The 72,089-nt window shown below is 37.7% G+C and overlaps 1 protein-coding gene across 1 annotated transcript; it reads left to right on the top strand.

Moving 5' to 3' along the window:
* Positions 1 to 17,568: 17,568 nt before the first annotated feature.
* LOC121139721 (acidic proline-rich protein HP43A-like) lies at positions 17,569 to 54,024 on the top strand. Its single transcript, XM_040743696.1, has 5 exons — positions 17,569 to 17,632; positions 19,384 to 19,419; positions 20,152 to 20,448; positions 52,677 to 52,712; positions 53,459 to 54,024. Exons 1-5 carry the CDS (start codon positions 17,569 to 17,571, stop codon positions 54,022 to 54,024), a joined length of 999 nt encoding a protein of 332 aa, XP_040599630.1.
* The last annotated feature ends 18,065 nt before the right edge of the window (positions 54,025 to 72,089 follow it).

The following is a 72,089-nucleotide window of genomic DNA, read 5'->3' as shown; positions in this document are numbered from 1 at the left end:
GATTTTGTAGGGTTTTTGCAATTTGTGTTGTTGTTGACATCTAACTTTAAACCATGACACAAAACCTATGGTAGCCAAAAGTACCCTCTACAGTAAACTGACTTCTGGAGGAAACAACATCCCTGACTTCAAGCTATACTATAGAGCTATAGTACTGAAAACACCTTGCTATTTGCACAAAAATAGATAGGTAGACAAATGGAATTGTATAGAAAACCCTGATACTAATCCAAACACTTATGAATGCCTCAATTTTCACAAAGAAGCTAAAATTATAAAATGAAAAAATGAAAGAAACTTCAAAAATGATGCTGCCAAAACTGTATGCTGACATGTAGAAGATTGCAGATAGATCTATTATATATTGTCATGCACAAAACTTGAGTCCAAATGGATCAAAGATGTCAACATAAATACAACCACAGTGAACCCTTTAGAAGAGAAAGTGGGAGGTATACATGAACAAATTGGTTCAGGAAACTGCTTCCTGGACATAATACCAGTACCACAGACAATGAGATCATCAATAATAACGGGACCTACTGAAACCGAGAAGCTACTGTAAGGCAAAGGACACAGGCAACAAGACAAAACAGCATCAGACAAAGGGAAAAGATCTTCATCGACCCCACATCAGACAGAGGGCTTATTTCCAATATATACAAAGAACTCAAGAAGCTAGTCACCAAAAAAACAACTATTCTAACTAAAAAGTGGGGTACAGGACAAAATAGAGAATTCTTAATGGAGTAATCTAAAATAGATGAAAGAAACATAAAAAGTGCTCAACATCCTTAACTATCAGGAATATTCAAAAAATAACTCTGAGATACCATCTTCCTCCTTTCAGATTGGCTAAATCAATAACACCAATATTTTATGCTAGAAATATGTGGAGAAAGGGGACCACTCCTTAACTGCTGGTAGGAGTACAAACTCATACATCCACTTTAGAAATCAGTATGGTGTTTCCTCAAGAAAATGGGAATCAGATTACTTCAAGATTCAGCAATGCTGCTCTTAGGAATATACCCAGAGAATGCACATTCATACAACAAGGACATCTGTTCAACTATCTCCATAGCAGCATTATTTGTAATAGCTAGAACATGGAAGCAACCTAGATACCCCTCAAATGAAGAATGCATAAGGAAAACATGTTACATTTACACAACGTAGTACTACATAGCAGAAAAAGTAAACCTTGAAAATTGCAGGCAAATAGATGGAACTAGAAGAAACGATCCTGAGTGAGGTAACCCAGTCACAAAAAGACAAACATGATATGTACTCACTCATATATAAATATTAGACAAAGAGCATGGATTACCAGCTTATAAAACATACCATCAGAGAAGCTATGAATCAAGGATTACCAAAAGAGAGACATCCAAATTCCCCCAGAGAAGTGGAATAGGGAAATATCTCCTGAGAAAATTGGAAACCATAGGAGGTGAAAGGAAGAGGGTGTAAAGAAAAAGAGAAGGGGAGAAGAGGAGGGAAGAGGACATTAGGGAGCAGTAAGACTGAGTTGGAGGAGAATAGAAGAGAGCAAGAAAAGAAATACCTTAATAGAGGGAGCCTTTATAGGTTTAATGGGAAATCTGGCACTAGGAAAATGTCCAGAGATCTATAAGGATGACCCCAACTAAGAATCCAAGCAATAGTGGGGAGGCTACCTCAAACTCACTTACCCCATAGTGAAATTTAGCACTACCTTAAATGCCATCCTAGAGCCTTCATCCAGTAGCTGATAGAAGCAGAAGCAAACACTCACAGCTAAGCACTGAGCCAAACTCCTAGAATTCAGTTGCAGATAGGGAGGAGTGATGAGCAAATAGGTCAAGACCAGGCTGGGGATATACATACAAACAGCTGACCTGAACAATGGGATCTCAGGGTTCCCAGACTGATAGTGGTGAAACCAGTATAGGACCAAACCTGGCCCCCTGAATGTAGTTGTCAGTTAGAAGTGCTGGACAGTCTGTGGGGCCTCTGGTAGTGGATTAGTATTTGTCTCTAGTTTACAAATGGAATTTCAGAGACAATACTCCTCATAGAGGCATACTCTCTTAGGCCAGACACATGGTAGGTGGTCTTGGACCTGCTTCTAATGATGTGACAACATTGATGATTGCCTTGGAAGCAGAAAAGTGATCAGATGGGCATCAGTGGGGGGTAATGTATGAATGGGAGAGAGACAGAGCTAGGAATGATATGTACAATAAAATTGTTTCTAATGTAATTAAAAATAAAGCATCTATGATAAATATGGAAAAAGCAATCAGCTATTGTATTTCTGAAGTTTTCACAATACCTAGAAAATGCACAGGATTCCCTTAGTATTAAGATAATATTTTCAGTACTTATGGTCATAGAGGACCGTCTTGAAAGCTCACAAATGTATAGCACAGAATGCATGGTTAGGGTGTCTGTCTTTTTTTTTTTTTGGTTTTATGAGACAGGGTTTCTCTGTATTGTTTTGGAGGCTGTCGGTCCAGCCTAGCCTCGAACTCACAGAGATCCTCCTGCCTCTGCCTCCTGAGTGCTTAGCGTGTCTGTTTTAAGACATAAAATCACATGCCCTCAATTGTACTTAATTTACATTATATTCTTATTTTTCTTTGATGTCTCTCGAAATTTTATATTTTATACCTATGTCTTTAGTTTCTCCTTTGAGTCTGGTAAACAAGGAAAACTACAACTCTAACTATCTAATTTTCAACTCCCTCAGAGTCCCAAGAAGTAAATAATATTAGCTGAATAATTAGGAGTTGTGAGCAAGTAACTCCCCCCAAAGCATGAGAAATTACAAAATGAACTGTTTGCTGGACTGTCACCTAAGGTTCTTCTGCAGTGTTGGCGCATCAATCATCAGTCATTAGGCCTAGCATATCTGACAGACTTTTCTATGAAACAGGATTTTTGAAGACTATTCTTCTTTGTCTTTGTGACTTTTTTCAGTCACCCTCTTTTATGTACTACTTGTCCAATTTGGACAGCATAAGGCCAACCTTCATGGCAATGAACTTGTTTGTCTAGTGGCTTACATTTGCCACAATGAATGGAAACTCCACATGGAGTCCCTTTAATTTCCATCATCTTCTCTCACATAGACAGGTCCTGCCAGGAGCAAACATGTCTCATTTTCATAATGGAAAAGAATCTATGGAATTAAAACATCAAAACTGTTGTATTCTGCAGATCTGTGAAGTGACTGAAGATGATTTCTCTATCTAAAATATATCTCTTTTGACCTTGAAAACTTATGTAATGTAACTACAAGTTCATTTGTAATAGGTAAATAATCACTAAAATGCATTACCTTAATAGCCTATATAGTTGGTAATAATAACTTCCAAGGACTATAAATTTGCATTACCTTGTTAAATGAGATGGATAGGTAAATACTTTGAATAAGATTAGTAATGCATGTACAGTATGTTTTAACCAAATTACACTCAAATTTGTAATGATATACAAATTTTATATATAATATGCCAATTATAGTCCAATGTTAGATATTTAAAACTAGTAGTTGGTTTTTTAAAGTAGATTCAATAATACACCTTTATAACTCACCATATCTATATCCTGTTGTTTTTCTTGAAAGTAGATACAATAGTCTACCTTTTATACTATCATATGAATATCTCTGTATCTCCTTTTTTCTTTTCCAAACAAAGCCCCTAAATCTAATCTCCACTCTTTAGCTTTTTTTCCTGACTGTTATCAATAACTACTCATAGCCAATCTACCTAATAATGAGAAGTATCAATAACCCAATGAAAGATCAAAAAAACATCGACCTAGCCTCTTAGAAACATGGGTATCCTTTTCATAAATTTATTTCCTACTGTCTAGGAGTGATGACATTTTTAGGGGATCCTTAAATAGAAATTTTGGGTTAATTTTTAATTCCTGGGAGAGGTAGTTGTATCATTTTTATCCAGTATCTGCATAATGGGTAAGTGCAAGACCCGTCTCAAGTCCTAGCTAGAGTAGTATGTGAGACCTGATCATTTCAAATAGCTAACTTGGCATTATTCTGAGGAGCTTTGGTATTCCAAAGCTGATCTTCAATTAGTGTTTCAGTTTACTGTTGTTATCATAGTCATAGTATAATCATCATTGTGGGGTTCTGTCTAATTTTGGTGATTTCAGAAATTACATTAGTTCATATTATTTTTTCTGGGTAATATTTTCAGGTAGTAGTTTCCCTGTTTTATTTTTATGCTTATTTGTCCAAGTTTTTATATTTTTCAACATTGTTGATATTGTTCTTTTCCTGAAAAGACAGAAACATAACCCTGACCCAACCCTAAATATTGGTAATTACTAATCTAATCTTTATCGATTTTGATTTATGGGTTCTCTTTATTTTTTTCGTTCCTCTATAGCTCTAATTTCATCCAGACAGTATAGTTTCTTACAATAGGCATTAGGTTCTTTAATTGCTCTGGGAAGAAGTTTCCACATTGACAGGAAACAACAGAGCTGGATGTGAATACAGGCCTGAGATTGGTCCCTCAATTTGTCTAGTGATGACAAAATATTGCCTTGAATCTTTCTTGTTGATCTGCATTCATTAGTCCATGCCTCCTTTGCCATAATTTATGCATATTCCAGAAAAGACAGGCATTATGTTTGGATTATGTTTAAAAAAGGCATTGTTTCTCAAATGCACAGCTTATTGTCCCTTTTAAAGTGACTTTGTTTGCCACAATTAAAACATTTGACATTTCAATTTTTCTTCAAAATTCTGGGTATCACCACTCCTATCCATGAATCATTATGCTCTTGACCTTCAGTAATGGTTGCTTTTTAAATTCATTCCTCCAAAGGTGCTGATCTTGCCTTTAAATGCCTAATTATGCTTTTATTCATTGGGCATTAGCCTTTTCAAAAGCCACAGTTCAGTTATTATTTCTTTAGATTCTGAATGTGGTACCATTCTATTTACTGTTGATGTCACTCATTGTAAGAAGTCCATGAAGGCTTCCTTTCAGCCCTTTATAACTTCAGTATGTGACTCAATTTTCTTTCCTACAACTCTCATTCTGTCCCAAGCATTCAGAGGTTCTGAAATTCAAAAAGTCAGAGAGAGTAATCATCATAGAAAGATTTCCTTTCTATAGTATCACAATATTTTTTGAGAATTTGACCTTGGGAGATTTCCATCCCTTTAGCTTTATACCACTGCTCAACAGTGTTAGCCCCTTCTCTGAAAGTTACCCCATAATGATTGTGAGCCAGACTATAAGGCAACAATATCCAAGCCTACACAGTTTTAGGGATAATTCAATTACAATCTGATCACAAGTTAATATCTGCTTCACAAATGAAGCATATACCACATGAGACTACCACTTTCTTGAATCTCTTTAAATATAACATTAGCGTAGGAGCCGAATAACTTTTACTGGGCCTCAATCATTTTGCAATTTCTGTAAGGTTTTCTTACAAAGCCTCCATCATTTGGCCCTTCCTGTAAGGTTATTGGATATATTGTTTGGTTGTCTGAAAAACTTAGACTGTTGTTCTCTAAACTTATAATGTAATAATGTAATAATGAAGTTGTTCATTCTTGAAATCCCTCATTCTGGGTTTGAGTATCTCCATGATCTGCTTTTAGAAGTTTTTCAAGGTCTGTACCTTAGCATTAACATCAATGAACTATTTAGAGATAACCAAAAATTGTCTAATTGACAACAAAAATTATCAAAATTTAATTAACAGTTTGTCAATCCCAGTTAAGCTGATAATCCCTTCATTTAATCATTCAACTTTTAATTCATGCAGTGTGCTATCATACAGAGACCTAACTATTGTGGAAAGCTGCTCATCTATTTCTCTCCATTATAACATTACTTCCCACTTTTAAAGAGGGGAAATATCTCTTCTTTATTTAATTCCTCTTTTTAAGTATTCCCAATTGTCTGAGCAAGTCTGTTAAGGATGACTATTCAGATGATGGAGATATATGAAGCTTATTCCTGCTGCATAGAGGAGTAGAAGCCCAAGCATGTTTCAAGGCAGCTACCTAATTTGGAAGTAGACTGAGAATGAGGTACAGGAGGTCCAAGTAAATCCCATATCCATCCAGAGAAAATGAGCCAAAGAGCCAGCGCCCACATGGGTGAGCATAGGATACTGGCTAACTCCTGTGGAATTTAGAGCACAAAAACCTACAGATTTTGCTGCACAGAAGCTGCAACAGAAAAAACTCATGCCTGCTCAAAGTACTTGTGGAAATGAAAGGAAAATATAAACAGCTAGGCAAGGATTCCAGCAGGAGCCCAGTTTTCAGGTTTGCCCTGTGAAGGTAGATTAAAAGGTATAGGCAAGTGGCTTTTTCCTGAATATGTACCATTTTGTTGGGCATCAATTTGTTGCATGAATAATATAATCTAAGATACAGATATTGAGGTTCAAGCTGAAGATCAGAAAAGCAAAGCAGCCAGTCACTAGCTCATAGTCTGCCTCAGACTGAAAGGGCAATAATCTTGGCTCCAGGAATCATCACCATGGCTGGGTACTGAAATCTCAGTATGAGATCTTACTCTTGTTTTGTATACCTCTCTAGTGCTGGGAGTAAAGGTGTGTACAGTCACTCAGCTTCTGTATGGTGCTCTGTGGTGATATATTGGTTTTGATCTAATAATACTTGCCTGGAGATCAGAATGCAAAGATACTCACAGCCATAGAAGCTGAGTGGTGGTGTCACACATCTTTTGTTCTAGGACTCAGGAATTATAAATATTGATCCCTATGAGTTCAAAGCTACCCAAAGCTACATGAGAGTGAATCAGTTAAAAAAGAAAATAGAGTTCTTTGATCCCAGCACTTGGAATGCCACGCATTTAATCCTAGCTGATGGGAGATGCAATTCTGTAAATCTGTCTCTTTTTGGTTGTTGAATAAAGCACTGTTGGCCAATAGGGAAAGTAAGATACATGGTACTAGGAGTTGAGGAGGATTCTGGGAAAGAGAAACACAGGGAGTCATGATGTAACCTCCAGAGGAGTAAAAGTTCCAGACCCTTTCTCTGGTAAGAGAAATATTTAGATTAACAATTTTGGAGTAAATACTTAAGTCAAAGCTAGCCAATAAGAAATAAGCAAATGGCCAACAGCTTCATAATTAATATAGCATCCTGTGAGTTATTTGGGGGTTCAGATAACGTGACAGGGCCCAGATGGATGGCAGGGAAGGCTACTTTCTATACCTAGCAGCAGGTAAGTATAAAAGGGAGGAGCTCAAAATCTCAGGATGGCATTCTGTGTCTGAGATTTCATGTTCAACCTTGTTAAAGATAAGATTCTTTCAGCCTTGGTATAGGTAAGAGTTACTGACTTGTCTGTTCTGCTTCTCTGATCTTCAGCCAGAACTCCAATATTTATCTGTCGGTTTTTACTATCCATGATACTTATTTGTGCACAACTTTTTGTGCATGTGTGTCCTAGCTATATCATGTCTGGAGGATAAGATTCTATAACTCTCGACCATTTCCACCAGTTCTTAAATTTTTTTCTGTCTTCTCATCTAGGATGTTCTTGAGCTTTGCAGAATGTGCTATAATGGTCTTGTTTGTGTTTAGGTACCAAACAATCACATACTGTCCTCATGTTGACCACTTAGTCTGCAACTATTGTTGCCCACTACAAAAAGCTTTTTCTAGCAAAGCAAAGAACATCATTAATCTAAGGAGATAATCATAATGATTTATCAGGTACTTCTAACTATCCCAGTTAACTTTTTATAACGAGTATTTTTTAAACTTACTTGATAATATTAGTGTATAGTTCATGACCCAGGGAAGGGATTTTCTTGGAATACATTGGGGAAATATACAGTAGGTACATGAAATCACAAATAAACAAGAGCCCCACTTCTTTTTCTTCCTATTCTTCAGTCCCCAACTTAATCTGAGGAAAAAGAGGCTAATGGTAATAGCATAGAGTGAATTAGAGAATATAAAGGCTTTGCAAAATGCTTGAATATTTATAAAACCAATGGTTTCCTTTTCATGGAACTCACAGGACTAGAATATATCTAGCCCATTATGTTATCATTGCTGTAGATACAGCCTTATGCTGTATGTATGGGAAAGCATGAGGCCAAGCAGAATTATGGGCACTCAAAGATGAATTCGGATGGGTTTACAAGTCTAGAGTTTTGTAGGTATAAAAAAAAGAAAGACATATTGGGAAGATTTTTCTACATTTGAATTTGCATACAATCTCAACTTCATCTCTTGCTGACTAGATGTTATAAAAGATTTTAATCATGTATTTTATATTCTTTGTTGTAAGAAGCTTTAAAAGATGACCATGAATTGAATACACATGAAAAATAGGAAACACAATTAGGACTTAGTTAGGTATATATGATTACACAGTGCCTGATTTAAAAAATGGAACAATTTAAAAAAGGATTAGTCAACATAACAAGAATTGACATACTGTTAATAATCATTCTGATAATCTTTGTCAGTTTGATAATCCTTGGTTTATCTTTAAATTATTTGGTTGATATGGGTACCAATATATGGGCCTTCAAAAATTATTAGAGCAGATCATAGAGACACTCAAACAAAAACAGAGGGATTTAATGGAGAATTAAGATTAGTCTTGTATTATGAGGTAAGAGAGGAACACTCTAAGGACTAGAAAAAGCCAACCTTAGTATATACAATAGCATTACAGGAAGTGCCAAATGTTAAAAGTGGTTTAACAGTTAATTGGATCCCATGACAATGACAAATTTGGGGAAATTCAAGGAAGTGATAGTTTCATATGGCCTGAATTCAACATTTGTGAATTAGATGTTAAATATGTACAGACTTGATAGACTTGAATAAAGCTGTTCTACAGCCTGTTGTATAATGACAAAGGACTACCTTTATCAGAGAACAGGCTAAGACTATAGAACAAAGGGCTAAATCTAGAGGAATGAATAGTCTCAAAATCAACTTATTGAAAAAGGAGATTGTGCTAAATTAGAAAGGCAATATCTATATGATGACTACCTCTTAGATTTTTGCCATGCATTAGTTTGAATTCATGGGACAGAATTGGAGAAATAACAAGTACATCATTTCCAAATATTATACAGGGACCAAAGGAAGCCTGTATGGATTTATTACAAAAACTGATTTTAGCAGTATATAGAAGTTAGAAAAATAATAATTGAAACTGTGGCTCTTTTTTTGGTTTTTCGAGACAGGGTTTCTCTGTGTTGTTTTGGAGGCTGTCCTGGAACTAGCTCTTGTAGACCAGGCTGGCCTCAACCTCACAGAGATCCTCCTGCCTCTGCCTCCCGAGTGCTGGGATTAAAGGCGTGTGCCACCAACGCCCAGCTTGAAACTGTGGCTTTTGAAAGTGCTAATGCTCAAAGGCAAAGGATAATTAGGTTTTTGAAGGCAAAGTCAGCACCTTTTGAGGAATAGATCCAAGATGGATTCAGTATTGAAACTCATGACCATGATGATGCATAGATAGGAGAGGTTATTTTAGGAGGTATGAAGAAATATTGAAATGTCAAGTGTTTTAATTGTGGCAGACAATGTCACCTGAAAAGGGATTGTGAACAGAGAATTCCTAGGAACAATGCTTTTTGTAAACATATTCCAAACAGTACACACCTCTGGCAAAGGAAGTCATTGGACTTTAGTGGCTGATTTCATTCTTCCAAATTTAAAGCTGATTAGCTCCATATTAACATACAGAGGATTATTACAATTATAAACTGTTTGTCCTAGTGCTTAAGCTTATTACAAAGTAACTCTTAATAACCCATAATTCACATCTATGCTTAGCCACATGCCTTGGTACCTTTTCTCAGTAAGACATTATCATCGTGTTTCTGCTGAGTCTGTCTGGCTGTTGACTTCCTTTTCTCTTCCCAGAATTCTTCTAGTCTGTTAACCCCAGCTGTACTTCCTGAATGTCTATTGGCCAATCATCATTTTATTAGACCAATACATGTAATAAATCTATGCAGTGTTAAAAAATAGCATTATCACACAGCAGTGGAAAATGAATGTAGCACAAGAGACATTCAAGGCAATAGTTTCCCATTGGTAATTTTCTTGAGGGGCCTTTAGCAGGCCTCTATGCCAAATATAGCTCACTCCTATTCTGTCTGTCTGGAATACCATTCCCAGAGCAATTAAAGAACCTAATGCTATTGTAAGAAAGCATACTGCTCTGGATGATAGGAAAACTATGAAAGATAGAATAAAATCAGGAAAAAGTACAAAGTAAGTATATTGAAAATGTAAAAGTATGTAAAATTATGAATAAATATCTTTGTCATTAAAGGTCTGATAGACACTGTTGCAAATATTACAATTACTTACACCAGAATCTCAACATCCAGCTTGGCCTCTTCAGGAGGTAAATGTTCAACTTTTATGAACTACAGCTTTATCTGAAGTAAAAGAGAATGTAAGATGACAGTACACAGGGCGGTAAAGACAGACAGAAGAAGAAAAACCATTAGTTGCTAATATTGTGATAAAATTACAGGGATGTGATTTGTTTCACCATTGGTAAACTCAGGTAAACATATACAAATCTTAGACACAAACCATAAATTAACATGATTCTGGAAAAAATGTACGATGATATGATAAAGAACAATGTTCAACCATCGAGGTTGTGCAAGAAAAAGACATAATAGCTGCTTATCTTCCAAGGCATCATCAGTCCTACTTTTAAAATCATTGAAAGAAAAGTATGTATTGGTTACACAGTGGCCTTTAATAGAAGAGTTGGCACAGGAGTAACTAAATTTTCAGCATAATGAGTTATCAATCAGCCATTGGAATTATCCTGCACTCATGATTTTGAAAAGATCTGTAAAATGGAGAGAATGATAACAGATGTAAGAGCTGTTGATAAGGAAACTCAACCAATGGACTCTACAATCTAGAATTCCTTTGCCTTCTCTATTGTCTAAAGGATAACTTCTCATAGTTATTGATTTAAATGATTTTTCTTTCTTTGAAAATAATATGAAAGCAATTTCCTCAATTTATATTATACTATTAAATGGGTGACATTTTACTATCTGATTTAACTATAAACACTTTAGAAAGAATTTTTAACAAATTAAAAAAATTGCCTTGTGTGGTATTACAAATTGTTCGTGAAAATGTACAAAATGGAGACCTATTAATTATTTAGGGTATGAGATAGTTTTAAAAAATTTAGACCCAAAAAGGTGCAATTTTGGAGAGATTAATTGAAGATTCTTTCAATGACTTTCAAACATTAATAGGAGACATTTCCTATCTATGGTATATTGTTGGGGTAACACCTGATCAACTGATTAATTTAAACACATGAGATGGTGACAGGAATTGTCCAAGACAGACAATGCTCCAGTATATGTCTCTAAGAAAATGAAACTATTTTTGCTATAATATAAAGCATTTTACAGGTATACCACACAGTCCTACATGGCAGGCAGTTATCAAATAAAAATCTGCAAGATATGCCAAATAAACAGAAAGAGATGATTAAGAACTACAGAAGTAGGTTACACAGTACTTTATAAACTTTGAATTTTCTAATTGCTAATGAGAACAGATAAAAAATTATGGAAAGCAATTGCATATTAGAAAAAACTATGGAAGTAAATCATCCAGCTTATTTCAATATATATATATATATGTATTTTAACATATATATATATTAAAGTTTTTGTAATGGTATTAATGGTCATATAAAATATTAACTAATTTGTTGAGTGAAGCCTTTTCCTCACCAGCCAATTTGGTTTTTTCCCCACCAGTCGCCTGGGCTCTGCCACATTGTATTCCCCAAATAACACACAGGACACTGTATTAATTATGAAGCCGTTGGCCATTTGCTTGTTTCTTACTGGCTATGTCTGACTTAAGTATTTACTCCATAATTGTAAATCTAAGTATTTCTCTTACCGGAGAAAGGGCCCCAACTTCTTATCTCTATGGCAGCTACATCATGACTCTCTGTGTTTCTCCTTCCCAGAGTACTCCTGGACTCCTAGTCCTACCTATCTTGATTCCCTATTGGCCAACAGTGCTTTATTGACATATACACAGGACTTCCATATCACTAATTCTAGAAAAATGTTTTTTTTTTTTAGCTTTCTAGACATGATTTCCAGTTTGAGTTTCAATCTGCTTTCTGTGGTGAACAAAGACCATGTCCAACAACTATCTTTGAAGTCTGCAAAGGAGGATGAGGCATGACAATGACATCTCCACCGGAACTGTGATACCACCATTAAGCTGAACAACACTAACTAAAGATCAGCTGTGGACTAGAAACTGCTCTTAACAATCTTGAAGTGACTTGTTGAGAATATCCAGCCTCATAAACACTGCTCATCATTTTGAGGTGGCCAGTTGAGATGATACAGCTTCACAGATACTGCTCAGAAGAATTTCAGTGTGGCCAAATGAGATGATTCAGCATCCCAGACTACTCTAGCCAGGACTTGAGATGAGCCCTGCACTTTCCCATGATGCAGAGTCTATACAAAAATGATACAGCTACCTCTCCCAGGACTTGGTAATTAATCCAAATTTTCTTTTCAAGATCCCTAAAGATAGCATCACTCAGACGTCAGTAAGTAAATTTCAGAAAACAACACTCACATTCCCAATAGGGCGGTGGATGAATTATATTCTTTCAGTAGGTTACAAATATTTTTCATTATTTAGGAGGTTTGGATGCAAGGTTTTATTGAGAATTTTCAGGAAAGAAGGAAGCAAAGGAGATCAGATTCAAGGTTCTTGTTTTGAAAGGAAAAATGGGGATACAGATATGAAAGGATAAAAGTGTATATTATTGAATCTATTCTGAAAAGAAAAAAGGAAGATATAGAGATGATACCATAAGAAGGTAGATTAATGAATATACACCTGAAAAGCAAATACTAGATTTTAATATTTTACATTGGATTGGATTTTATATATTGAATATAAATTTTATTTATTGGTACAAATTTGAGATTAATTTTGTTAAAATATACTATATATACATTCATAATCTTTGTCAAGATCATACCTATACAGTTAATTTAGCATTGTAATGCAAATTTCTATTACTCAAAAGTGAATATTGTCAACTATATAGGATAAGAAGGAAATTCAGTTTAGTGAGTAGTCACTGCTACAGGCAAACTTGGAGTCACATTAGGTATGCTTTCAAGGTCAAACAGAGATATATTTCAAGTATATCAACCTCAAAACATTTAGGACAACTACAGAGTATGGAATTTAAAATGGTTTTAAACATAGGTTCTTTTTTAAGACAATGAGACATGTCTGCTCCTGGCAGCACCAGTCAACCTCAGAGAAGTTGATGGGCATTAAAGAAACTCCACATGGAGTTTACTTTGCCTGGGAGAAAAGTGGCCACTCAGCAAGAAAGTGCACTTGCCTCAGCTGCTGACAATATGCAGCACACAAAAAGGAGTGACTGTAAAACAGGATGAGACAGTCCTTCAAAATCTGCCTTCACAGAAAAGTCTGTCACATATGCTAGGTTGTAAGCAAAAGATAGATGACCCAGCATTTCATAAAAATGTTTGATGACTGTTCATGCAGCCAGTTGTTTTTGACATTTCTCATATTTTTTGGAAGTCTCTTGCTCACATTTCCTACTTAATCAGTAAATATATTTCCTTTCTTGGATATCTGAGGGAGAGGAAGACTAGATAGTTAGAGTTACATTATTCCTTCTTAACTAGACACAGAAAAGTAGATATAAGCCAGAGGCCTTTACTACCTCACACACTTTGGTTCCATAATATTCAATGCAAATAGGTTCTTTTTTAAAATTGCTTAGAAAATAAACAAAAAATGTCTAAATAGATTCAATAGATCACAGCAATATCTAACATTTTGCTTTAGTTATACTTGAATGAGCCTGCATTCAATCAAATGACACGGGGTTTGATTGTTTTTGTTTTTATGAGAAATTTCCATAAAATGGAGCAGAAAAACATGACAGGCCAACTGGAGATCAAAAGGATATGACAATACCTTATTTAAAAAGCAACATGGTAGAGCTGAAAAACCAATGCTTAAAAGAATGAAACTAATTCTATGACAGAAAAGGACACACACAAATGCAGTGACACATAATTTTGACAAAGCTGTCAAAAATATTCATTACAGAAAAGAGAGTTGTCAACAAATACTTTTGGAAAAACACAAAATATTGAAAAGGTATTTCCCTTACAATCTTACTTGAGGGCCTATCATTTAATGATGAGGCATACCTCCAGCCTTAAATGGACATCTTTGCATAGGAAAATATACAATGTTTAATAAATATTTTGTAAATGTTGGACATTTTTAGTTTTCATAGAAATATAGTTTACAAGCATGAGGCTGTTCCATTTGGTGTCAGTCAAACAGTCACTGTGATTCAAGAAATGAATAACAAATTCTGCTGAGAATGTTTACCAAAACAATGGCTTAGAGAGTGAAAATGAGATGACACACAGAACTCATCCCATGAATATGAATACAGAATCCTCAAAAAGATAAAAATGGAACATCCAAATGTGCTGATCCCAAACAGTGTGAATTTTCAGGAGTTTGGTAATAAACAGGACAAGAAAGAACATTTGCAATGCCATGAATTTGAATTCTTCATGAATGTTACCAGAATGCCTACAGCTGGATTTTAAGAAGCCACTCGTAACTGCTTCAAACACTGAAGGATCCTAAGAGCCTTTTGCCTGATGTGAATTACTTAGCTCATCATCAATATTGGTGACTAAATATTCTCACTCACCCGCTCTAACACCTGATTATATTATTTCTGCAGCTATGTGAGGTGTCTTTTCTCTTGCATAAAATAATAATAACTCTCACACAGTGTTAACACTGAAAAAGGTCAAGAAAAGGGCTCTACTTGTGTGATATTCAGAAAAATCAACTTTTCTCTGGCAGGTCCCACCTACAAATGACAAGGATGGATTCTGCCAGAACAGCCAGTTCCTCAGCTGTGCACAAATGAACAATAAAGCCTAACTTTATCCTCTGCTCCTTATATGACTTCCCCTGGACAAAGTCTACCAAAGCCATACATGATCAGGTGCACTCATCTCCAGATTATTCCATGGCTGTAAAGGCAGTGAGTAGACAATTATTCTGTCAATATAATTTGGGCCAAATTCCAACATTCAGTGGTTCCCTGACTTTAAAATACTTTAAGTGTCTTGTGAGAATGTCTCTGGTTTTCTTAGAATGAGACAAAATCATCAAAGGCAAATAGATATGCTATCCAACATAATACAACTATTATCACCATAAGAGGTGAAAAACACACTTAATGACACTACAGAATTTCACTTTCTCTGTAGCAAGGAAACTTTTCTGGTCAATTTTTTTCTTAGATAACCTGTATACTATTTGAAGTGAAGTTTCAGGTCTATTGATATGCCCAGCACATGAAAATATTCCACATTGGATGATGGATCATGTAAACTACAGTACATAGGCTTTTGTGTTTTAACTCATCCAAGTTCTGTTCCAATTCCTACAAGCTCCAATAAAAAGAGGCAGTAATGGAAGCCAAACATGGTCTTAGACATGTAAAAGCATCTATTTACACACTGTGTTGTGCACTTCGCAGAGTCAAGTGATTCCAATCTGAAATAGGAATGAGTAGGACTATAGAATAAATAATATTAGTATCCAAACAGTAACTATCTAAACACAACATGTGCTAACCATTTATTTTCTTGTTTGTCAAGAAAGGGTTTCTTTAGATAATAGTAGTACATATCCTATAACTCACTTTGTAGACCTGACTGGCTGAGATCACACAGAGACACACCTGCCTCTGTTCCTAAGTACTGGTTCAAAAATGTGTAACTCACACCTGTTTATGTACTAACTAATATTTTTGAGAAAAAATGAAACTATGCTCATGAAGCTGTCTTTGGTGGTTCACATCTGGCCTCCTAATATGAAGGGAAATGGGTAAAAAACAGCATAGAAGAAATTAATGTACATCACAAGAAATCTAAAGAACAATTCAAACCTAAAATGGAAAAATAAGTCAAGGGATTCACTGGAAATGTAGGAGGCAGAGAGATGGTGCTGATAAAGCAAATCAGGGGGTTGTATGTTCTTAAAATCATCACATGTCAGGGTGGAAAATATCATTGCACTGCATGTCAGATCATGGAAAATGTGATTCACCATGTTTAAGATAAGTCAAAGAAAGCCAACCCATGCAGACCGTGAAGGTGATGTCACAGTATTTCTTCATGTGTCTATCCAATCAATGATAAATGTCACAGTTGTCCTGACCTAAGGGAGCACAGAGACTCTAGTCATAAACATGGGGAGCCACTGTTGGACACAACTAAGCCTTCTAAATATAGGTGGCAGCTAGGAGCCCTGGGCAGTGTATGGGACCTCTAACAGTGGAGCCAATGTTTATCCTTAGAGCACAAAAGGACTTTGTTAGCCTTTCCCTATGAAGGGATACAACTGCATCTCAGACGTGTGAAGGAGAGCATGGGCCCTCCTCCACTTAATGTGAGGGACTATGATTGGCTCCCTGTGTAGGGACTCACTAACCCTGAGGACAGGATGAGGACTACTGGACAGTATACGAGGATGGGAGGGCAAGGGAAGGAGGGAGCTGATATGTAAATAAGCATGCTGCTAAAATAAAAAAAGAATAATCCCTGAAGGAACCAATCGCAAAATACCATAACATAATCTAATTCAATCTTAAAATCAACAATTAAAAAGGTTTTAGATGTATTCTGAGAAAAACAGCATTAATATATCATATAAAATTGGATGCACATTAATTACCTGGTTCTATATATCCATGGGTACTGTAATGCCACTCCTCTTTATCTAACACCAAAGACATGAAGAAGAACAGAATATTCCATTTTCTATTTCTATGTTATCATAGTTTCTCTTCTGTCAACCAAATCTTGGGAAATCTGCACAGCCTGTCTAAGGCCAAATTAGCTGTCATTCTTTGACACATGCACTATGCATCTCTTCTTCTTGTCCTAAATCCCTGCAAAACAAAACAAATCAATAAGCTACGTGTTATAGGAATCTAATGGAATTTTGCACTTACTAGGAGAATTTTAGTCTCAAAGAAGAATAAGGACAAAATTATACAGATAGATTGAAGAAAATCCTCCCAACATCATAGGTAATAGGTCAGAGTCAGAGTTATGTCAATAACAATGACTTAAACAATGATAGATCTTATACAATAGACATGAACAATAATAGAACTATATGTCTCATGTCTGGAATTTGCCTGTATCACATAAACACTGTTGTCAAAATTTCATTTTGTACCATTTAGAACTGAAACATTAATAAGATCCACCCCCACTGAATCCTGCTAGGCTAGAATCCCAAAGAAATATCAGTGATGCAAGTATCCTGCTGTGTCAGGTCAAATCAACAATGAGGATCTGAAATATGCCATTATTCTGCCTTCCTTATAAAGATTGTGGCCTTGCTGATCCCAGCACAGACTTGGGAGCAACTCCAGAGCCTCTGCCAATATGCTGGTGGTCCTACTGACAGCGGCCTTGTTGGCCATGAGCTCTGTTCAGAGCTCAAATGCAGGTATGAAGTAGGGGAAAGGGTGGTACAGTGACATGAGACTTTGACAACAAACTGAAGTTCAGGACTGGGAGAAATGGAAAAAGATGAACAATAAACTGAGACAAAAAAGAGGAGAACAAATATTAAAATATTTATATTCTTATTTTGCCTGTTGAGCTTATACTTTACTTGCAGTATAATTTAAGAATATATACTTGAAACAAAATAACATGTGTGGATTTGTGAAAATTCACTTTTGTTGGTGGATGATAGAAGGCAGTATGTAAGAGAGTAATCTATTGACAGAGGGAAACACAGTTCTTAAGGTGCCATGAGAAGCAGGGGTGAATGATGCTAACTTTGGTGTTTGGAAGATAGAGAAAAATGCAGGAAATAAATATATACCAGAGATGTTTTTGAGAAGAGTAAAAGATGAAGAATTTGAAACTCTGTACAAAATGAGCTTGAAATAACAGGGAATAATTCCGTTGAAGATTACTTTAGTGCATAGGTGTGCATGCACAATGTCTTAAATGAATATATAGATACAGATATAGATAGACAAAGAGAGATACAGTTTGCATGCATATTACATTCCAGTCAGAGGACAACAAGCAACTACACATATACACATAGAAAGAGAGATTTATAAATTATTTCAATGCATGTGTACATTCACAATTATCTGTGAGTTGGTGTATATGTGTTTGAGAGAGAAACTCATAGACAAACACATAGAGAGAGAGTGGGCAGGAGAGCATATATATTCAAATTCCAGTCAGAGGATAATTATAGGTAGAAAGATTAGTCTTTCTAACATAGGATTCATATTTGAAACGTATTTCAATCATAGGCCAAGCACTTTTTACCCATTGAGATACATAGCTGCACCTATTTCTCAATTTTAATGTTGCATAGTCAGTATTCATTGTTCTATACATAGTATTTGAAACAATGTTTATCCTCATTTCATTGCATAAAATGCCTGTGACTATATCACATAGGAAGTGAAGGTGATAACGAAAAATATAAATGAGGCAAACCAGTTGTAGAGGTGGAGTAGTGATGAGCAAAGTTTTCAAGACCATGCTGGAGAATCCTACAGAAACAGATGACCTTAGCAACTGGGACCTCATGTAAACCAGCCAGACAATTGGGGAACCAACGAAGGACAGAACCAGACATACTTACCACTGTGAGAGTTAGGAGTCCTGGGCATTCTATGGGACTTCTTACAGTGGAATCAAAATTTCATCCTAGTGCACGAATGGATTTGGAAGTCCTTTACCTATAGAGGGCTACTCTCTCAGCATAATACACTTCCTGGGGCCTAGGACCAAGCTCAAACGATGTGATAGTCATTGATGATCACCCATGGAACAACTCACTCTCCCTTGGGAGTTGACACTGTGAGATTGCACAGGGAGTAAGGCATGGGAGTATGGGAGGGAGAACGAAATGGGATAGATATTAAAATAACATTGTTTCAAATTTAAATAAAAAATCAATGGAAAAAAACAAAAAAATTCTACTGAAATACAAAAATTCCCTGATCATACATGAAGACTAAGAGTAAGAAAAAAGAAAGCTAATAAGTAACCAAATAGGGGTTGATCGTGATCATAGATACCATTCTGGCAGCATTATCAGCAACATTACCTAAGAATAAAATTCTACTTGGTGGATGTGAAACTATAGTTGAAAATCCTCTTAACTGGGAATCCTCAAAAGGTCATAATTAACCTTTAACTTTCTTTGTGCTTATTTCCTAGCAAACATCTATGAAGACTCTCCTTCGCAACACTCAGGTAAAGCCAGATTTGTCCTCCAGAGACCTTCTATGCATTCTTCAGTGTTTTAAATATTTGGCTCTGTAAAGTCTCTGTATCATTTTGTTGTTTCATGGAATTAATGTGTCATAGCTTCTACTGTGATACATAAGACAAAGTCCCATCATTGCCTCTAGGACCTAGAGTAGGACTATACAATGGAAGCAGGGTAAGCCAGGTTTTTATTAGAAGAACATTGTGTCTCTCAGATTGAAGCAATATCATATATGGTATCCTCATTTAAATTTCTCCATGGCACACTTTCACCAGTGATCCCAAGAAGAAATTATATGCTAATCTTGAATAGATGACTAATACATGAATAGAAAATACATAAAAACTGAATAAAACATTTTTCATCGCATTTCTACATTTCTTTCATGTCCACATTACAACTGGAACCCGAACACCATGATATATTTAAGAGCAGTGATGTCAAAATTTTGTTATTTATTCTGGCAACTTTTAACCTGTAACATTTACAAATCCTTGAGTTTTCTTCGCTTCTCTCTGAGAATTGTCAGGAATATCCTATCACCTTTTATGCAACAAACTTAAGAAAAAAATTACTCCAAAGACTTGATACACAAGAAAGTTTATGTAGAGGATTTAAAATGAAGCTCCAATGGAACCAGGCACATAGAGCTGGGAGGGTGATCTTGGAGAAAGAGAAAGTTTGAACACCTCCTATATTGATCTATACCCCTGCAGAGGAAGAACAGCAAGGTCAAGGCCCTGATCAGCCTCTTCAGAGACCCCCAAAACCTTCTGCATCTGAAGAAGATAGTAATGATGATGGTGAAGAAGATGGAAACACAACACACAGACCACCACAACAAGGAGGTGATCACCAGAAACCTCGTCCTCCTAAACCTGGAAACCAAGAGGGAGGCCCTCAGCAGAATCGCCCTCCTAAACCTGGACACCAGCAAGGCCCACCCCAGCAGGAAGGCCAGCAACAGAATCGCCCTCCTAAACCTGGAAATCAACAAGGCCCACCCCAGCATGGTAGTGAAGAAGAGTCAAGTTCCCTGTAGACCTTTTATGTAAAACCAAGAGGTTCCATGGCAGTGTGAAGGTAATCAGATACATCATCCTTCACACCAACCCTCAGACTCCACAGATCAGCAACCTCTTCCTAAAGCCATGAATCATATACATTTCTAAATATTAAATTCCTTATACAACCTAGAATTCTATTGTTCCTGTGATTTAAACTCACTCTGCATCATATGCTTTAACTTAACAGAAATAGAAAGCCATAGAAAACAGAGATACTTCAAGAAATGTTGGATTTGCACATTGTAATTTTCTTGTCTCTGATCTTTGTTTTTCTATTCATTTGTTTCAGAGGAAGTTCAAGGTAGATACCTTTCATGTCACTTGCAATGAATAATGATGTTGTAAGTATACTTTCAACATTCTAATAAAACATTTAGCATGCAATTACTCTTTGCTGTTTCTTTTTCTGAGCACGAGTGAGTGAAATCCGGAGTATTTGACCATAAGTAAGGTGATTACAGACCAAGTCTTTAAGTTAATTTTGGAAGGAGGCCCTCCTTCTACATTTACAAATCACCCAACTACATTTTGAGAGACTCCCTTATTTCTGCCTTACTGTTGTGCCCACAGTTTTTCTTTATTTCCCAGTTCCCTGTGATGTTAGCAGGAGACTTCACACAAGACACGCATTTCAAGATCAAAATACATAATCAGTTTAACCTACAAAAATCCTCTGGGTATGTCATGTACCTTCTATGAGCAGTACACTAGAGAATAGCTGACTAGCAATACCTAAAAAAGGAGTCTTTGTTATTCACAGGTAATACTTTCTCAATTCACAATTGCATGTGAGAAAGACCTGTTCCTGTAGCCAATATTCTATGGACATTCAAGTATCAACAAGCTCACATTCTTTCTCTGACTTTTGCAGGCCTATGAATGCTCTGGTGTCTAGGGTACATGAGGTTCATTCTTTTCTTCGCTCTGTTTATTTTATATATATTATGTACTTGGGCATGAGGGAAAAATGAAAATTTTAAATTGTTTAATATATTTGGAACAGCATTTCATTTTTTTTGGTTTTATGAGACAGGGTTTCTCTGTATTGTTTTGGAGGCTGTCAGTCCAGCCTAGCCTCGAACTCACAGAGATCTGCCTGCTGCTGCCTCCCGAGTGCTGGGATTAAAGGCGTGTGCCACCACCGCTCGGCGCTGGAACAGTATATCAATCTAATTTTAGGGTTTGTTATTACATATGCATATTTCTTTACATTTTGTTGATATTAATTTGAAAGTTCAAAAATAATAAGAAGCTCTAGTTACCGAGGAATCCATAAATATGCATAATGTTTGAGCCTTATTTCATAGAAGCTGAATTTGCTGTTCTTTGAATGTTCTTTTTTAATTTTATTACTTCACCAATGTCAGATGCTTCTCTCCCTCTAGTCATACAATTCTTTATGGAAACTTAAATGACTTCTATTTAAGTCACAGAGTAGTGGATTCTCAGAAGTGAAAATAGTGGTCATTCGGGCATGTTGACAGGATTCGTGGAGATTTGTATGCAGAATCTTAGACACATGCTAACTGTATTCATCTACGACATTAGTGAAACTCTTTATTCTGGAGAAACCATTCATTTTTTTAACATTTTATTTTATTTTTATTTTCCAGTTTAAATTTAGATAAGAAACAAGGTTGCTTCACAAGTCAGTTCCAGGTCCCTCTCCCTTTCCCTCCCCTCCTCACATGCCCCGCCCCACCCCCCCTCCCCCGTTATCCCCTCATTACCCCAGGGAGGGTGAGGCCCTCCATGGGGGTGTCCATAGTCTGTCATTTCATATAGGGCAGGTCCTAGACCCTTCCCCAAGAGTTCAGGGTGAGAGTGCACCTCACATTATTCTATGGGAGTCCAAAGTCCGTGTATATACTTGGGATGGGTACTGATCTGCTGCCCAAGGCTCAATAGATTACCTAGGCCTCCTCACTGACACCCAGATTCAGGGGGTCTTGATCAGTCCCATGCTGGATTCCCAGGCTGATGCCTGGGATTCAAGAGTTAACCTTTGTCTGGTCAGCTGTTTCTGTGGGTTAAACCAGGCCAGTCTTAATCACTTTGATCATCAGTCCTCCCTCTCTGTTACTGGCTTTCTTGAGTTCAGCTCAGTACTTAACCAAGGGAGTCTGCCTCTTCTTCGATCAGCCACTTAATGAAGTTTCTGTTTCCCAGACTCTCTGGCCATAGGATTGTAGGCTGGTACTCCCCAGATCTATGTCTAAAATCCATATATCAGAGAGTACATGCCATGTTTCTCTTTTTGTGACTGGGTTACCTCACTCAGGATGGTTTCTTCTAGTGTCATCCATTTGCCTGCGAATCTCATGATTCCATTGTTTTTTTTTCTGCTGAATAGTACTCCATAGTGTAAATGTACCACATTTTCTCTATCCCCATTAAAATCCCAGCACAATTCTTCACAGACCTTGAAAGAACAATAATCAATTTTTTATGGAAAAACATAAGACCCAGGATAGCCAAAACAACCCTGTTCAACAAGGCAACGTCCGGAGGCATCACCATCCCTGACCTCAAGCTCTATTATAGAGCTATAGTCCTGAAAACAGCTTGGTATTGGCACAAAAATAGACAGGTAGACCAATGGAATCGAATTGAAAACCCGGGTATTAACCCACACACATATGAACATCTGATCTTTGACAAAGAAGCTAAAAATATACAGTGGAATAAAGAAAGCATCTTCAACAAATGGTGCTGGCATAACTGGAGACTGGCATGTAGAAGAATGCGGATCAATCCATGTTTATCGCCATGCACAAAACTTAAGTCCAAATGGATCAAAGACCTCAACATAAATCCAGCCACACTGAACCTCTTAGAAGAGAAAGTGGGTGGTACCCTCGAATGAATTGGTACAGAAGACAGCTTCCTGAACATAACACCAGTAGCACAGACAGTGAGATCAACAATTAATAAATGGGACCTACTGAAACTGAGAAGCTTCTGTAAGGCAAAAGACACAGTCAGCAAGACAAAAAGGCAGCCCACAGAATGGGAAAAATATTCACTAATCCCACATCTGACAGAGGGTTGATCTCCAAAATTTACAAAGAACTCAAGAAGCAAGTCTCCAAAACATCAAAGGACCCAATTAAAAAGTGGGCTGCAGAACTAAATAGAGAGTTTTCAATAGAGGAGTCTAAAATGGCTGAGAGGCACTTGAGAAAGTGCTCAACATCCTTAGCCATCTGGGAAATGCAAATCAAAACAACTCTGAGATACCATCTCACTCCTGTCAGAATGGCTAAAATCAAAAACACCAATGATAATTTATGCTGGAAAAGATGTGGTGAAAGGGGGCCACTCCTCCATTGCTGGTGGGAGTGCCAACTGGTTCAGCCACTTTGGAAATCAGTATGGAGATTCCTCAGAAAAATGGAAATAAACCTACCACAAGACCCAGCAACTCCACTCTTAGGCATATATCCAAAAAATGCCCATTCATACAACAAAGATGCCTGTTCCACTATGTTCATAGCAGCTTTATTTGTAATAGCCAGAACTTGGAAGCAACCTAGATGTCCCTTATTTATTTTATGAGTGGGTTTTGCCTATGTTCATGAATGTGTACCACATGCATCTAGTGCCTAGAGAGGACAGAAGAGAACACCTTGGATCTAGTGTCATTAAGAGGTATAACTCAACACATGATTGTCCAGAACTAGCTCCAGGTCCTCAGAAAGAGTTATAAATAATCTTATCTGCTATAAAAAAGTAACTGTTAACATCATTTCTTCTAAATAGAGAGAATATTTTACACACACAAACATATACACAAGATTTGTCATGATTAGGGAATATTCCAATTTTCTAAATCCCAGGATAGCTTGTTGTATGAAAGTAGCAGCAAGGTGTAAAGAAGGATGTGCCTCTGGTTAAAGTATACTGTTGTTGCAATTAAAGTAAAATATATTATTTATCTAAGTGATTCACGGGATGGTCCAGTAAGATACAATCAAATATCCAAAAACTACTTAATATAGAGACAGTGAAGTATTCCCAAGCAAGAAATAGTGGTAACTGAGTTCAGTAATAAGGTCTTAAACAATTTACTAAACACACTGTTACAGGACAAATCTCTCAAAAAAGATACTGTAAAAATACATATGTCAATTCCCTGAGAAACTAGCTCATATAAATGGCTATTGATTTCATTCCTCTATAAAATTACTAGCTTCCATGAAACATAATTTTTTTCAATTTAGAAGAAGCTTAAGGAAAGCCTCTATATCTGCTATGATGTGGCAGTAATTTATTGAACACACCCAAATATCCCATCTTCGCTGGTGCAAAAATTAGTTGCCAAGACAAAAAAAGTTAAGATTCATATTGTATAATATTTAATTATTTTTTTAAATGTGCCAATTTGGCTGTGCAAAACTAAGGAGTCTGCAATAAAATCCATTAAAGCAAGTAATATAGAATATGCTAAGACATTGTATATAATTATATTAACAAGGAGAAACTCAATTCGAGACAGCAAGGCAATATCCTTGGGGTGCAGGATTGATGGGAGGAAACAGAAAATTAAAATGATATAATTACATTTTAATCTCATGAACATTAATAGTCAACTAAAGATCTGTGTCATTGTTTGTAAGAGCTAATTTTATGTCACCTGAATCTCAGATCTAGCAGAATAGAAAACACAGTAGATGGGAAATAATAAAACTTAAAAAATTCTATATTAGAGAAAAATGTGATATTTGCAAATTTTGTATACCACCAATGGTGCTTCAATAAAAGGAGAGTAGAGTATATATTGCTCACATTGAAGTAGCTTACATTCTTCTCACAATTGTGAATGATGGACATTATAAAGTAGGAGTAATTTACTCATTGCATTCACACAAAATAGAGGGCAAAGACATCTTTGTGTATTAGCAGTAGTCAAATATCAGTGAACTTGCAAGAAACATACTTCCACAAAGGCTCACATTAGATTTTTGATTTTTAAAATAAGTATAATATTATTTAGACTACTATGAAGAAAAATGTAATGAAAATGATCTCAAAATATCTCAAAGACAATACATGATAATATAGACAAATATAAACTGTTGGAAACTAATGTATTAGCAGAGATTTTCTACACAAGATAAAATTGTTAGGGAAACATAAAATATCAAAAATTGTCACAGCAATCAGGGAGAAGACCCAAGTTTTAAAGAACCTGGTGGAAGACAGTTTTTCTACAAACTTTTACAGATCATGGATGCCAGCCAAAGACTGCTATACCCAGCAAACGTTTCAATCAATATAGATGAAGAAAACGGGATATTTCATGACAAAACCAGATTTAAACAATACATATCTACTAACCCAGCCCTACAGAAAATTCTGGAAGGAAAACTCCAACCCAAAGAAGTTAACTACACCCAGAAAAACATAGCCAGTAGATAATCACACTTTACTAACAGGCAGAAGAAAAAGTGGTGGAAATCCACATACAATTCCACCAACAGCAAACACTCCAAAACAAACAAGAATGAACTATCAATGGTCATTAATTTCCCTCAATTTGAATGGTCTTAACTTGCCCATAAAAAGACAAAGGTCAACAGAACGGATTTGAAGACAGAGTCCATCTTTCTGCTGCATACAGAAAACACACCTCAGTTTCAAAGACAGGTGTTATTTCAGAGTTAAGGGTTGGGAAAAGATTTTCCAATCAAATGGACCCAAGAAACAAGCAGGGGTAGCAATCCTAATATCTAACAAATTAGACTTTGAACAAAAACCAATCAAAAGAGATTAAGGAGGCCACTTCATACACATCACAGGAGAAATCAACCAAGGTGAAGTCTCAATTCTGAACATCTATGCCCCAAATGCAAATACATCCACGTTCATAAAAGAAACATTAATAAAACTCAAAGCATATATGAAACCTCAAATAACTGTAGTGGGAGACTTCAACACCCCACTGTCACCAATAGACAGGAAGGAAAGACAGAAAATTAACAAGGATATGAAAGAACTAATAGATGTTATGACCCAATTGTGTTTAACAGACATCTATAGAACACACCATCCAAACACAAAAGAATTTACCTTTTCTCAGTCCACAGCGAACCTTCTCAAAAATCGACCACATACTTGGAAATATAGCAAACCTCAATAGGTTCAAAAAATTGGAATAAATCCATGTATCTTATAGATCATCATGCCTTAAAGTTAGAATTCAAAAATAACAAACATTGCAGAAAGCCTGCAAACTCATGGAAATTGAATAATACACAATTGTGCCACTCCTGGGTCAAAAAAGAAATAAAAAAAAGAAATTAAAGACTTCCTAGCATTCAATGATAATGAAGACACAACATACCCAAACTTATGGGACCCATTGAAAGCAGTGCTAAGAGTAAAGCTCATAACATAAAGTGCCCACATGAAGAAACTGGGCACACTAGAGAATTAACAGTACAACTAAATGCTCTAGAACAAAAGGAAGCAAACTCACCCCAGAGGAGCAGATTCCAAGAAATAATTAAATTGAGGGATGAAATCAATGAAGTAGAAACTAGGAAAATGATATAAAGAATCAATGTAACAAAGAGTTGGTTCTTGAGAAAATCAACAAGCTAGACAAACCTTGGAAACTTACCATGGAAATTAAAAAAATCAGAAATGAAAAGGGAGACATAACAACAGACAGTGAGGAAATCCAGAGAATCATCAGGTCATATTTTGAAAACCTGTACCCCACAAAATTTGATAATTTAAAAGAAATGGACAATTTTCTGGATTAATATTATTTACCAAAATTAAATCAAGAATACATAAGCAATTTAAATAGCCCTATAACACCTAAGGAAATAGAAGCAGGCATCAAAAGCCTCCCAACAAAAAAATGCCCAGGCCCAGATGGCTTCAGCACAGATTTTTACCAGAAATTCAAAGAACAGCTTATACCAGTTCAAAGTATTCCATGCAATAGAAACAGAAGGGCCTTTGCTAAACCCTTTTTATGAGGCTTCAACAACATTGATACCCAAGCCACACAAAAGCACAACTAAGAAAGGACCTTCTGAACAATATCCCTCATGAACATTGTTGCAAAAATACTCAATAAAATACTGGCAAATCGGATCCAAGAACACATCAGAAAACTCATCCACCATGATCAAGTAGGCTTCATTCCAGGGATGCAGGGATGGTTCAGCATATGAAAATCCATCAATGTAATCCACAATATAAACAAACTGAGAAAGAAAAAACACATGATCATCTCACTAGACACTGAAAAAGCCTTTGATAAAATCCAGCACCCCTTAATGATAAAGGTCTTGGAGAGATCTGGGATAACAGGAACATACCTAAACATCATAAAGATATATACAACAAACAAACAGCCAACATCAAACTGAATGGAGAGAAACTCAAGGCAATTCCTCTTAGATCAGGAACAAGGAACGGCTGTCCTCTCTCCTCATACCTCTTCAACATTGTACTGAAAGTTTTAGCTAGAGCAATAAGACACCAAAAGGAAATCAAGGGGAAATAATTGGAAAGGAAGAAGTAAAATTTTCACTATTTGCAAATGATATGATAGTTTACATATGTGACAAAAAACCTCTACCAGGGAACTGCTACATCTGATAAACATCTTCAGCAAAGTGGTAGGATACAAGATCAACTTAAGAAAATCTGTAGCCCTACTATATACAGACAATTAATGGGCCGAGAAAGAAATCAGAGAAAAATCACCCTTTAAAAGTGCCACAAACAACATAAATTTACTTGGGTTAATGCTAACCAAGCAAGTTAAAGACCTGGATCAAAAGAACTTTGAGTCTTTAAGGATATAAATTTATGCTGGAGAGGATGTGGAGAGAGGGGAACACTCCTCCACTGCTGGTGGGAGTGCCAACTCGTACAGCCACTTTGGAAAGCAGTATGGATATTCCTCAGGAAAATGGGAATCAATCTACCACAAGACCCAGCAATTCCACTCTTAGTCATATATCCAAAGGAGGCAAATTCATACAACAAGGGCTTCTGCTCCACTATGTTCATAGCAGCATTATTTGTAATAGCCAGAACCTGGAAGCAACCTAGATGTCCCCCAACTGAAGAGTGGATAGAGAAAATGTGGTACATTTACACAATGGAGTATTACTCAGCAGAAAAAAACAATGGAAGCTTGAAATTCGCAGGTAAATGGATAGCACTGGATGAAAGCATCCTGAGTGAGGTAACCCAGTCACAAAAAGACAAACATGGTATGTACTCACTCATATATGGATTTTAAACATGGATCAGAAGAGTGCCAGTCTGCACTTCCAGTGACAGAGAGTCTGGGAAACAGGAAAGAACCTAAAAGATATACATGGTACCTAAGAGAAGAGAAATGAGGTAAGATCCTCTGAACAGATGGGGAACACGTTGGGGGAGGATGGGGACCTGGGAAACAGAGAGGGGAGAAGTGGAAGAGAGAGTAGGACGTGGAGGAACAGGAAGGTCAACTGGGGGGGGGTAGGATAGGGGAAAGAGGGAATCATAGGTTAGAAGACAGATCAGGCACCATTGTGACCTCTTGTGATCTAAACGGATGACACCAATTGGCATGCTAAGCAATAGTGTAGAGACCACCTGGAATGCCTATTCCTGATAGTGAACGTGATGTCTATAAGCATCCTGGAGCCTTCATCAAGTGACTGATGGAAGCAGAGGCAAACACCCACAGTTAAATACTGAACATAACCCAAGGAACCCAGCGATAGAGAGAGAGGAGCAAAGAGAAAATTGACAAAGAATGGGCTGGCAAAACCAGCAGAAACAGCTGATCTGAACAGGAGAGAGATTTTGGACCCCAGATTGACAGCTGGGAGGCCAGCATGGGACCGATCCAGACCCCCTGAATGTGAAAATCAATGAGGAGGCCTGGGCTGCCTATGGGGTCCTGAGCAGTGGATCAGTGTTTATCACTTGAATACATCGTGTTTCCATGACACAAAGATGGTTGCTCTCTCTGCCTGTACTCTTAGGAAAGTGTCTGGACCCTACCCTGAATGAAATGATAGACTCTAGATATCCCCTATGAGGAAGGAATTGGCAATAGGGTAGGAGGATGAGGGGGATGGTGGGGGGGGTGCGGGAGGAGGGGAGTGAGAGGGATCTGGGATTGACATGTAAAACAAGCTATTTAAAATAAAAAACATAATAATAAAGTATGATGCTATGTCATCTGCAAAAAAAAAAAAAGAGTTCCATAATAAAACGAAGGCAGAGAGAGCACGATGAATGTAAATTTTTTAAAAAGCCTTCCTCACAGCTCTCAATTTGAACCAACCTGGCCAAATCTTGATCTTGTACAGCTATCTTCCAAACTTTGAGGCAATACACTTCTTTTGTGTAAACCAAACAGGTACTTGGTAGTAACTGGTTACAGGGATGATGGAAAACTAATGAGCTAATGAGCAAAGGGGTTAAGGCCATGCTAGGGGAACCTACAGAAACAGCTGACCTGACCAAGTGGGAGCTCAGGGACCACAGTCATAAACCTGGGGAACCAGCATTGGATGAACCAAGTCTCTGGAATGTAGGTGTCAGTTAGGAGGTCTGGGCAGACAATGGGACCTCTGACAGTGGAACCAGTATTTATCCCTCTTAGCCTAGTTCACAGGGAGGGCCTAGGCCCTACCACAATTGATGTGACAGACTGATAATCAGCCATGGAAGGCCTCACCCTCCCTGGAGAATGGATGGGCAGTGGGACTGGAGGGGGTCGGTGGGAGACATAGGAGGATGGGAGGGAGAGGGAACTGGGATAATATGTAAAATAAAATTGTTTCTAATTTAAATAAAAATTTAAACAAAAAGCTATTGGAATTGCAAAAAAAGAAATTAAAGAAGACACCAGGAAATGGACAGATCTCCCATGCTCTTGGATAGGTAGGATCAATGTAGTAAAAATGGCAATCATGCCAAAAGCAATTTACAGGCTCAATGCAATCCCCATCGAAATTTCAGCAGGATTCTTCATGGGCCTTGAACGCACAATTCTCAACTTTATATGGAAAAACAAAAAACACCCAGAATAGCCAAGACAACACTGCTCAACCAAACATCACCATCCCTGACTTCAAACTCTGTTATAGAGCTATGGTTCTGGAAACAGGTTGGTATTGGCACAAAAATAGACAGGTAGACCAATGGAATCAAATTGAAAGCCCTGAGATTAATCCACAAACCCATGATTACCTGGTTTTTGACAAAAAAAGGTAAAATTATACAATGGAAAAAAGATAGCATCTTCAACAAATACTACTGGCATAACTGGATATTGGTGTGTAGATGACTGCAGATAGATAACATGTCTATCGCCATGCACAAAACTTAAGTCTAAATGGATCAAAGGTCTCAACTTTAATCCAGCCACACTAAACCTGTTAGAAAAGAAAGTGGGAGGTACCCTTGAACTAATTGGTAAAGAAGACTACTTCCTGAACATAACACCAGTAGCAGAAACAATGAGATTGACAATTAATAAATGGGAGCTCCTGAAACTGAAAAGCTTCTGTAAGGTAAAAGACACTGTCAGCAAGACAAAAAGGTACCCCACAGACTTGGAAAAGATATTCACTAACCCCACATCTGACAGAGGGCTGATCTCCAAAATTTACAAAAAATTCAAGAAGCAAGTCTCCAAACCACAAAAAGATCCAATTAAGAAATTGGGGACTAAACTAAATAGAGAATTCTCAATAGAGGAGCATAAAATGGAACAGAAACACTTGAGGAAGTGTTCATCATCATTAGCCATTAGGGAAATGCAAATCAAAGCATCTCTGAGATATCATCTTACTCCTGTCATAATGGCTAAAATCAAAAACACCAATGACACATTGTGATGGAGAGGATGTGGAGAAATGGGAACACACCTCCACTGCTGGTGGGAGTGCCAACTCGTACAGCCACTATAGAAATTAGTGTGGAGATTCCTCTGGAAAATGGGAATCAGTCTACCACAAGACCCAGCAGTTCCACTCTTAGGCAAATACCCAAAAGACACCCATTTATACAACAAGAGTGTCTGTTCCACCATGTTCATAGCAGCATTATTTGTAATAGATAGAACCTGGAAGCAACCTAGATGCTCCACAACTGAAGAGTGGATAGAGAAAATGTGGTACATTTACACAATGGAGTACTACTCATCAGAAAAAAACAATGGAATCTTGAAATTTACAGGCAAATAGATGGCACTAGAGGAAACCATCCTGAGTGAGGTAACTCAGACACAAAAAGACAAACATGGTATGTATTCACACATATATGGATTTTAGACATGGATCAGGGGAGTGTCAACCTACAATCCCAGTGCCAATGAGTCTGGGAAACAGGGCAGTTCCCAAGAGAGATGCATGATACCCCAGAAAAGTGGAATGAGGCTAGATCTCCTGAGCAGATTGGGAACAGCTGGGGAGGGGAGAGGGAGCCAGGAAAAAAAGAGGGGGATAAGAGGACATGAGATGAAAGAATAGGGTAGCAGGATGGTGGAGTTGAGGTAAGAATAGAGCATAACAGGATGAGAGATTGAGTCATTATAGGCTTGAGGAGAGAGCTGACACTAGTGAGATCTTCAAAGATCTACAAGGATAAAACCAACTGGCAAACTAAGCAATAGTGGAGAGACTACATTAATAGCCCCTCCTTGATAGTAAGGTCGATGACTTCCTTATATGCCATCCAGTGACTGATGGAAGCAGAGACAGATACCCACAGCTAAACACTGAACTGCATTCCTGGAACCTAGGGACAGAGATGGAGGAGTGATGAGCAAAGGGGCCAAGACCCTTGTGGGTGAAACCCACAAAGACAGCTATCCGGATGAGGGGAGCTCTTGAATCCCAGACTGATGCCTGAGAGGCCAACAGGGGACTGATCCAGACTCCATGAATGTAGTCTCAGTGTGGAGGCCACAGAAATCACTGGGGCCTTGGGTAGGAGATCAGTGTTTATCATGGTTTATGAATGATCTTTGGAAGCCCATTCCAAATAGAGGGATATTCTCTCAGCCTGGACATATGGGAAAGATCCTGCACTGGATGAAATGACAGACTTTGGAGATTCCCCATGGAGGGCCTCACCCTCCCTGGGGAATGATGTGGGGATTGGGTGGGGGGGGTGAGGGGGCTGGTAGAGGGTCTAGTGAGAAGGGGTGGGAAAGGGAACTGGGATTGACTTGTGAAGCACTCTTGTTTCTAATTTAAATATTAATTAAAAAAAATAAAAATCTTGATGGAGAATGTAAAGGATCTTACATTGCCAGAGTTCCTTGACAAATTGAGGGATGATGGACTAGTTTATTTTGCACTGAATTTCAAGACAGGACATTGTTAAAAATAAATATGTAGAGGGGGATTTTGGGGAATAGAACTCATTGAAAATACTCCAGGATAAGCTTTCATTTTATTAATTTTTATTTAAATAAAAAAATCATATTTTACATACCAACCCCAGTTCCTTGTCCCTCCTTTCTTCCCATCACCCCATCCAACATCAGAAAACCTATCCACTCTCCATTGTTAGTGAGGCCTTCCATGGAGGACCATTCGAGTCTGTAATATAATTTTGGGGCAGGATCTATGCCCTCCCCTAAGTATTTAGGCTAAAATTTTATCCCTCCATTGGGAATGGGCTCCCAAAGCCAATTGTGCCCTAGGCATAAATATTGGCTCCCCTGCCAGAGGCCCCATAGAATTCCCAGCCGCCTCCCACAATGGACACCCATGTTCAGAGGATCTCACTTCATTCTATGCTGGTTACCCAGCTATCAGACTGGAGTCGATGAGCTCTGACATGCTAAGGTCAGCTGTTTCTGTGAGTTTCCCCAGCATGGTCTTGAGCTCTTTGCTCAGCATGTTTCCTCACTACAAGTGAATTCTAGGAGTGGAGCTCAGTGCTTAGCCTTCAGTCTTTGCTTCTGCTTCCATCAGCTACTGGGTGAAGGGTTTTTTTAATTAATTTTTTTTAGTTTTATGCTTAAATTTAGATTAGAAACATGGTTGGTCCACAAGTCAGTTCCAGGTCCCGCTCCCTTTCCCTCCCGTCTTCCCGTGCCCTCCCCCCAACTCCCCCATATCCCCTCATTTCCCCAGGGAGGGTGAGGCCCCCCATGGGGTGTCCATAGTCTGTCATTTCATCCAGGGCAGGGCCTAGACCCTCCCCACAAGAGTTCAGGGTGAGAGTTCATCTCACATTTTTGGATGGGAGTCCAAAGTCCATGTGTATACTCCGGATGTATACTGATCTACTGTCCAAGGCTCAATAGATTACCAAGGCCTCCTCACTGACACCCCCATTCAGGGGGTTTTTATCAGTCCCATGTCAGATTCCCAGGCATCAGCCTGGGAATCAAGAGTTAACCCTTGCCAGGTCAGCTGTTTCTGGAGTTAAACCAGCCCAGTCTTAGCTCCTTTGGTCATCAGGCCTCCCTGTCAGTGGATTTCTTGAGTTCAGCTCAGTGCTTAGCTGTAGGAGGAAGCCTGTATGCCACCATTAACCATGTGACTTACTAGAGGCACATACAGATGGGGTAATAAAAGAGCGGTTTACCACACCGCTAACCACACCCACTTTAGGCATGACTAAAGACATACACGGATGGACGTAAAGACGTATACGTACATAGGCATTGAACTATGTCACTAGCCAGGCCCACTTTGGGGCATGACTAGGGGGCATTACGGGGGAAGGCATGAAAGACTGCACAAAGGAAGTCTTGGTTTCTTTTCCCAGATTTCGGCTTCTGGTTCACTAGCGGAAATCTACTGGGCTCATCTGGGTTAATTGTTTGGTATCTTGTGGGTAATTTCTACAATAAATACTTAGTTTTACTTTCAGTAAGTGTGCCGTTTATCATTACAAAGTCATTTGGAGCATCGCTTAGCCATGGGAGTCTGCCTCTTCTTCCATCAGCCACTCAATGAAGTTTCTGTTTCCCAGACTTTCTGGCCATGGGATTGTAGGCTGGCACTCCCCAGATCTGTGTAAAATCCATATATGAGAGAGTACATGCCATGTTTCTCTTTTTGTGACTGTGTTACCTCACTCAGGATGGTTTCTTCTAGTGTCATCCATTTGCCTGCAAATCTCAGGATTCCATTGTTTTGTTTTCTGCTGAATAGAACTACATTGTGTAAATGTACCACATTTTCTCTATCCACTCTTTGGTTGAGGGGCATCTAGGTTGCTTCCAAGTTCTGGCTATAACAAATAATGCTGCTATTAACATAGTGGAACAGACATCTTTGTTGTATCAATGGGCATCTTTTGGATATATGCCTAAGAGTGGAGTTTCTGAGTCTTGTGGCAGGTTTTTCCCCATTTTTCTGAGGAATCTCCATACTGATTTCCAAAGTGGCTGAACATGTTGGCACTCCCACCAGCAATGGATGATTATTCCCCTTTCAACACATCCTCTCCAGCATAAATTGTCGTTGGTGTTTTTGATTTTAGACATTCTGACAGGAGTGAGATGGTATCTCAGAGTTGTTTTGATTTGCATTTCCCAGATGGCTAAGGATGTTGAGCACTTTCTCAAATGCCTCTCAGCCAATTTAGACTCCTCTATTGAAAATTCTCTATTTAGTTCTGCTGCCCACTTTTTAATTGGATTCTTTTGTGTTTTGGAGACTTGCTTCTTGAGTTCTTTGTAAATTTTGGAGATAACCCCTCTGTCAAATGTGGGGTTAGTGAATATTATTTCCCATTCTGTGGGCTGCCTTTTTGTCCAGGACTGTGTCCTTTGCCTTACAGAAGCTTCTCAGTTTCAGGAGGCCCCATTTATTAATTGTTGAACTCACTGTCTGTTCTACTGGTCTTTCACTTGTTTGGTTAGTGTTACCCCAAAGTATTTTATGTTGTTTGTGGCAATTGTAAAGGGTGATGTTTCTCTGATTTCTTTCACAGCCATTTTATCATCTGTATATAGTAGGGCTACTGATTTTCTTGAGTTGATCTTGTAGCCTGCCACTTTGCTGAAGGTGTTAATCAGCTTTAAGAGTCCCCTGGTAGAGTTCTTTGGTTCACTTATGTAAACTATCATATCATCTGCAAACAGTGAAAGTTTGACCTCCTTCTTCCCAATTTATATCCCATTGATCCCCTTTTGTTGTCATATGGCAATGGCTAGAACTTCAAGTACAATGTTGAAAAGGTACGGAGAGAGTGGACAGCCTTGTCTTGTTCCTGATTTTAGAGGAATTGCATTGAGTTTCTGTCCATTTTGTTTGATGTTAGCTGTTGGTTTATTGTATATAGAATTTATTATGTTTAAATATGTTCCTGTTATTCCAGATCTCTCCAGGACCTTTATCATGAAGGGGTGTTGGATTTTGTCAAAGGCTTTTTCAGCATCTAGTGAGATGATCATGTGATTTTTGCTTTTCATCTTGTTTATATGGTAGATTACGTTGATGGATTTTCATTTGTTCAACCATCCCTGCATCCCTGGGATGAAACCTACTTGATCGTGGTGAATGATTGTTTTGATGTGTTCTTGGAACCAATTTGCCAGTTTTTTATTGAGTATTTTTGCATCAATATTCATGGGAGATATTGTTCAGAAGTTCTATTTCTTAGTTGTGTCTTTGTGTGGCTTGGGGGTCAAGGATATTGAAGCCTCATAGAAGGAGTTTGGCAAAGACCCTTCTGCTTCTATTGCATGAAATACATTGAGAAGAATTGTTATAAGCTGTTCTTTGAATTTCTGGCAGAATTCTGCACTGAGGCCATCTGGACCTGGGTTTTTTTTTGGTTGGGAGACTTTTGATGACTGCTTCTATTTACATAGGGGTTATAGTTCTATTTAAATTGTTTATCTGTTCTTGATTTAATTTTGGAAAGTGGTAGCTATCCAGGAAGTCATCCATTTTTTAATTTTGTGGAGTACAAAGGGGATACAAATTAGGAAGGAAGAGGTCAAACTTTCTCTGTTTGCAGATGATATGATAGTTTACATAAATGACCCAAAGAACTCTACCAGGGAACTTTTGCAGCTGATTAACACCTTCAGCAATGTGGCAGGCTACAAGATCATCTCAAGAAAGTCAGTAGCCCTTCTATATACAGATGATAAAAGGGCTGTGAAAGAAATTAGAGAAAAATCACCCTTTACAATTGCCACAAATGACACTAAATACATTGGGATAAAACTAACCTTATGATTCTCTGAATTTCCCCAGAGTCGATTATTATGTCCCCCTTTTCATTTCTGATTTTGTTAATTTGCATGTACACCCTCTGCTGTTTGGTAAGTTTGGACAAAGGTTTGTCTATCTTGTTGATTTTCTCAAAGAACCAACTCTTCATTGCTTTGATTCTTTGTATTGTTTTCCTAGTTTTCACTTCATTGATTTCAGCCCTCAATTTGATTATTTCCTGGCGTCTACTCTTCCTGTGGGAGTTTTCTTCTTCGTGTTCTAGAGCTTTCAGCTGTGATGTTAATTCTCTAGTGTAACTTTCTCCAGTTTCTTCATGTGGGCACATGAACTTCCCCCGTAGCACTGCTTTCAAAGTGTCCCATAGGTTTGGGTATGTTGTGTCTTCATTCTCATTGAATTCTAGGAAGTCTTTAATTTCTTTTTTTATTTCTTCTTTGACCCAGGGACGGTGCATTTGAGCATTATTCAATTTCCATGAGTTTGTAGGTTTTCTGCAATTTGTGTTGTTGAATTCTAATTTTAAAGCATGGTGGTCTGATAAGATGCATGGGGTTATTCCAAATTTTTTGATGTTGCTGAGGTTTGATATGTTGCCAAGTACATGGTCAATTTTTGAAAAGGTTCCATGTGGTGCTGAGAAGAAGGTATACTCTTTTTTATGTGGATGAAATGTTCTATAGATGTTTGTTAATCCCCGTTGGGTCATTACTTCTATTAGACCCTTTGCTTCTTAGTTGAGTTTATGTCTGGTATTCCTGTCTAGTGGTGAGAGTGGTGTGCTGAAATCTTCCTCTATAACTGTGTGGGGCTTTAGATGAGATTTAAGTTCTAATAATGTTTCTTTTATGAATGTGGATGCCTTTGTATTTGGGGCATAGATGTTCATGATAGACACTTCATCTTGGTGGGTTTCACCTGTGATGAGTATGTAATGACCTCCTTCATCTCTTTTGATTGATTTTAATTTAAAGTCTAGTGTGTTAGATATTAGGATTGTTATCCCTGCTTGTTTCTTGAGTCCATTTGATTGAAAATTTTTTCCCAACCTTTAACTCTCAGGTAATGCCTGTCTTTGAGTGTGAGGTGTGTTTCTTGTATGCAGCAGAAGGAAGGGTTCTGTATTCGAATCCATTCTGCTAGTCTGTGTCTTTTTATGGGTGAGTTAAGGCCATTAATATTGAGGGATATTAATGACCATTGATTGCTCAACCTTCTTTGATTTGCAGTGGTTTTTGGTGGTGGAATTATGTGTGGAGTTTCACCCGTTTGTTCTTTTGGCTGTTGGCAGAGAGGGATTCTCTAATGCCTATGTTTTTCTGGTTGTAGTTAGCTTCCTTGGGTTAGAGTTTTCCTTCCAAAATTTTCTGTAGGGCTGGGTTAGTGGATACGCATTGCTTGAATTTAGTTTTGTCATGGAATATCTTGTTTTCTCCATCTATAGTGATTGAGAGCTTTGACAACTATAATAGTCTGGGCTGGCATCCATGGTCTCTTAGTGTTGGAAGAATATCAATTTTATTGTTTTAAGGTATCAATTTTATTATATATTCATGTACTTCATGTGGGCACTTTGTGATATGAAATTTCCCCTTAGTATTGCTTTCAACCTGTCCCATATGTTTGGATATGGTTGTCTTCATTTTCACTGAATTCTAGAAATATTTAAGTTATTTTATTGTTTATTCCATGACCCAGGAAAGGAGCAACTTCATATTGTTCAATTTCCTTGAGTTTGTAGGGTTTCTGAAATTTGTGTTGTTGTAGAATTCTAACTTTAAACAATGACGAAATGTCGCACCTGCTGTGCGGCCTGCATCTGAGAATGTAGCGAGGTTGTCGGCATAGATGACACAGAGACCGGACGGTTGCTTTAAGAAAAACTTTATGCTTCCCAAGTCAGCTTTAGGAGGAGATTCCAAGTCCGCTTAGGAGAGAGAAGTCTCTCCAGGAAAAAAGAGTTTCCCTTTTTAAGGACTTCTGTCATCCATCTACATAGAATTCTTTCCAGACTTCTCACCCTCCTGGCTGGTGGTTTAATCTCCGGCCCCAGAATCGGGGAGACTCAGCAGGGGGGGACAGGAAGAAGCATCTAGCCGTAGGGGGTGTCAAAGTCATGGTACTTCAGTGAGCAAGCCCTTATCTGATCCCTATCAAGATATCAGTATAGGGGTTCCTCAAGAAAATTGGAATAAAATTACCCAAGATTCAGGAATTCTAATCGAGGAATATACACAGAGGATTCACATTCATACAAGGACATCTGTTCAGCTGTCTGCATTAAAGCATTATTTATAATAGCCAGAACCTGAAAGCAACCTAGATGCCCCTGAACTGAAAAATGGATAAACAAACCATGTTGCATTTACACCATGGAATATTACTTAGCAGAAATAAATGAAATCTTGTAATATGCAGGCAAATGGATGGAACTAGAAGAAACATTCCTGAATGAGAGGGAAACCCAGTCACAAAAAAACAAAAATGATATGTAATAACTCCTATGCATATTAGAATAGGATTACCAGCTTATAATCAGAGAAGCTAGGAAACATGTAGTACCCTAAGAGAGACATACAAGGTCCCCCAGAGAAGTGGAAAGGAAAAAATCTCCTAAGCAAATTGGGACCAATGGGAGGTGAAGAGAAGAGGGTGTTAAGAGAAAGAGAAGGGGAGAAGAGTGAGGAGAGGAAGACATTAGGGAGCAGGGAGATTGAGTTGGTGGGAAAATAGAGGAGAGCAAGAAAAGAGATACCTTTAAAAAGGGAGCCATTATAGATTTATAGGAAATCTGGCACTATGCAAATGTCCAGAGATATAAAAGGATGACCCCAACCTGAGAATTTAAGCAGTAATGTAGAAGATATCTCAAATTCCCCTATCCTATTATGAGATTGATCACCAGCTTATGTGCCATCCCAGAGCCTTCATTCAGTAGCTGAGAGAAGCAGAAGCAGACACTCACAGATAAGCACTGAGCCAAACTCCTGGATTCTTTTTGCATAAGGGAAGAGTGATGAGAAAAAGTTCAAGACCAGGCTGGGGACACTCACACAAACAAGTGACATGAACAATGAGGATCTCATGGTTCCCAGACTGACAGTGGTGAAACTAGTATAGAACCAATTCTGTCCACCTGAATGTGGTTGTCAGAAGTACTGGAGAGTCTATGGGGCCTCTGGGAGTGGATCAATATCTATCCTTAGTTTATGAATGGAATTTCTGAACCCATTCCTCTAAGAGGCATACTTTCTCAGCGCAGACACACAGCAAGGCATTTAGGACCTGCCCCTAGTGATGTGACAGACTTTGATGATTCCCTTGGAAACAGAAAGATGATCGGATGGGTGACAGTCAGTAGTATGGGGGGATGGGAGGGAGAGGGAGCTGGCAATGGTATGTAAAATAACATTGTTTCTATTGTAATTAAAAATAATATATCTAGGATAAATTTGTAAAAAGCAACCAGTAATTGTATTTCTGAAGTTTTCACAATATCTGGAAAGATCAAAGGATTCAGCTAGTATTCCGATACTATTTTTTACCACTTATGGTCAAAGAGGAGCATAATGGAAACTCATACATATATATCATAGAAAGCATGTGATACACTCGTTAGGGTTTCTGCCTTAAGACATAAAATCACACGGCCCTCAGTGGTTTACATTCATTCAAAGCCTCTGCAAATCTCCTTCATTCCTACATAAAAACATACTCATACACCACAACACACTTCGAATTGAACATTTGCACAGGTGTTCTACACAGTGAATCATGGAAAGACTACAGTTCATACTTATTAATAAGAATGTTCAGATAAGTTCTACAGGTAAACAAATAGAGGATAGACCAATAGACAACAACAGCTACAGTAAATAAATGGTGGTTTGTAGGGTACAACATAGCTTGTTGCCAAGAATTTAAATAAAGTAAAATGCAACAACCCTTACAAAGCTGACATTAGAGGTACTTTTGGAGGTGAATCCCTGAAATTAAAACACTTGAAACAGAAGGGGAGAATATCAAAATTAGGTGAAAATTTGCCCAGTCATAAATGTAAAAGCAAGAGAAACATAAACACTGACATGAATGGTGCTGAAAAGGGATCCATGAAAGAGCAAAAGCAGATAGAGAACACAAAATAGCTGTGAGTATGATTCAAGAAGAAAAGGCAGAGAACTTTCTGTTAGAACATTGTGAGCAAAATTCCACCCAAGACCCTCTGCTGCTGATGAAGGTAAATGTGAAGATGAATGTTCAACAGAAAGATCATCAAAGAAAGGAGGAAAACATTATTTTCACTCCCCTTAAAATCATGGATCTCAGGAAGCCTATTCTGAATGGGAGGCCAGCAAAAGAGACCCTCTTCACAGTGGCAACATGAAACACCACAGCAAGGAGGAAGTATTCATCAAATTGTACATTGAAGTTTTCCCACAGATAGGAAACAGAGGTCTCGTTCCAGTGAAGAAGTAATCAGATGTATAATCCCTTTTTGTAGCATGAACAACATGAACCGAGAAACAGGAATTAGGGTCCAAGCTGGACGATTAAAAAATCAAAGTGGCCAGCCACTAGCTCAATACCTGTACCTCAGACTGAAAGGATGATTATGGTTCCAGAAAATTCTAAATGGACAGAGGCTGAATGCCTGTTTTGAGACCCTGCTCCTGTTTTATATATCTCTCTACTTCTGGGACTGAATATGTGTACTACCACCACCCAGCTCTTAAGGTCCCACTATTTTGGATTTTGGAATTTAAGGCATGTACCACCAATGTCTGGATTCTGGGATGTAGATAGCTTTGCATTGTGATCTCTGGGAAACGTTTATTTTTTCATTTTTTTATATTTTATTTTTAAATTCAAATTTAAACTAGAAACAAGGTTGCTTCACATGTCAATTACAGGTCCCTGTCCCTTTCCCTCCTCTCTTCCAGCCCCCTCCCTCCAAGCCCCCCAATATAGCCTCATTTCCCCAGGGATGCTGAGGCCCACCATGGGGGTGTCCATAGTCTGTCATTTCATCCAGGGCAGTGCATAGACCCTCCCCCAAGAGTCCAGGATGAGAGTGCATCTCTCATTGTTGGATGGCAGCCTGGGAAACGTTTATTAAAAGGTAAAAATTATATCAAAATTCCCCTTATCCATGATGACTGTGGAGAGGATTGCATTCTGATCTCCATTCAACATTTATTACATAATACACAATATATAACCATAATTACCACTTTTTCCAATACAAAATGCTATAATTAATACAAGAATAACCATATACAATAAGTACAACAACAATAAACAATGTATAGACAATGACTACATCAACAATGTCTACTCTTTTTGCATTACAGATTCGGAGGAAAAGCTCTATTATCTTTCCTATTTTTGTGAATCCAAATTCTTGTACATAATTTACTTTCTATTCTAATTTCCATTATCAAATTATAAATTGATGTCTCTCAAACTTTTATAGTTCACACCTATGTCTTTTATTTGTCTTCTGAGTCTGATAAATAAGGAAAACTATCCCTCTAAGTACCTAATCTTCAGCTTCCTCAGATACACAAGAAGTAAATAATATTAGCTGAGTATCAGGAATTGTGAGGAAGTGATTTCCAAAAAATGTAAAAACTTACACAATCAACTGGTTGTTGTACTGTCTCCCAAGGTAGTCCTGTAGTGTTGGTGCACCAATCGCCAGTCAATAGGCCTAGCATATCTGACTGATTTTTGAAGACAATCCTGCCTTGACTTTACAAGGTTTTGCAGTCTCACTCTTTTGTGTCCTGCTTGTCCCATTTTGATAGCATAATGTCAATATTTGAGTCACGTGTACTTTCTTGTTTAGTGGCTCACATTTGCCATAATGAATGGGAACTCCACGTGGAGTTCCTTTAACTTCCATCATCTTCTCTCACATAGACAGGTCCTGCCAGAAGCAGAAATGTTTCATTGTCATAAAGAAAAAAAATTATGGCATTAAAACATCCAATATGTTGTATTCTGTAGATCTATGAAGTGATTGAAGATGATTTCTCCATCTAATATGTATCTATCTTTAACCCTGAAAACTTACCTTATGTAACTCCAAGTTCATTTGTAATAGGAAACTAATCACTAAAATGCATTACCTTAATATCTTATATAGTTGGTAATAATAACTCCCAAGGACTATAAATTTGCATTACATTGTTAAATGAGATGTATAGCTAAATAACTTGAATATGTATATACAATATGCTTTAGCCAAATTATTCTCAAATTTGTAACAATATGCAAAATTTATATACAATGTGAGTATCATGTTCTTAAATATATTTCCTGCTCTCTGGGAGAGATGGAATCTTTAGGGGATGTTTAAAAGGAAATTTGGGGTTAAATGTCAATTCTTGGGAGAGGAAGTTGTATAATTTTTATCCAGTATCTGCATAATGTGTAAGTGCAAGCCTTGTTTCAAGTCCTACCTAGAGTATTTTGTGAGCCTGGTCATCTCAACTAGCTAAGTTGACATTGTTTCTGGAATGCCCAGCTTACTGTCTCTTTTAAGGTGACCTTGTTTGCCACAATTAAAACATTTGACATGTCAATTTTTCTTCAAACTTCTGGAAATCACCACTCCTATACATGCATAATGATGTTCATGACCTTCAGTACTGGTTGCTTCTTGAATCCATTCCTCCAAAGGTGCTTATCTTGCCTTTAAATGCCTAATTATCCTTTTACATTGGGCATTATCCTTTTCAAAAGCCACACTTTCAATTATTATTTCTTTAGCTTCTGAATGTGGTAGCATTCTATTTACTGCTGATGTCAGTCATTGTAAGAAGTCCATGGAGTCTTCCTTTGAGGCCTTTATAACTTCCGTGTGACACAATTTTCTTTCCTACAACTCTCATTCTGTCACAAGCATTCACAACTGCTGCAAGACAAAGAGTCAGAGTATGTAATCATCATATAAAGATTGTCTTTCTATAGTATCACAATCTTCTTTGAGAATTTGACCTTGGGAGATTTCCATCCCTTTAGGTTTATACCACTGCTCAACAGTGCTAGCCACTTCTCTGTACCAGTTACCCCATAATGATTGTGAGCCAGACTATAAGGCAACAATACCCAAGTATATCCAGTTTTAGGGATAATTCTATTTCAGTCTGATCACGAGTGAATGTCTGCTTCACAAATGATGAATATATGCCATAGGACACTACCACTTCCTTGAAATCCATTAAATATAATATTGGCACAAAAGTCGACTAGTTTTACAGAGCCTCAATCATTTCACAGTTTCTGTAAGGTTTCCTTACAAAGTCTCCATAATTTGGCCATTCCTGTAAGGTTTCTGGATATATTGTTATGTTGTTTGAAGCACTTACACTGTTGTTCTCTAAACTTATAATGCAATAATAGTTGTTTATTCTTTAATACCCCCTTCTGGGTTTGATTATCTCTATTATCTGCCTTTAGACGTTTTTCAAGGTCTGTACGTTAGCATTCATATCAACGAACTATTTTAGAGATAAACCATGAATTATCTAACTGACAACAAAATTTATCAGTGTAATTAAAAGTTGTCAGTCACATTTAAGTTGATTATACCTTTATTTAATCATTCTATTTGTATTCATGCAGTATGCAATCATACAGAGATCTAACTGTTGTAGCAAGCTGCACATCTAATTCCATTATAATATTGCTTTCCATTTTTAATGTGAGAAAACTTTCTCTTTTATTTAATTCCTCTCTTTAAGAGTTCCTAATTGTCTCACCAAGTCTGCTTAGGATTACTATTCAGATGATGGAGAAATATGAAGCATACTCCTGCTGCATAGAGGAGTAGAAGCCCAAGCATATGTCAATGCAGCTACCTAATTTGGAAATAGATTGAGAATGGAGTACATGAGGTCCAGGGAATGCCAATATCCACCCAGAAAAAATAAGCCAAAGAGCCAGCTGCTTGGATGGGTGAACATAGAAAAGTGGCTAACTCCTGTGGGATCTTGAGCCCAAAAACCTATATATTTTGCTTCACAGCAGCTGCAACAGAAAAAACTCATACCTGCTCAGAGTGCTTGAGGAAATGAAAGGAAAATATTAATCAGCTGGGCAAAGATTCCAGCAGGAGCCCAGTTTGCACCTCTGCCCTGATTATTGTAGATTCAAAGCCACAAGTTAGTGACTTTTTTCTGAATTTGTACCCTCTTGTTGGGCAACAATTTGTTGTATGAGTAATATAAAATCAGATATAGATATTGAGGTTCAAGCTGAAGTTCAGATGAGCAAAGAAGCCATACACTATCTCATACTTCTACCTCAGAATGAACAGACAATCTTGGTTCCAGGAATCATCATCATGCCTGGGTACTGAAATCTCAGTATGAGAACATACTCCTGTTTTCTACATCTCTCTAGTGATAGGAGTAAAGTTGTGTACCATTGTTCAGCTTCTATATGGTGCTGTGTGGTGATATATTAGTTTTGATCAAATAATACTTACATGCAGATGAGAATGCAAAGATAGCACCAGCCAGAGAAGCTGAGTGGTAGTGGCACATACCATTTGTCCTAGGACTCAGGAATTAGAAATATGGATCCTTATGAGTTCAAAGCTACACAGGACTACATGACAGTGAATCAGTCTAAAAGAGAAACAGAGTTCTTTGATCCCAGAACTTGGGATGCCACACTTTCAATCCTAGCAGTAGGTAAGTATAATAGGGAGGAGCTCAAAAATCTCGGGATGGCATTCAGGAGTCTGAGATTTTGTGTTCAACAGTCTTAAATGTAGGATCCTTCCAGCCTTGGTATAGGTAAGAGCTACTGACTAGGCTGCTTTGCTTCTCTGATCTTCAGTTTGAACCCCAATATTTATCTGTGGGTTTTTATTACCCATGATACTAATTAATGTCCAACTTAAATGTACAAATCCTTGAAAAAAAACTTTTGCTCACACAGGCCCAAGCCAGAGATTCATATATGGCTCTAATGGGACTATCTGCCCTAATGGCTAGAAGTGCCTAGCCTCCAAACACCATAGGACCTACTCACCCTAGTGCAGCTGGGTTTGTCTTCAGGACACAATGACCACATGTATATCTTCCTAAAAATCCTGGGTGAGATATTTCAGATCTATTTCTCCCTCCTCTCTCTCTCTCTCTCTCTCTCTCTCTCTCTCTCTCTCTCTCTCTCTCTCTCTCTGTCTCACTACTTCACACTTGGGCTGTGGACTTTCTCTACAGCCCCCTCCTCAAACAACTGTTCACTGCTCCCAGCCATATGCTCATTCTCAGATCTGAATTACTATGCCACACAAGAGACTGACATTATTAACATATGTGGTAAGACAATTGGGGATAAGGAAGGAATTAGTTAAAAGAGAGTTTTTTCTCACATGAAAATTAGGAAACACAATTACAAAGTACTTAGGTCTGTGTGATTGCACAATGGTCTATTTAAAATTGGAACAATTAATAGGAGGATTAGTACACAGACCGGATTGACATATTGTTAGTAATTATTCAGATACTCTTTGTCAGCTTGATACCCTTTGGTTTATCTCTAAACTATTTGGTTGAAATGAGTACAAAGATACTGGCTTTAAAATATTATTAAAGCAGATCATATAGATACTCAAACACAAAAAGAGGTATTTAATTAAGAACCAAGTTAAGCATTGCATTATAATGTAAGAGAGGAACACTCTAACAACTAGGAAACAGCAACCTTAGTATATCCAATAATATTACAAGAAGTGCCAAATGTAAAAAGATGGTTTAACAGTTAATTGGATCCCATGACACTAATAAATTTGGGGATGAGGTAGATGATTTGTATTCTTTCAGTTTGTTATGGATAGTTTTCATTAGTTAGGAAGGTTGGATGCACACATATTCTAGTCGTAGAACTGCGGAAACAGCATTGGACCAAAAGAAGTCTTCTGAATGTTGTGTCATTAAGGACACCTCAGCAGTCTATGGGAGTTCTGACAGTGGAATCAGTACTTATTACTAGTTAACTAATGGACTTTGGGAGCTCATTCTGCATGGAGGGATCCTCTCTCAGACTAGATGCAAGAGGGAGGACCTAATCCCTCACCCAAATGATACGACAGACATTGATGATCACCCATGTAAGGCCTCATCTCCTTTGGGTTATGGATGGGTATGGGAAGGGAGGTGTCGTTTGGGGGCATGGGAGAATGGGAGGAAGGGGGAACAGGATTAATATGTAAAATTAGTTTGTTTCTAAATCAAGTAATAAAATGATAAGAAAAGCTTGTGTCTCCAGGGTAACAATTATGATACTAACACTCAGAATGTGTAAAAGACTCCATTTGTAGAAGTTAAACACAAAATATTGAAAAGGTATTTCACTTAGAATCTTTCTTGAGGGCCTATCATTTAATAATAAGGCATACCTCCAGCCTTAATTGGACATGTTTGCAAAGGAAAATTTACAATGCTTAATAAATATTTGTAAATGTTGGACATTTTAAGTTTTCATAGAAATATAGTTTACAACAGTGAGACTGTTCCATTTGGTGTCAGTCAAAACAGTCACTATGATTCAATAAATGAATAACAAATTCTGCTGAGAATGTTTACAAAAACGATGGCTTAGGGAATGAAAATGAGATGACACACAGAACTCATGCCATGAATATGAATACTGAATCATCAAAAAGATAAAATGTAACTTCAATATGTGCTGATCCCAAACAGTGTGTATTTTAATGAGTTCAGTAATAAGCAGGACAAGAAAGAACATTTGCAATGCCATGAATTTGAATTCTTCATGAATGTTACCAGAACACCTACAGCTGGATCTTAAGGAGAAGCCACTCCTAACTACTTCAAACACTGAAGGATCCCAAGAGCCTTTTGCATGATGTGAATTACTTAGCTCATCATCAATATTGGTGACTAAATATTCTCTCTCACCTGCTCTACAACCTGATTATATTATTTCTGGAGCTTTGTGAGGTCTCATTTCTCTTGCATGAAATAATAATCTCTTGCACACAGTGATAACACTGAAAAAGGTCAAGAAAAGGGCTCTACTTGTGTGATATTTGGAAAAATCAACTTTTCTCTGGCAGGTCCCACCTACAAATGACAAGGATGGATTCTGCCAGAACAGCCAGTTCCTCAGCTGTGCACAAATTAACAATGAAGCCTAACTTTATCTGCTGCTCCATCTGTGACTACCCTGGACAAAGTCTACCAAAGCCATACATGATCAGGAGCACATTTCTCCAGATTATTCCATTACTGTACAGGCAGTACTAGACAATTATTCTGTCAATATAATTTGGACCAAATCGCAACAGTCAGTTGTTCTCTGACTTTACAATTCTTTAAGTGAATGTGAAAATGTCTCTGGATTTTTTAGAACCAGACAAAATCATCAAAGGCAAATAAATATGCTACCCATCATAATACAACTATTATCACCATAAGAGGTGTGGCATCAGCCTGGGAATCCAGCATGGGACTGATCAATACCCCCTGAATTTGGGTGTCAGTCAGGAGGCCTAGGGAACCTATTGAGCCTTGGGCAGCAGATCAGTACCCATCCCAAGTATACACACGGACTTTGGACTCCCATAGAACAATGTGAGGTGCACTCTCACCCTGAACTCTTGGGGAAGGGTCTAGGCCCTGCCCTATATGAAATGACAGACTATGGACACCCCCATGGAGCGCCTCACCCTCCCTGGGGGAATGAGGGGATAACAGGGGGGTTGGGGGAAGGGCACGGGAGGAGGGGAGGGAATCGGAGAGGGACCTGGAACTGACTTGTGAAGCAACCTTGTTTCTTATCTAAATCTAAACTGGAAAAAAAGAAAGTTATTTGAATGCATGTTAAACATTAATGTAATTTTTGAAAGGTTATATCTGGTTTTTTTTACCAAAATAAATCTGGAGAATAAAAAAAAAGAGGTGTAAAACACTACAGAATTTCACTTTCTCTGTAACAAGGAAACTTTATTGGTCAATTTCTTTCTTAGATAACCTGTATAGTGTTTGAAGTGAAATGTCAGGTCTATTGATATGCCCAGCAGATGAAAGTATTCCACACTGGATGATGGATCATATAAAATTACACTACATAGGTCTTCCTGATTTAACTCATGCAACTTCTCTTCCAATTTCCACCAGCTCCAATAAAAATAGACAATAATGAAAGGCAACCATGGTCTTAGACATGTAAATGCAGCTATTTACACACTGTGTTGTGCTCCTCCCAAGCCAAGTGATTCCAACCTGAAAGAGGAAAGACTAGGACTACAGAATAAATAATATTAGTATCCAAACAATAACTAAGTAAACACAACATGTGCTAACCATTAATTTTCTTGTTGGTCAAGGAAGTGTTTCCTTAGATAATAGAACTAACTAGCCTATAACTCACTTTATAGACCTGACTGGCTGAGATCACACAGAGATACACCTGCCTCTGTCCCTAAGTACTGGTGTAAAAATGGTGTAACCCATACCTAGTTATGTACTAACTAATATTTTTGAGAAAAATGAAACTATGCTCATGAAGACAAGAGGTTCACATCTGGCCTCCTAATAAGAAGGTAAATGGGTAGAAAACAGCATATAAGAAATGAATCCAAATCATAAGAATGCTAAAGGACAACTAAAATTAAAACCTAAAATGAAAACCTACGTCAAGGGATTTATTGCAAATGTATGAGGCAGAGAGATGGCGCTGATAAAGCAAATCAGTGGGTTGTATGTTTTTAAAATCATCAACAGGTCAGGGTGGAAAATAGCACTGCACTGCATATCAGATCATGGAAAATGTGATTCACCATGTTTAAGATAAGTCAAAGAAACCCAACCCATGCAGACAGTGAAGGTGATGCCACAGTTTTTCTTCATGTGTCTATCCTATCAATGATCAATGTCACAGTTGTCCTGACCTAGAGAGAGCACAGAAACTCTAGTCATAAACATGGGAACCACTGTTGGAGAGAACTACGCCTTATGAATGTAGGTGGCAGCTAGGAGCCCTGGGCAGTGTATGTGACATCTAACAGTGGAGCCAATGTTTATCATTGGAGCACAAAAGGACTTTGGTAGCCTATCCCTATGAAGGGATACAACTGCGTCTCAGATGTGTGAAGGAGAGCCTGGGCCCTCCTCCACTTAATGTGAGGGACTATGATTGTGTTCCTGTGTATGGACTCACTAACCCTGAGGAGAGGATGAGGCTTTCTGGGGAGCATATGTGGATGGGAGAGCAATGGAAGGAGTGGGTTGATATGTAAATAAGCATGCTGCTAAAATAAAATAATAATAATACTTGAAGCAATTAACCCCAAAATACCATAACATAATCTAATTCAGTCTTAAAATCAATAATTAAAAAGTTGAAGTTTACATGTATCTGAGAAAATCCGCATTAATGAATCATGGAAAACTAGATACACATTGATTACATGGTTCTATATATCCGTGGGTACTCTAATGCCATTCCTCTTTATCAAACACCAAAGGCACAAGGAAGAACATAATATTCCATCTTCTATTATGTTATCAGAGTTTCTCTTCTGTCAACCAAATCTTGGGAAATCTGCACAGCCTGTATATGGCCAAATTGGCTGTCATTCTTTGACACATTCATTATGCATCCCTGCTTCATGTACTGAATCCCTGCAGAACAAAACAAAACAAAAAACTAATTGTTATAGGCATCTAATAGAAATGTGCACTTACTAGGAGAGACTTTAGCCTCAATGAAAAGAAGAATAAGGACAAAAATATACAGATAGTTTGAAGAAAATCCTCCCAACATCATACATAATAGGTCAGAGTCAGAGTTATGTCAATAACGATTACTTAAACAATGATAGATCTTACATTATAGACATGAACAATGAGAGAACTGTGTGTCTAATGTCTGAAATTTGCCTGTATCACTTAAATATTGCTGTTAAAATTTCACATTGACCATTTAGAACGGAAACATTAATAAGCTCCTCCTCACTGCATCCTGCTCATCTGGAATCCCAAAGAAATATCAGTGGTGCAAAGTATCCTGCTATGTCAGGTCAGATCAACAATGAGGACCTGAAACAAGCCATTGTTCTGCCTTCCTTATAAAGACTGTGGTTTCCTGACCCCAGCACAGACTTGGGAGCAACTCCAGAGCCTCCTCTAAGATACTGGTGGTCCTACTGACAGCGGCCTTGTATGCCCTGAGCTCGGTTCAGAGCTCAAATGAAGGTAACAAGTAGGGGAAAGGGTGGTACAGTGACATGAGACTTGGAAGACAGAACTGAAGTTCAGGACTGGGAGGAAAGGAAAAAGATGAACAAGAAACTGAGGCAAAAAAGAGGAGAACAAATAATAGAATATTTATATTATTATTTTGCCTGTTGATCTTATACATTACTTAAACTATAATTAAGAATATCGACTTGAAACAAAACAACATGTGTGCATTTGTGAAAATTCATTTTTGTTGGTGGATGATGGAAGATAGTGTGTTAGAGGGTAATCTGTTGACAGAGGGAAACACAGTTCTTAAGGTGCCATGAGAAGCAGGGGTGAATGATGCCAACTTTGGTGTTTGGAAGATAGAGAAAAATGAAGGAAATAAACATATACCGGAGATGTTTTTGAGAAATGTAAAAGATAAAGAATTTGAAACTCTGTACAAAATGAGCTTGAAATATCAGGGAATAATTCCTTTTAAAGATTATTTTAGTACATAGATGTGCATGCATAATCTCTTGAATGAATATATAGATACAGATATAGATAAAGAGAGATACAGTTTGCATGCTTATTACATTCCAGTCAGAGGACTACAAACAACTACACACATACACATAGAAAGAGAGATTTATAAATTATTTCAATGCATGTGTACATGCACAATTATCTGTGAGATGGTGTATATGTGATTGAGAGAGGAACATATAGACAAACACATACAGACAGAGAGAGCAGGAGAGCACATATATTCAAATTCCAGTCAGATGATATATATAGGGAGAAAGATTAGTCTTTCTAACATGATATTCATATTTGAAGCTTATTTCAAGTCATAGACCAAGCAAAATTGCCCACTGAGATACATAGCTGAACCTATTTCTCAATTTTAATGTTGCATAGTCAGTATTCATTTTTCTATACATAGTATTTGAAACAATGTTTATTCTCATTTCATTGCATAAAATGCCTGTGAATATATCATATAGGAAGTGAAGGTGATAAAGAAAAATATAAATAAGGCAAACCAGTTGTAGAGGTGGAGTAGTGATGAGCACTGTTCAAAACCATGCTGGAGAAACCTACAGAATTAGATGGCAGGAGCACCTAGGAGCTCATGTAAACCAGCCAGACAGCTGGGGAACCAACAAAGGACTGAACCAGACCTACTGACCTCTGTGAGAGTTAGGAGTAATGGACATTTTATGAACCTCTTACAGTGGAATCAAAATTTCATCCTAGTACACGAATGGATTTGGAAGCCCTTTCTCTATAGAGGGCTACTCTCTCAACTTAATACACTTGCTAGGGCCTAAGATCAAGCCCAAACCATGTGATAGTCATTGATGATTACCAATTGAAGACCTCAGTCTCCCTTGGGAATGGAGAGTGTGTGAGATTGCATAGGGCATAAGGCATGGGAGAATGGGTGGGAGAACGAAATGGGATAGATATGTAAAATAACATTGTTTCAAATTTAAATAAGAAATCAATGGAAAAAAAACAAAATAAAATTCTACTGAAATACAAAAATTCCCAGATCATACATGAAGAATAAGAGTAAGAAAGAGAAAGCTAATAAGTAACCAAATAGTGGTTGATCCTGATCATAGAAAACATTCTGGCAGCATTATCAGCAACATTACCTAAGAATAAAATTCTACTTGGTGGATGTGAAAATATAGTTGAAAATCCTCTTAACTGGGAAGCCTGAAAAGGTCATAATTAACCTTAAACTTTCTTTGTGCTTATTTCCTAGCAACCATCTATGAAGACTCTCCTTCGCAAATCCCAGGTAAAGCCACATTAATCCTCCAGAGACCTTCTATGCATTCTTCAGTGTTTTAAATATTTGACTCTGTAAAGTCTCTGTATCATTTTGTTGTTTCATGAAATTAATTTGTTATAGCTTCCCCTGCGATATATAAGACAACTTCCCATCATTGCCTATAGAAGCTAGAGTAGGATTATACAATGGAAGGAGGGATAGCCAGATTTTTATGAGAAGAAAATTGTGTCTCTTACACAGATTGCAGCAATGTCTTGCATAAGATGATAATATAGGGTATCACCATTTAAATTTCTCCATGGCAAACTTTCACCAGTGATCCTAAGAAAACAAGCATATGCTCATCCTGAATAATACATAAAAAGACAATACATAAAAACTGAATGAAACATCTTTTCATCACAATTCTACATTTCTTTCTAGTCCACATTAAAACTGGAACCTGAACACCATGATATATTTAAGAGCATTGCTGTCAAAATTTTGTTATTTATTCTGGTAACTTTTAACCTATAACATTTACAAACACTTGAGTTTTCTTCACTTCTCTCTGGGAATTCTCAGGAATATCCTATCACCATTTATGTACCAAACTTTAGAGAAAAAATTGCTCCAAAGACTTGATAGACAAGAAAGTTTATGTAGTGGATATAAAATGAAGCTCAAGTGGAACCAGGGACATAGAGGTAGGAGTGTGATCTTGGAGAAAGAGAAAATTTGAACACCTCCTATATTGATTTATACCATTGCAGAGGAAGAGCAGCAAAATCAAGGCCCTGCTCAGCCTCTTCAGAGACCCCCAAAACCTTCTGCATCTGAAGAAGATGGTAATGATGATGGTGACGAAGATGAAAACACAACACACAGACCACCACAACAAGGAGATGACCACCAGAAACCTCACCCTCCTAAACCTGGAAACCAAGAGGGAGGCCCTCAGCAGAATCGCCCACCTAAACCTGGACACGAGCAAGGCCCACCCCAGCAGGAAGGAGAGCAGCAGAATCGTCCCCCTAAACCTGGACACCAGCAAGGCCCACCGCAGCAGGAAGGCCAGCAGCAAAATCGCCATCCTAAACCTGGTAGCAATCAAGGCCCAGCCCAGCAGGAAGACCATCAACAGAATCGCCCTCCTAAACCTGGAAAACATCAGGGTCTACCCCAGCAGGAAGGACAGCAGCAGAACCACCCACCTAAACCTGGAAACCAACAAGGCCCACCCCAGCAGGAAGGCCAGCAACAGAATCGCCCTCCTAAACCTGGAAATCAACAAGGCCCACCCCAGCAGGGTAGTGAGGAAGAGTCAAGTTCCCTGTAGATCTTTTATGTATAACCAAGAGGTTCCATGGCAGTGCAAAGGTAATCAGATGCATTATCCTTCACACCAACGCTCAGACTACACAGATCAGCAACCTCTTCCTAAAGGCATGAATCATATATACTTCTAAGTATTAAATTCCTCATATAACCTATAAGTCTATGGTTCCTGTGATCTAAAATCGCTCTGCATCATATGCCTTAACTTTAACAGAAATAGAAAGCCATAGAAAACAGAGATACTTCAAGAAATGTTGCACATTGTAATTTTCTTGTCCCTGATCTTTGTTTTTCTATTCATTTGTTTCAGATGAAGTTGAAGATAGATACCTCTAATGTCATTTGCAATGAATAATGATGTTGTAAGTATACTTTCAACATTATAATAAATCATTCAGCATGCAATTATTCTTTGCTGTTCTTTTTCTGAGCATGAGTGAGTGAAATCCAGAGTATGTGGCCATAAGTAAAGTGATTATAGACCAAGTCTTTCAGTTACTTCTGGAAGATGGCCCTCCTTATCACTTTACACATCAGCCAACTACATTTGAGAGACTCCCTTATTTCTGTCCTACTGAAAGTTGTGCCCACAGTTTTTCCTTATTTCCCAGTTCCCTGTGATGTTAGCAGGAGACTTCACACAAGACATACATTTCAAGATCAAAATACATAATCAGTTTAACCTACAAATATCCTCTAGGTATATCATGTACCTTCTATGAGCAGTACACTAGAGAATAGCTGCCTAGCCACACCTACAAGAGGAGTCTTTGTTTTTCACAGGTAATACTCTATCAGTTCACAATTGCATGTGAGAAAGTCCCTGTTCCTGTAGCCAATATTCTATGGACATTCAAGTATCAACAAGCTCACATTCTTTCTCTGACTTTTGCAGGCCTATGAATGCTCTGGTGTCTAGGGTACATGAGGTTCATTCTTTTCTTCGCTCTGTTTATTTTATATATATTATGTACTTGGGCATGAGGGACAAATGAAAATTTTAAATTGTTTACTATATTTTGTAACAGTCTTTAAAGATAATTTTAGGGTTTGTAATTACACATGCATATTTCTTTACATTTTTGCCGATATTAATTTGAAAGTACAAAAATAAATTATAGAAGCTCTAGTTACCAATGTATCCATAAATATGCATAATGTTTGAGCCTTATTTCATAGAAACTGAATTTGCTGTTCTTTGAATGTTCTTTTTTAATTTTATTACTTCACCAATCCTTCTCTCCCTCTAGTCTTACAATCCTTTATGGAAACTTAAATGACTTTAATGGAATTCACAGAGCAGTAGATTCTCAGAAGTGAAAATTGTGTTCATTTGGTCATGTTGACAGGATTTGTGAAGATTTGCATGCAGAATCTTAGACACATGCTGAGCTAACTATGTTCATCTACAACGTTAGTGAAACTGTTTATTCTGGAGAAACCACTGATTTTTACGCTTGCATTCTGAGTGAGTGATTGATCAACACCCTTGTGTTCTAGATGAGTCTTCTGCTTACTTGTTAACAAGATTTGCAGGCCTAAAACAATATTGTCACAACCATAATGACTATATTATTTCTTCCATAATAAGAGAGGGAAATCTCTTTGGCAATCTCCCAAGAAACTCTGGAGCCTACCAAATTCACCTGAAAGACGTAGCTTTGGGTTAGAAGAAGAAAAGAGTTTGAAAACGTCTTTTAATGATCCTTATAGTGGGCAGTTTTGTACTGGTACAGGTCTTAAATTAATTCCAGAACTTAAGAGGCAGTGACAGATGGATCTCTGTTTGTTTGAGGCCAGTCTATTATACAATAAGAGTTCCAGGAGAGTCTGGCCATGAAACTGAGAAACTGTGTCTAAACAGCCCCACAAATGTTACTATATTGTGGAAATAGATCATATTAGACAAAATGATTCATGAGAAACACCATAAATTACTCAAGTGGAAAAATAGTATTAGGAATGTTATCAGGAAAATACAAACATTTAGCTCACTCTAAGCCACAAACCAAACCAAAGTACATCAAGACAGGAAAGAAAATTTTCTTTCTTATTTTTTTGTGTTTAATACTTTAGCTTAATGCTAACTTCAATCTTTATAAGATTTATTCATTTTATTTTGTAAATTCATACATGTATGCATTTATGTTATCCATGTCCAAATCTTCTGCCAATTCCCTTGACACTCCCCACATGAACTTCATAATCCTTTCTTCATATCTATCTTCATATCTGTATCTATACATGTCTATACACTATTACACAGTCAACTATACTAACTACTGAATATGGATAGCAGACAAAATACTCCCTAAGTAACCTAATACCTCACCAATGGCAACATGTTGCCTAAAAATATTACCTAAAGTCTGTGCTGTATACAACTGTGTTATCGACAACTTGCTTGTCTTCTTTGAGCCTTGCACTCAAACTCCAGGACATAAATAAATAAATAATTTTGCTGTTCGAAAGTTACTTAAATATTCCAGAAACTACTTATTTTCACGTTTTCAAATTAATACTCAACATGATTATGTTGTTTTTAACAGGTCAAGTATGCATCCATTCTTCAATGGAGTTCATTTAATAGTAAAAATCAGTCAGCATATGGATGCTATTTTTATTATTGTTTTGGTAATGAATGTGAGATAAATAAACTTAATGGTGGCATATTGTGTCATGTTTCACATTCATAATGCACAGTATCACCAAATCAGGTGGCATTATTTAGGTCTAAACGTTTTATGTTTTATTTATTTTATGAGTGGGTTTTGCCTATGTTCATGAATGTGTACCACATGCATCTAGTGCCTAGAGAGGACAGAAGAGAACACCTTGGATCTAGAGTCATTAAGAGGTATGACTCAACACATGATTGTCCAGAACTAGCTCCAGGTCCTCAGAAAGAGTTATAAATAATCTTATCTGCTATAAAAAGTAACTGTTAACATCATTTCTTCTAAATAGATAGAATATTTTACACACACAAACATATACACAAGATTTGTCATGATTAGGGATTATTCCAATTTTCTAAATCCCAGGATAGCTTGTTGTATGAAAGTAGCAGCAAGGTGTAAAGAAGGATGTGCCTCTGGTTAAAGTATACTGTTGTTGCAATTGAAGTAAAATATATTATTTATCTAAGTGATTCACGGGATGGTCCAGTAAGATACAATCAAATATCCAAAAACTACTTAATATAGAGACAGTGAAGTATTCCCAAGCAAGAAAGAGTGGTAACTGAGTTCAGTAATAAGGTCTTAAAACAATTTCCTAAACACACTGTCACAGGACAAATCTTTCAAAAAAGGTACTATAAAAATACATATGTCAATTCCCTGAGCAACTAGCTCATATAAATGACTAGTGATTTCATTCCTCTATAAAATTACTAGATTCCATGAAACATAAATTTTTTCAATTTAGGAGAAGCTTAAGGAAAGCCTCTATATCTGCTATGATGTGGCAGTAATTTATTGAACACACCCAAATTTCCCATCTTTGCTGGTGCAAAAATTAGTTGCCAAGACAAAAAAGTTAAGATTAATATTGTATAATATTTAATTATTGTTTTTAAAAATGTGCCAATTTGGCTGTGCAAAACTAAGGAGTCTGCAATAAAATCCATTTAAGCAAGTAATATAGAATATGCAAAGAACGTTGTAAATAATTATATTAACGAGGAGAAACTCAATTCGAGACAGCAAGGCAATATCCTTGGTGTGCAGGATTGATGTGAGGAAACAGAAAAGTAAAATGATGTAATTACATTTTAATCTCATGAACATTAATAGTCAACTAAAGATCTGTGTCACTGTTTGTAACAGCTAATATTATGTCACCTGAATCTCAGATCTAGCAGAATAGAAAACACAGTAGATGGGAAATAATAAAACTTAAAAAATTCTATATTAGAGAAAAATGTGATATTTGCAAATTTTGTACACCACCAATGGTGCTTCAGTAAAAAAAGGGTAGAGTATATATTGCTCACATTGAAGTAGCTTACATTCTTCTCACAATTGTGAATGATGGACATTGTAAGGTAGGAGTAATTTACTCATTGCTTTCAAACATAATAGAGGACAAAGACATCTTTGTGTATTAGCAGTAGTTAGCTGGGCATTGGTGGCACACGCCTTTAAAGCCAACACTTGGGAGGCAGAGGCAGGCAGATCTCTATGAGCTAGTTCCAGGACAGCCTCCAAAACAATTCAGAGAAACCCTGTCTCGAACAACCAAAATAAAAAAAAGCAGTAGTTAAATATCAGTGAACTTGCAAGAAACATACGACCATAAAGGCTCGCATTAGGTTTTTTGATTTTTTTATTATATTGTATCTGTAATTTTTTTCTTTTTCTATTTAGTTTTCAGTTTTTTTGTTTTTTTTTTAATTTAGATTAGAAACAAGGTTGCTTCACAAGTCAGTTCCATGTCCCTCTCCCTTTCCCTCACCTCCTACCGTGCCCTCCCTGCAGCCCCCTCAATATCCCCTCATTTCCCCAGGGAGGGTGAGGCCCTCCATGGGGGTGTCCATGGTCTGTTATTTCATCCAGGGCAGGGCCTAGACCCTCCCTCAAGAATTCAGGGTGAGAGTGCATCTCACATTGTTGGATGGAGTCCAATGTCCGTGTGTATACTCGGGATGAGTTCTGCCCAAGGCTCAATAGATTACATAGGCCTCCTCACTGACACCCACATTCAGGGGGTCTTGATCAGTCCCATGCTGGATTCCCAGGCTGATGCCTGGGATTCGAGAGTTAACCTTTGTCAGGTCAGCTGTTTCTGGGGGTTACATCAGCCCAGTCTTAATCCCTTTGGTCATCAGTCCTCCCTCTCTGTTACTGGCTTTCTTGAGTTCAGCTGAGTACTTAACCATGGGAGTCTGACTCTTCTTCCATCAGCCACTCAATGAAGTTTCTGTTTCCCCGCCTCTCTGGCCATGGGAATGTAGGCTGGCACTCCCCAGATCTATGTCTAAAATTCATATATGAGAGAGTACATGCCATGTGTCTCTTTTTGTGACTGTGTTACCTCACTCAGGATGGTTTCTTCTAGTGTCATCCATTTGCCTGCAAATCTCAGGATTTTTTTTCTGCTGAATAGTACTCCATTGTGTAAATATACCACATTTTCTCTATCCACTCTTCGGGTGAGGGGCATCTAGGTTGCTTCCAAGTTCTGGCTATTACAAATAATGCTGCTATGAACATAGTGGAACAGACATCGTTGTTGTATTAATGGGCATCTTTTGGATATATGCCTAAGAGTGGAGTTGCTGGGTCTTGTGGTAGGTTTATTCCCATTTTTCTGAGGAATCTCCATACTGATATCCAAAGTGGCTGAACATGTTGGCACTCCCACCAGCAATGGATGATTATTCCCCTTTCACCACATCCTCTCCAGCATAAATTGTCGTTGGTGTTTTTGATTTTAGACATTCTGATAGGAGTGAGATGGTATCTCAGAGTTGGTTTAATTTACATTTCCCAGATGGCTAAGGATGTGGATTTTCCAATCAAATGGACCCAAGAAACAAGCAGAGGTAGCAATCCTAATATCTAACACATTAGACTTTGAACAAAAATCATTTATTAAATATGATGGAGGCCACTTCATACTTGTCACAGGAGAAATCAACCAAGATGAAGTCTCAATTCTGAACATCTATGCCCCAAATACAAAGCCTTCCGCGTTCATAAAAGAAACATTACTAAAACTCAAAGCACATATAAAACCTCAAACAATTGCAGTTGGAGACTTCAACACCCCACTCTCGCCAACAGACAGGACCAAAAGACAGAAAATTAACAAGGATACGAAGGAACTAACAGATGTTATGTCCCAATTGTGTTTAACAGACATCTATAAAACATTCCATCCAAACACAAAAGAATTTATATTTTCTCAGCTCCATACAGAACCTTCTAAAAAATTGACCACATAATTCAAAATATAGCAAACATCAATAGGTGAAGAAAATTGGAATAATTCCATGTATCTTATAGACCATCATGTCTTAAAGTTAGAATTCAAAAATAACAAACATTGCAGAAAGCCTGCAAGCTCATGGAAATTGAATAATACACAATTGCACAACTCCTATGTCAAAGAAGAAATAAAAAAGAAATTAAAGACTTCCTAGCATTCAATGGTAATGAAGACACAACATACCCAAATATGGGACAGTTTGAAAGCAGGGCTAGGAGGAAAGTTCATAGCATAAAGTGCCCTCATGAAGAAACTGGAGAATAGTCACACTAGAGAATTAACAGCACAACTGAAAGCTCTAGAACAAAAGGAAGCAAACTCACCCCAAAGGAGCAGACACCAAGAAATAATTAAATTGAAGGCTGAAATCAATAAAGGATAAACTAGGAAAATGATATAAAGAATCAATGTAACAAAGAGTTGGTTCTTTGAGAAAATCACCAACATAGACAAACCTTTGTCCAAACTTAACAAAAGGCAGAGTATGAACATGGAAATTAACAAAATCAGAAATGAAAAGGGAGACATAACAACAGACAGTGAGGAAATCCAGAGAATCATCAGGTTATATTTTGAAAAGCTGTACTCCACATAATTTGAAAATTTAAAGGAAATGGACAATTTTCTGATAAATATTATTTACTAAAATTAAATCAAGTATACATTAGCAATTTAAATAGCCCTATAACATCTAAGGAAATAGAAGCAGGCATCAAGACTCCCAAGAATAAAATGCCCAGGCACAGATGGTTTCAGCACAGATTTTTACCAGAAATTCAAAGAACAGTTTATACCAGTTCTTCTCAAAGTATTCCATGCAATAGAAACAGAAAGGCCTTTGCCAGACTCTTTTTATGAGGCTTCAATAACATTGATTCCTAAGCCACACAAATACTCAATTAAGAAAGAGAACATCTGAAAAATATCCCTCATGAATATTGTTGCAAAAATACTCAATAAAATACTGGCAAATCGGATCCAAGAACACATCAGAAAACTCATCCAGCATGATCAAGTAGGCTTCATTCCAGGGATGCAGGGATGGTTCAGCATATGAAAATCCATCAATGTAATCCACAATATAAACAAACTGAGAAACAAAAAAAGCATATGATCATCTCACTAGATGCTGAAAAAGCCTTTGATAAAATCCAGCACCCCTTACTGATAAAGGTCTTGGAGAGATCTGGGATAACAGGAACATACCTAAACATCATAAAAGATATATACAGCAAACAAACAGCCAACATCAAACTGAATGGAAAGAAACTCAAGGCAATACCTCTGAGATCAGGAACAAGGCACGGCTGTCCTCTCTCTTCATGCCTCTTCAATATTATACTGGAAGATCTACCTAGAGCAATAAGACAACAAAAGGAAATCCAGGGGAAATAATTGGAAAGGAAGAAGTAAAACTTTCACTATTTGCAGATGATATGATAGTTTACATAAGGGACCCAAAAACCTCTACCAGGGAACTGCTACATCTGATAAACACCTTAAGCAAAGTGGTAGGATACAAGATCAACTCAAGAAAATCAGTAGCCCTACTATATACAGACAATAAAAGGGCTGAGAAAGAAATCAGAGAAACATCACACTTTACAAGTGCCACAAACAACATAATATACCTTGGGGTAATGCTAACCAAGCAAGTGAATGACCTGGATCAAAAGAACTTTGAGTCTTTAACAAAAGAAAGTAAAGAAGACACCAGGAAATAGAAAGATCTCCCATGCTCCTGTATAGATAGGATCAATGTAGTAAAAATGGCAATCATGCCGAAAGCAATTTACAGACTCAATGCAATCCCCATCAAAATTCCAGCACAATTCTTCACAGGCCTTGAAAGAACAATTCTCAACTTTGTATGTAAAAACAAAAAACCCAGAACAGCCAAGACAACCCTGCTCAACAAAGCTTCAGCATCCCTGACTTCAAGCTCTATTGTAGAGCTATAGTTCTGTGAACAGCTTGGCATTGGCACAAAAAACAAAACAAAACAGGTAAACCAATGGAATCAAAATGGAATTAAAATCACTGAGGTTAATCCACAAACCTATGAACACCTGGTTTTTGACAAGAAAGGTAAAATTATACAATGGAACAAAGAAAGTATCTTCAACAAATGATGCTGGCATAACTGGATATTGGCGTGTAGAAGACTGCAGATAGATAACATGTCTATCGCCATGCATAAAACTTGAGTCTACATGGATCAAAGATCTCAACATAAATCCAGCCACACTGAACCTGTTAGAAAAGAAGGTAGGAGTTACCCTTGAACGAATTGGTAAAGGAGACTGCTTCCTGAACAAAAAATCACCAGTAGCAGACACACTGAGAATGACAATTAATAAATGGGACCTCTTGAAACTGAGAAGCTTCTGTAAGGCAAAAGACACAGTCAGCAAGACAAAAAGGTATCCCACAGACTGGGAAAAGATATTCACTAACCCCACATCTGACAGAGGGCTGATCGCCAAAATTTACAAAGAACTCAAGATGCAAGTCTCCAAAACACCAAAGGATCCAATGAAAAAATGGGGGACTGAACTAAATAGAGAATTCTCAGTAGAGGATTATAAAATGGCAAAGAGATACTTGAGAACGTGTTCAACATCATTATCCATTAGGGAAATGCAAATCAAAGCAACTCTGAGATATCAACTTACTCCTGTCATAATGGCTAAAATAAAAAAACACCAATGACAGACTGTGATGGAGATGATGTGGAGAAAGGAGAACACACCTCCACTGTTGGTGGGAGTGCCAACTTGTACAGCCACTATAGAAATTAGTGTGGAGATTCCTCTGGAAAATGTGACTCAGTCTACCACAAGTAGACTACCAGCTATTCCACTCTTAGACATATACCCAAAAGACATCCATTCATACAACAAGAGTGTCTCTTCCACCATGTTCATAGCAGAATTATTTGTAATAGATAGAACCTGGAAGCAATTTAGATGCTCCACAAATGAATAGTGGATTGAGAAAATGTGGTACATTTACACAATGGAGTACTACTTAGTGGAAAAAACAATGGAATCTTGAAATTTGCAGGCAAATGGATGACACTAGAGGAAACCATCAAGAGTGAGGTAACCCAGACACAAAAAGATGGTATGTACTCACTCATATATGGATTTTAGACATGGATCAGGGGAGTGTCAACCTACAATCCCAGTGCCAATGAGTCTGGGAAACAGGGAGGTTACGAAGAGAGATTTTCTGGCGAACCCAGAAAAGTGGACTGAGGCTAGATCTCCTGAGCATATTGGAGAAGGAAGAGGGAGCCAGGAAAAAGAGAAAGGAAAGAGGACATGAGAAGAAGGAATAGGGGAGCAAGATGGTTGTGTCGAGGTAAGAATAGAGGAGAGCAGGATGAGAGATTGAATCATTATAGGTTTGAGGATAGAGCTGACACTAGTAAGATCTTCAGAGATCTACAAGGATAATACCAACGGGCAAACTAAGCAATAGTGGAAAGACTACATTAATTGCCCCTCCTGGGTGGTAAGGATGATGACTACCTTATATGCCATCCTGAATCTTCATCCAGTGACTGATGGAAGGAGCGACAGTTACCCACATCTAAACACTGGACTGCACTCCTGGAACCTAGGGACAGAGATGGAGGAGTGATGAGCAAAGGGGCCAAGACCATGATTGTGAAACCCACAAAGACAGCTAATCGTATGTGGGGAGCTCCTGAATCCCAAACTGATGCCTGAGAGGCCAACAGGGGACTGATTGAAACTCCATGAATATAGTCTCTGTGATGAGGCCACAGAAATCACTGGGGCCTTAGTAAATCAGTGGTTATCATGGTTTATGAGTAATCTTTGTGAGCCCATTCCAAATAGAGGGATGCTCTCTCAGCCTGGACATATGGGAAAGGGCCTAGGTCCTGCCCTGGATGAAATGACAGACTTTGGAGATCCCCCCAAGAAGGGCCTCACTCTCCCTGGGGAATGATGTGGTGATTGGAAGGACAAGGGAGGAGAGGTGGGAAAGTGAGCTGGTATTGACATGTGAAGCATCCATGTTCCTAATTTAAATATAAAAATTTTCAAAAAATAAAAAGCCTGGTGGAGAAACTAAAGGAACTTACATTGCCAAAGTCCCTTGAAAAATTTAGGGATGATGGACTAGTTTATTTCGTGTAGAATTTCAAGACAGGACATTGTTAAAAATGAATATGTAGACGGGGAGTTTAGGGAAAAAAACACATGTGAAAATTCTCCAGGATAAGCTTTCATTTTATTAATTTTATTTAAATTAAAAACTGTCTTATTTTATATACTAACCCCAGTTCCTTGTGTCTCCTTCTTTTCTCATTACCCCATGCCCCATTAGAACACCTAAGGACTCTCCATTGTTAGTCAGGCCTTCCAAGGAGTACCTCCCAAACCTGTAACATAATTTTGGGGTAGGATCTATGTCCTCCCCTGAGTATCTAGGCTAAAATTTTATCCCCACATTGGGAATGGGCTCCTAGATCCCAATTGTGCACTAGGCATAAATACTGGTTTCCCTGCCAGAGGCCCCAAAGAATTCCCAGGGGCCTCCCACAATGGAAACCCACATTTAGAGGATCTCATTTCGTTCTATGCTGTTAACCAGCTAATAGACAGGAGTCGATGAGCTCTGACGTGCTAAGGTCAGTTGTGTCTGTGGGTTTCCCCAGCATGGTCTTGACCTCTTTGCTCAGCATTTTCCTCACTACAAGTAGATCCTAGGAGTGGAGCTCAGTGCTGAGCCTTCAATCTTTGCTTCTGCTTCCATCAGCTACTGGGTGAAGGGTTTATGATGGCAGTCAAGGCAGTCCTCTATCTCATTATAGCCGAAGGGCAAGTAAGGCAGATGCTCTGCTATTGCTTAGATTCTCAATGCAAGCATAACCAACAGAATACAAGAGATAGAAGCGAGACTTTTCGGTGTTAAAGTTACTATAGAGGAAAAATTTGTATTGACCAAAGAAATGTTATGTCCAACAAAGCCGAACACAAATATTCAGGAAATATGGGACACTGTGAAAAGACCAAACCTAACAAAAATTGTTATAGAAAAAGACAAGGAATCGCAGATCAAAGGTGCAGAAACTTATGCAACAAAATCATAGAAAAAAACGGTCCTAACCTAAATAAGGACAGTACCAGATAAACTTTGTAGGAGAGTATCTCATAACAGTGGAACAAGCACGTGATTGAACCTTGAAGTAGAAAACGAATTAGGAAAGATAGAGCATCATCCCAGAGACAAGACAATGAGGTCTTCAGGGGAGAGATTTTTCTCTTTAAAAACCACAGAAGTAAATACATTAGGAGAGATAATTTAATGTGGGCACTAGGAGAAAGAGTTTCCAAGTACACTATATGGGACTCCTGCAAGAAAAGACAGACCCATCCATTTTCAGGGAAAGGAAAGTGTTTTCATAGGATGATTGAGGAAAATTCTACCCCACATGATTTATTCTGACAGCATTCAAAGCAATTAATCAAGAAGGATATACTTTATCTTTATCACTGCAGCCTGAGGTCCTACAGTGTAGAATATAAAAATGTTTGTTATAAAAATGTGACTACCTCAGTGTATTTCCAGAATCAATTTCAAAGGTAGAAGGAGAGACTCATTTTCATAAGGATGTTCCAACATTTATATATGAGACATGGTGTGATCTGTATGTATGGGTACATGCTCAAGTATATACTGCATGCACATATGAACACACATACACAACTAAGAAATATATAAAGTTTGATGCAATAATTGTCTTAATCTGACCTACCCAAGACTACCAAAAACATTTACTTAGAATCACATAGAAGAGATAGCTACTAGCTCAAATGTATTTTTAATGTAGAGCCTAATGCATTTTAAGATCAGTCCCATCACACCCTCTTCCTATTACTACTACTCCTGTGTCTCCTATATACTCTCAATCTCCCAATTTCTTCTTAATTATTGTTACACATATGTATATGTAGTCATCACTATAACCTGGTGAACACACATATAAATCCATATGTAAATCTAACCTGTTAAATCTGCTCATGTGTCTGTTTGTGTGTCTTTGTGTGTGCATGTGTATTTGTTTGTCTGTCTTTATGCATATGAGTGCTGTTACCTGAGAAGGTGATCTGAGCTTAAGTTACAGAAGATATTTGAGAAACTAAGAGTAGATAATTGGAAGGGAACTCAGTTTTTTTGTTTTTTGGTTTTATGAGACAGGGTTTCTCTGTATTGTTTTGGAGGCTGTCGGTCCAGCCTGGCCTCGAACTCACAGAGATCTGCCTGCCTCTGCCTCCCGAGTGCTGGGATTAAAGGCATGTGCCACCACTGCCCAGCTGGGAACTCAGTTTTTCTATCAGAAAAGGACATGCTCTTAGCCTTCATGCCTTCTCTCCTGCCTCCCCGATGAAGTTATCTTTTGGCTGTGTAAAAAGGTCACGAAAGATAATGTGGTTCTAATTTTGAACACTTAGTAAAACAGATGTCATTTCTCAGAAATTAATGCTAAGTGCTAAGACCTAAGATTCTGCAAACAGCCAAAGATCTAGATTTACTGTTATTTTCTAATCCTCATTACCTCAAAGTATGACTGTTTGCCCATTGCCAATTGTCTTTAATAATCAAAATTAGGCATTTACAATATGGATGCTTATGACATTTTTAACAAAGTGCCATAAGAAACACATCAGCAAAAGGAACATTTTCAGATTACTGGGTTTTAAGGTTTTCTTCAGGAAAAATACACCTTTTACCACACTCTGTGTATGATTATTTCAGACACATTATAAAATAATATGAGTAGTGAAAAGGAGAAGGAAGAAACTGTGGATTCTATGGGGTCTAGTAATTCCAAAGAAAACAGTACAGACATGGTTGACTTAAGTGATCTAACATCCTATAGGTCACTAAGCTCCTGGGGCATACAGTCATTTTTCTTCACCTTTACTGAATGTCTTCTGGGTGACTTGTTCCATAACTTGTTTTGATTGTGCCTTTTGAGTTCATAGGTCATATTTGAGAGAGGAGATAAAGGAAATGGTCTGTTTCACACATTGCCAACACTGAAGTGGTTCAAGGTAAAAACAAAAATGTTTGCTGTATCTGCTTTGCGTTTCCAAGATCCACCAAGACCATGATAAAACTGCTATCTCGCTAGATCAGGCAGTTACATAATACACAGATATGAAAAAATATACCTACCTATCTCTTATGCCTTTTGTCTCTGAAATCAATTTTCTTTCTGAAAGTCAAAAACTTGTCTTCAGTGAAGACCACCAACAATGAATATATGACATTAATAAAAGCATATTTACCTTCCAAAAATACACGGGACAACTTTTCTGTGATGAAAATAACCACAGAAAAATTTCCAAAACATAATATATTCTGCATTTATAATGCATCTATGGGGAACATTTTGAGGACTATTGGTATTAGCTCTTCTTTGAATTTCTGGTAGAATTTTGCACTGAAATCATCTGGCCCTGGACTTTTTTTTAGGTAGGAGACTTTTGATGATTGCTTCTATTTCATTAGGTGGTACAGATCTACTTGAATTTCTTGTCTGTTTTATATTTTATTTAAGTAAGTGGTATCTATCCATAAAATTGTCCCCTGTCTTTAGATTTTGAATTTTTAGGAGTACTTATGACCTAATGATTCTCTGAATTTCCTCAGTGTCTATCTTTATGTCCCCTTTTTCATTTCTGATTTTCTTAATTTGCATGATCTTTCTCAGTCTTTTGGTTAGTTTGGGTAATGGTTTCTCTATGTTGTTGACTTTCTAGGAGAACCAACTCTTTGTTTTATTGATTCTTTGTATTATTTCCTTTGTTTCAATTTTTTGTTTTCAGTTCTCAATTTTGTTATTTACTCATGTACTTCATGTGGGAACTTTGTGATATGAAATTTCCCCTTAGCACTGCTTTAAACGTGTTCCATATGTTTGGGTACGTTTGTCTTCATTTTTACTAAATTCTGAAATATTGAAGTTACATTAGTGTTTAATCCATGACCCAGGAAAGGAGCAACGTCTCATTGTTCAATTTTCTTGAGTCTATAGGGTTTCTTCAATTTGTGTTGTTGTAGAATTCTAACTTTAAACAATGACAAAAAGCCTAGGGTAGCCAATAAAATGTGTAGAGTAAACAAACTTCTAGAAGAAACACCTTTCCTGACTTCAAGCTCTCCTATATAGCTATAGTAATGAGTAAAGCTTTGCATTTGGCACTAAAATAGACAGGCACACTATTGTAACAGAATAGAAACCCCTGATACTAAACTGAACACCTATTAGCATCACAATTTTGACAAAGAAACTCAATTTATACTATGCAAAAAAGAAAGCACCTTCAAAAACTGGTGATGCCATAACAGTATGCTGACATGGAGAACATTACAGATGGATCCATACTTATTGCCAAGCACAAAACTTGAGTCCTAATAGATAAAAGATGTCAAAATACACCCAGTCATAGTAAACCTCTTAGAAGAGAAAGTGGGAGGTACCCTTGAACAAATTGGTACAGGAGACTGCCTTCTGAACGTAACACCAGTACCACAGACACTGAGAAAGTCAATAATAACGGGACCTACTGAAACTGAGAAGCTACTGTAAGGCAAAGGACACAGTCAACAAGACTAAACAGCATCAGACAAAGGGAAAAGATCTTCACCAATCACACATCTGACAGAGGGATGAATTTGAAAACATACAAAGAACTCAAGAAGCTATTCACCAAAAACACTGCTATTCCAACTAAAAGTATGGGTCAGAAAATGTCGAGAATTCTCAGTGAAGGATCGTAAAATAGCTGAAAGACTCTTAAGAAAGAGCTCAAAATCCTTAACCATCATGGGAATTCAACTAAAAATAACTCTGAGATACCAACTTGCTTATGTCAGATTTGCTAAAATCAGTAACACCTACAACAGTTCATTCCAGAAATCTGTGCAGAAAGGGGAACACTCCTTAACTGCTGTTGGGAGAAGAAACTCATACATCCATTTTAGAAATCAGTATATTAGTTCCTCAAAAAAAATGGGAATAAGATTACCTCAAGATTCAGCAATGCTAATTTAGGAATATACACAGAGGATTCACATTCATACAAGGACATCTGTTCAGCTATCTATATTAAAGCATTATTCATAATAGCCAGAACCTGAAAGCAACCTAGATGCCCCTGAACTGAAAAATGGATAAAGGGACCATGTTACATATACACCATGGAATACTACTTAGCAGAAAAAAATGAAATCTAGAAATTTGCAGGCAAAAAAACGGATGGAACTAGAAGAAACATTTCTGAATGGGAGAACCCAGTCACAAAAAGACAAACATGCTGTGTACTAACTCATATGGATATTAGCATGGGATTACCAGATTATAATACATACAATCAGAGAAGCTAGGAATCATGGAGTACCCTAAGAGAGACATACAAGATCACCCAGAGAAGTGGAAAGGACAAAATCTCCTAAGCAAATTGGGACCTATGGTAGGTGAAGAGAAGGGGGTCTTAAGAAAAAGAGAAGGGGAGAAGAGGAAGGAGAAGAAGACATTAGGGATCAAGGAGATTGAGTTGGTGGGAAAATAGAGGAGAGCAAGAAGAGATTTACCTTAATAGAGGGAGCCATTATAGATTTATAGGAAATCTGGCACTATGCAAATATCCAGATATATAAAAGGATGACCCCCAACTAAAAATTTAAGCAATAATGGAGAAGCCACCTCAAATTTCCCTATCCTATTAAGAGATTGATCACCAGCTTATGTGCCATCCTAGAGCATTCATTCAGTAGCTGAGAAAGCAGAAGCAGACAATCACAGATAAGCACTGAGCCAAACTCCTGGAATCTATTTGCATAGAGGGAAGAATGATGAGAAAACAGGTCAAGACCAGGCTGGGTAAACCCACAGAAGCAGGTGACCTGAACAATGGGGATCTCATGGTTCCAAGACTGGCAGTGGTGAAACTAGTATAGAACCAATCTTGGCCCCCTGAATGTGATCGTCAGATGTACTGGACAGTCTATGGGGACTCTGGGAGAGGATCAGTATCTATCCCTAATTTATGAATGGAATTTCTGAACCCATTCCCCTAAGAGGCATACTTTCTCAACGTGGACAAACAACAAGGGGGTTTGGCCCTGCCCCTAGCTATGTGACACAATTTTATGATTCCCTTAGAAGCAAAAAGGTGATCGGATGGGTGTCAGTCGGTAGTATTGGGGGATGGGAGGGAGAGAGAGCTGGGGATGATATGTAAAATAACATTGTTTCTACTGTAATTAGAATAATATATCAAGCCTGGCGGTGGTGGCCCACTCCTTTAATCCCAGCACTCGGGAGGCAGAGGTCGGCGGATCTCTGTGAGTTTGAGGCCAGGCTGGACCGACAGCCTCCAAAACAATACAGAGAAACCCTGTCTTGTAAAAACAAAAAACAAACATAAAAAATAAGAAATAATATACCTAGGATAAATTTGTAAAAAGCAACCAGTAATTGTTTTTCTGAAGTTTTCACAATATATAGAAACAAAAACAGATTCAGTTAGTATTACAATAATATATTTACCACTTATGGTCAAAGAGGGCCATATTGAAAACTCATACATATATAGCATAGAAATCATGTGATACGCTTGTTAAAGTTATGTCTTAAGACATAAAATCACACGGACCTCGGTGATTTAAATTCATTGAAAGCCTCTGCAAATTTCCTCCATTCCTACATAAACACACACACACCACAACACACACTTCGAACTGAACATTTACACAGGTATTCTACACAGCCAATCAAGGAAAGACTACAGTTCATACTTATTAATAAGAATGTTCAGATAAGTTCTACATGTAAACAAATAGAGGATAGATCAATAGACAACAACTGTACAGAAAATAAATGGTGGTTTGTAGGATACAACATAGCTTGTTGCCAAGTATGTAAATAAAGTAAAATGCAACAACCCTTACAAAGGTGACATTAGAGGTACTTATGGAGGTGAATCCCTGTAATTAAAACAGTTAAAATAGTAGGGGAGAATATCAAAATTAGGTGAAAATTTGCCCAGTCAAAAATGTAAAATCAATAGAAACATGAACACTGAATGGTGCTGAAAAGGGATTCATGAAAGAGCAAAAGGCAGATAGAGAACACAAAATAGCTATGAGTATGATTCAAGAAGAAAAGGCAGAGAACTTTCTATTAGAACATTGTGAGCAAATATCCAAATACAGGGGGTTATTCCAATAATTTTGTATCTGTGGAGATTTGCTATGTTTCCTATTATATGGTCAATTTTAGAGAAGGTTCCATGTGGTGCTGAGAAGAAGGTATATCACTTTGTGTTTGGGTGGAATGTTTTATAGATGTCTTTTAAACCCAGTTGGGTCATAAATTCTATTACTTCCTTTGTTTCTTTGTTAAGTTTCTGTCTCGAGGTCCTGTCTAGCAGTGAGAGCAGAGTGTTGAAGTCTCCCACTTTGCGATTTTATGTGCAATGTTGAGCTTTAGTAATGTTTCTTTCACAAATGTAGGTGCCTTTGTATTCGGGGCATAGATGTTTAAAATTGAGACTTCATCTTGATGGACTTTTCCTTTGATGAATATCAAATGTCCTTCTTCATCTCTTTTGATTGATTTTAATTTGAAGTCTAGTTTGTTAGATATTAGAATTGCTACACCCGCTTGTTTCTTGGGTCCGTTTGATTGGAAAATCTATTCCCAACCCTTTACCCTGAGATACCGTCTGTCTTTGATGTTGACATGTGTTTCTTGTATGCAGCAGAAAGATGGGTTCTGTCTCCATATCCATTCTGCTAGTCTGTGTCTTTTTATAGGAAAGTTGAGGCCATTGACATTGAGGGATATCAATGACCATTGATTGATGATTCTTGTTTGTGCTTGATTTATTGGTGGTGAAGTTATTTTTGGAGTTTCTCCTCCCTTTTTCTTTTGGTGTTATATAAAGTGGGATTATATATTGCCTGTGTCTTTGTGAGTGTAGTTATCTCCCTTGGATCTAAGTTTTCCTTCTAGCACTTTCT

This window comes from Mesocricetus auratus, unplaced genomic scaffold (genome assembly GCF_017639785.1).
Source record: "Mesocricetus auratus isolate SY011 unplaced genomic scaffold, BCM_Maur_2.0 Super-Scaffold_100001, whole genome shotgun sequence".
In the NCBI taxonomy this organism is placed as follows: domain Eukaryota; kingdom Metazoa; phylum Chordata; class Mammalia; order Rodentia; family Cricetidae; genus Mesocricetus; species Mesocricetus auratus.
This window is presented reverse-complemented; position numbering and strand designations above follow the sequence as displayed.

Coding starts and splice junctions, on each gene's coding strand:
- LOC121139721 (XM_040743696.1), top strand. CDS start 17,569: ATGCTGGTGGTCCTACTGACAGCGGCCTTGTTGGCCATGAGCTCTGTT. Junction 20,449..52,676: donor ACAAGGCCCACCCCAGCATG/GTAGTGAAGAAG, acceptor CTTATTTCCTAG/CAACCATCTATGAAGACTCT. Junction 52,713..53,458: donor CTCTCCTTCGCAAATCCCAG/GTAAAGCCACAT, acceptor ATACCATTGCAG/AGGAAGAGCAGCAAAATCAA.